This window comes from Mya arenaria, chromosome 16, assembly GCF_026914265.1.
Source record: "Mya arenaria isolate MELC-2E11 chromosome 16, ASM2691426v1".
Taxonomy (NCBI): domain Eukaryota; kingdom Metazoa; phylum Mollusca; class Bivalvia; order Myida; family Myidae; genus Mya; species Mya arenaria.
The window spans coordinates 48635912-48698431 of record NC_069137.1 but is presented as its reverse complement, the minus strand read 5'-3'; the positions used below and the strand labels follow the sequence as shown (position 1 = coordinate 48698431).

The following is a 62520-nucleotide window of genomic DNA, read 5'->3' as shown; positions in this document are numbered from 1 at the left end:
GGGTGGGGGGGGGGGGGCGCCAAATACCATAAATCGCCATCGACATCGATGATTTGTATGAACAAACATGTGCTTAATTTCCCACCTTCGGCGTCAAGGTCGCAAAAACCTAAAATGGGGCACGGAGAATGGTGGCGCCGTGCAACCGCATGGTTCATCCACGCCAGTATACAAAACAATGCATGTGTCAATTATGCATCAATCTTGAAGGTCACTGATGTTGCTTTATTGCGGCATAGAATGTATGGGTTTACTGTATTTATTTTACATATATAATTTGCATCAAAAGGTGTAAGGCATTAGATGTACACTTAAACTGTTGTCCTCAAAGCTCCCTTATGTATCACCCGTAATGTAATACATCCATCATAAAAACAAAAGAAATGCATTATGTTATTTAAAAAAACAAATTACAGTCGAACCCCGTTATCTCGAACTCACAGGGACCTTGGAAAATACCTCGAGCCTCCGAAAATTCGACCCAAGCGGGAATGCTTACCTTCAGAACAAATAAATTGGACCTTTAAACACAGTTTGAGCAAACAGGGATTTCGAGCCAAGCGAGTTCGAGCACGGGGTTCGACTGTAATTTGTTTTTGTTTTTTTTTATTAAAATTGCTTAATTATCATTGTAAAAGTTTGTATTATTGCCTACCTAATATATGACATATCATTATAGTAGCATAATTATGGTGTGATTAAAATATATATATTATATGAAAAAATGATACAATAGTTAAACAATATTAATAAAACATAGCAACAATCTCGAAGTTAATATCTAAAATACATTAACACATCTTTGCATCTTTATGATGTCTGGCTTACCTTATGTTTAACTTTTAATGGCTGGTGGCTATATATAATTGAAAGGGCGTTGCTGGCTGATTACATATATAACATTATATAATCGAGCAACCCAAAGACCAATCTACTGGAAGTTTATGTTATTGTAGGATCTCTATCGGGATGTGTTAGTGTGTGTGTATGTGGGGGGGGGGGGGGGGGGGGTCATATCCCTAAGCAGACTGTCGAATATACTGCTTGTGTTCGTATTAAGGCCAGACCCAGAACGTTCATATGAATGTATTTGTATAACGTATACTAGAACATATCCCCTCTTAAAGTGACACTCTCAGCAAACATAGATTTTAAGTGATAAACCTTTAACAACTTACTAAATAATGCATTTTGGGGATTTATTATTTACTGAGAACATAAATGTAACCGCGTATTTAAAAGCTAAACACGCAAAAACATTAAATGGTTGGTGAGTGTTAAAAGATTTACTGCAATTTACTACCATCTAAGATAGAAATACCGCGTTTTCTGCACCTTTTTTCAAACTAAACTCGGTATCCTTCATAAGAACCATTGTTTTTGACATTTATTCATCCTTTTTGGTATATTAAAACATTTGTATTAAGTGTGGTAAGTCTTATTTGGGAGTAAGAGTGCATCTTTAAAACTTCCTTTCGAATAATGGCTTACAGGGTTTCCAAAATGCTCACATTCTTGTATCAGATATCTTAAAATAAACCAAAGTAAAACGTTTATATATTGGACGTGGCAAATACTTTGCTGTGTCTAAGTGCAATAATATATATTGCCTCATTAAGTCAGATGTCTGTAATCAATAATCGAACTTCAAACCGCGCGATATCAAAACGTGCCCTAAGTGCATTGCAATGTCGTCTCCTTGACCTTTAAATAATAGTTACTGCCCCTACAACTCGAGATTTGGTTGTGCTTAATTGCAATGAAAGAAAGTCAGTTACGTTACTTTGCTGTACAATATCGTCAAGGATAACGTTCAATAATCCTCGTGCGACATTTATGCAAAGAAGATATTGGCGGATTAAATTCGACCTTGGGGTTAATTTATAGACGAAAATAAAATAAATACTCTTAAGCATTGTACAACAGGAATAAATAAAGTTTACATGGTACAGAACTAACTGTTGTTAGCAACCATGTAACCAACCATGACTGGCGTAATTGATACTATAGAGCACAACGGTTTTAATTAATCGGTCTGTGGGCGAATAATCTTCTGTTTTAAACGTTTCTTCACATTCTTGAATGTAGTCTAAACGTGAAATCTTTCGAAAATACTATTAATATCCAACGTATGAAAACAACATTCAGAACACGTCGGCCATTTTCCATCGAAAACATCCCCGGATGTATGCCGGTACATCAGTAGAAGTAGTTCTTACAAAAATGAATAATAGTATTGAATAATTGTAGTGTTTTAACATGTATTTGGTATTACAGGCAAACCCCGTTGGCTCGAATTCATCGATGGCTCGAACCGGATGATAAGGACCGATTTCTATAAACTAAATGTAAGCATTACCGCTTGGCTCGAATTTTGTGAGGCTGGATGTATTTCCCCGGTCCCTTGGAGTTCGAGCCAACGGGGTTCGCCTGTACTTAGTTTAAATTGACTGCATGTGAGTTGTATTGTTGCATAAATAATTACCAAGATTAAAGTTATTAAGGTTTACGGCTAATTTAAAATTACTACTAGATCTACTTGTAGCGCAGTCAAATGTAAGGAAATCTGATATTGTAAACCGTCCATAATCATCTGAGGTTGCTTTCGATGGAAAATGGCCGAGGTGTTTGGAATGAAAGAAACAACAATATCGGTTTTCTTGGGACGGTTAATTGGAATCACGAAAAATATAGCGCTATTGTCAATCTTCTACACAATAATCTCCCTTGGCGAAAGAGATCTCTGCCATACACAATTATCTTCCTTGTCAAGCAGAGATCTCTGACATTACGCATTGATTTCCCTCAACCATCACGCAATTATCTCCCTTGGAAATCAGAAATATCTAACATTGCATAATGGTCTTTAAGCAAGCAGAGATCACTGACATTACTCAATGCCATCCCTTGGCAAGCAGAGATCACTGACATTACTCAATGTCATTCATTGGCAAGCAGAGATCTCTGACATTACACAATGATCTCCCTTGGCAAGCAGAGATATAAGGCACCACGATATGATCACCTCTGGCATGCAGAAATGTCAGACACTACCTAATGATCTCTCTTGGCAAGAAGAGATGTCTCCCTTGGTATGTAGAGGTGTCTGACATTACATAATGATCTCCCTTGGCAAGCAGAGATCTCTGATATCACGCAAAGATCTCCCTTGGCGAGCAGAGATCTCTGACATTGCTCTATGATCTACCTTGGCAAGCAGAGATGTCTGATATCACGTAATGATCTCCCTTGGCAAGCTGAAATCTCTGACATTGCGCACTGATCTCCATTGGCAAGCAGAAATCTCTGACATTGCGCACTGATCTTCCTTGGCAAGCTCAAATCTCTGACATTGCGCACTGATCTCCCTTGGCAAGCTGAAATCTCTGACATTGCGCACTGATCTCCCTTGGCAAGCTGAAATCTCTGACATTGCGCACTGATCTCCCTTGGCGAGCAGAAATCTCTGACATTGCGCAATGATCTTCCTTGGCAAGCTGAAATCTCTGACATTGCGCACTGATCTCCCTTGGCGAGCAGAAATCTCTGACATTGGGCACTGATCTTCCTTGGCAAGCTCAAATCTCTGACATTGGGCACTGATCTTCCTTGATAAGCTGAAATCTCTGACATTGCGCACTGATCTCCCTTGGCAAGCAAAAATCTCTGACATTGCGCCATAATCTCCCTTGGCGAGCAGAGATCTCTGACATTGGGCACTGATCTCCATGGCAAGCAGAGATCTCCGACATTGCGCAATGATATCCCTTGGCAAGCAGAGATCAAGACTAAACACGTATTAACACAAAACGGATAATCAACAAGTGACACACTAGACAAACCACGTATAAACACCAAACAGACAAACAACAGGTGACACACTAGACTAAACACGCATAAACACCAAACGGACAATCAACAAGTGACACACTATATTAGACAGACGTTAACACCAAACGGACAATCAACAAATGACACACTAGATTAGACACACGTTAACACCAAACAGGCAATAAACAGGTGACACACTAGACTAAACACGCATAAACACCAAACAAAAAATCAACATGTGACACACTAGATTAGACACGTATAAACCCCAAACGGACAACCAACAAGTGGCACACTAGACTAAACGCGAATATACACCAAACGGACAATCAACAAGTGACACACTAGACTAAACACGTATAAACACCAAAAGGACAATCAACAAGTGACACACTAGACTAAACACGTATTTTAACCAAACGGACAATCAACAAGTGACACACTAGACTAAACACGTAAAACACCAAAAGGACAATCAACAACTGACACACTAGACTAGACACGTATTTTAACCAAAACGGACAATCAACAAGTGACACACTAGACTAAACACGTATAAACACCAAAAGGACAATCAACAACTGACACACTAGACTAGACACGTATTTTAACCAAAAGGACAATCAACAAATGACACACTAGACTAAACACGTATAAACACCAAAAGGACAATCAACAAGTGACACACTAGACTAAACACGTATAAACACCAAACGGACAATCAACAAGTGACACACTAGACTAAACACGCATAAACACCAAACGGACAATCAACAAGTGACACACTAGACTAAACACGTATAAACACCAAACGGACAACCAACAAGTGCCACACTAGACTAAACACGTATAAACACCAAACGGACAATCAACAAGTGACACACTAGACTAAACACGTATAAACACCAAAAGGACAATCAACAACTGACACACTAGACTAGACACGTATTTTAACCAAACGGACAATCAACAAGTGACACACTAGACTAAACACGTATAAACACCAAAAGGACAATCAACAAGTGACACACTAGACTAAACACGTATTTTAACCAAACGGACAATCAACAAGTGACACACTAGACTAAACACGTATTTTTACCAAACGGACAATCAACAAGTGACACACTAGACTAAACACGTATAAACACCAAACGCACAATCAACAAGTGACACATTAGACTAAACACGTATAAAAACCAAACGGACAATCGACAAGTGACACACTAGACTAAACACGTATAAACACCAAACGCACAATCAACAAGTGACACACTAGACTAAACACGTATAAAAACCAAACGGACAATCAACAAGTGACACACTAGACTAGACACGTATTTTAACCAAACGGACAATCAACAAGTGACACACTAGACTAAACACGTATAAACACCAAACGGACAATCAACAAGTGACACACTAGACTAAACACGTATAAAAACCAAACGGACAATCGACAAGTGACACACTAGACTAAACACGTATCAACAGCAAACGGACAATCAACAAGTGACACACTAGACTAAACACGTATAAACACCAAACGGACAATCAACAAGTGACACACTAGACAAAACACGCATAAACACCGAACGAGCCATCAACAAGTGACACACTAGACTAGACACGTATAAAAAGCAAACGGACAATCAACAAGTGACACACTAGACTTAACACGTATAAACACCAAACGGACAATCAACAAGTGACACACTAGACTAAACACATATAAACACCAAACGGACAATCAACAAGTGACACACTAGACTTAACACGTATAAACACCAAACGGACAATCAACAAGTGACACATTAGATAAGTCAGGCATAATCACCAAACGGACAATCAACAAGTGACACACTAGACTAAACACGTTAACACCTTACGAGCCATCAACAAGTGACACACTAGACAAAACACGTTAACACCTAACGAGCAATCAACAAGCTATACCATCGACTTGACACGCTTAATCTTCGAATGGGAAATCAAAAAGCTACGATTACGCATTGATATCAAAATATCGAACATGTCTTATGGATCACAATCTCTCAGCGGCGCCTTTGATCAGCTATCGACATATCCATTGCTGATACCCGCAGGGAGAGACTATTTACAATATTTACACTATAAATGTACTTTAAATTCCTTGACTTTCAATCTAACAAAACGATTTCAGCCATAATGATCTAACACTGTAAGTGCGCAGGACGAAAACCCGATTTGGGTTTAGAAATTTTAGAGATTTTATGACGCCACCCCACGTTGGGGTGTTCGGATATGTTCATTATTAAAAGTGCAACAATTAATTTTGGACTTTTCTAACGACGGCCCTTACACAAGGGCTGTATAAATGAAGAAGCAACCGTTCTGTGGTATACAGAAATACTAAAAAAATTGTTGACGAAACTTCAACTTGGAGTTTTATTTAATTTATATTAATCTGACAGTGTAGTAATCATTCATATAACGAATCTTCGTTTTGAAGTGAAGACAATGAAGGTAATTTGCATAATATAAACTTATTAAAAGATGATTTAGATAAAAAAAACACACAATAATTTATTGACAATCATCAGATTTAAACGAGGATATTTTTACCAGCAAAAATATTTAGTTTCAAGAAAGAACAGCAAATATAACGTCACTACTTGTCTTTAGTTAAGTTGAACGACAATTTAGTGGGTTTTTTTACGAATTGCAAGCTTCAACAGCGATCTTTAGAACTGAACAAACTTTGTTGAAAGACTTTGTCGCAGTTTGAATGAAATGAAGTAAAAAAAATCTGCATGGAATAATAAAAAAAACGTTTCGATGGCAATTTGCTAAGCAATTACACACCAGAATAAGACGTTGTCGTAACGTTGCTACGAAGACATTCAAGATATACACCGGAACCTTTCCGACCAGAGGGAGCTATGTGATTGTGGGTGAAACATTATAGAATAAAGTCTTTGCCGCCCACAACGAAACTTAAGCTATGTTATTCCATCACACTTAGCGATACGTGACATTTAACAAAATCTCTCTCAGGATTGCGTGAATAGTAAAGCAGACCACGACTAATTCCCATTCGGAATTGAAAACTTTCTTCCTATTCGGATCTCAAAGAGATCTTGACATTTATCAACCGGTATTTGCAATTTGCAAACCTTAGCTTTGAAGACGACCTAGTACATGCGCAGTGATTAAGTAGGAAAAAAACGTCCGGAAAATAAATGGAGTAATTGCAAAAAAAACTTTTGACATTTACGCGCTTGTCTTAAGTGCATTGCGAATCGATGCCATAGCGGAGCCAGTAACCGAAGTAACAAGAATCCACACATCTGCTGAAGACCCCCTCCTCCCACTATCGAGGTAAGAAGCTTCCTGCAAATGACACTGCTGTCTACTTGGCGTCTAGCGATTTATTACAAGTAGATTTTATGATGCCTAAAACAGTCTTTTAATACAGATGTTATTTCAATGAAGAAGTACGCCTCATCTAAAAAAAAATATGTTATAACAACCATCACGTTATACACCCTCGCGTCTGCTCAAACTTCTGTCAAAGAAATGTTGACGCATGGCCCCAATAAAACACTAAAGTCAAATCTCAATCTTAATCACAACTCATTTTTCCTCCTTACACTGCTATCATGATATTATTAAAAAAATACTTGTACTTATGTTTTACTATTTTTAAAAGGACATTCTCACATGCATTATGTTGATTAACATGATTGCTCAATATTCTAAAAAAATATATTTCTACAGCACAAAATGTACTTGAGTAAAATAACAAATTGGACTCAAGTACATTTTTGCTCTCAAACTGTTTTTCTAAACAATATTTACAATGTTTTTTTATCAACATAATACGATTTTAAAAAGGGTAAAGCATTTACAATTTTGAATCATATGATGCTGTAATTTAATAAAAAGAGTTGAGACTAAGATTGAGATTAGACTTGAGTATTTTCGTGATATTGGGGCCTGGTGACCCTATATCATGTTTGTAACATTTGAAAGGTATTTGCTTACTGATTGCTAAAAACCGTCGAACACCGTTGGCTCGAGCTCGCAGGGACCGACGAAAATACATCGAGCCTCAAAAAAGCGGGAATTATTTCATTCAGTACAAAAACAATATGTTCATTATATCCAGTTCGAGCCAAGCGAGTTCGAGCAAACGCGGTTATGATGTATGCAAAAAGACCAGAAGTACATCATACATACAGTTTGCTATAGGTTTAATAGGTCTATTTTTTAATGTTTTGGGAGTTGGGGGGGGGGGGGGGGGTTGCGGGAGAAAGACTCGTACAGTAACATTTTTCATTATGCAATGGATCGGTGTTTAATGATTTCAATTAAATGTGTATCGTCGGCAACCAGGGTACTTAAAGGTCTAGTTTAAGAAATGTTTGGCATGATAATCCCCTGCTGTGCATCTCCTGCTAATCGCACTAGTGTCACAATAGGGGCCAATTTATGTATTTTTTTATTGGCTCAGGGCCATTTAGGGTCCAATTCTATAATAAAACTTCAAAAACTGCACAGCAGGATACTCAGATCGGAGATCTGATAAGACAATTAGGCAGTTAGATTAATTCCGTTATACAAGCATGTCGTAGTAGATTATCGGTGGTATCCGACGATGTGAAATATGCTATCCAATGTGTGTATACCAGGTGATGCATTGCGTCATAAATGCTTCGTCGGAAGGCAATATTTTGCTTTGAATGAAGACTTTAAACAAAACTAATTTAACTATTTATTCACAATTTTAAATGAGACATAGCGCAGTCTACGTCGCTTACAGAGCCCTGCCGTCGGTCTTTTACTAGGGCTTGGTTGAGAGTTAAATTTCTTAAAACACTTCGACAAACCTTTTCAAAACCGTCGAGTGGTGGAGCACTGTCAAAACTTTATTTTGGAAATGGTTTGTTGAAGTGTTCGAGGAAACTAAGAACCTAGACACATTCCGGTAATTAAACGAAGGCGGGGCTCTTGAAGTAACATAGACTGCCCTTTGTTTCATTTGAAATGGTGAAAAAAAAGAAAAGTAATCACCGTTTTAAGTGATCATTAAAATCAGAACACCAAGGCCATTATTATTATTATTATTATTATTATTATTATTATTATTATTATTATTTTTATTATTATCATTATTATTATTATTATTATTATTATTATTATTATTATTATTATTATTATTATTATTATTATTACTATTATTATTATTTTCATCATCATCATCATCATCATCATCATCATCATCATCATCATCATCATCACCACCACCACCACCACCACCGTCATCATCACCTACACCACCACCGCCGCCACCATATTAATATTATTATTATCATTATTATCATTATTATTATTATTATTATTATTATTATTATTATTATTATTATTATTATTATTATTATTATTATCATTATTATTAACATCATCATCATCATCATCATCATCATCATCATCATCATCATCATCATCATCATCATCATCATCATCATCATCATCATCATCATCATCATCATCATCATCATCATCACCACCACCACCACCACCACTACCACCACCACCAACACCACCACCACCACCACCACCGTCATCATCACCACCACCATCACCACCGCCACCATATTATTATTATTATCATCATTTTTATGATATTATTATTATTATGATTATTATTATTATTATTATTATTATTATTATTATTATTATTATTATTATTATTATTATTATCATCATTATTATTATCATTATCATCATTATTATTATCATTATTATTATGATCATATTCATCATTTAGTTACCCATCTTCTTTTACTTATGCATCGCCATGTGAGGCGACGTTTAAAAAAGTAGGTTAAAGAAGTCAAATAAAAGATACACTAGGTATCCATGTATAGGATCATATCGAATTAGAATGAGATCCATAATATTGACATTCAATATGAAATGAAAACAGGCTATTGAAAAATAAGAGCCGACGCCGGTAATCTAGGCCGGTGTACAGTGGTCGATTGGTAAATATTTACGGCTAAAGGTAGTTTGTATAAACTTAAATACTTAGTGTAAGTACATATAAACTACCTTTAACTTTTTAGTGGTCTACATACTATTGTGTAGACTAACAATAAAGTAGGCCAGCCACTGTTTATATCTACCAGTTCACCTGATTTTAATTAATAACGGCTGACTGCTGATTTACAGAACTGTGCAACTTTGTAAGTATATCGCCTTCTCATTTCTTAACAAAACAAATATGTTGACCATTATGTCTGATCAATTTTCAAAAATTATACTCCGTCGTACGAGATAGCAGTATATATGAAACAAAAATGATAAACAAAGGTAGTTGTCACAACGCTCAAAACCTTCTTTTTTATCATTATTATTATTTTTATTATTATTATTATTATTATTATTATTATAATTATTATTATTATTATTATTATTATTATTATTATTATTATTATTATTTTTATTTTTATTTTTATTATTTTCATTATTATTATTATTATTAAAAAAACAGTATTTTGGGCTTTAATGCTTTATCATGTTTAACTAATTTTACTTTAATGATCAAAACACAAAAGGCTTATAACTCAGGTGCATATATATTTTAAATCATTGTTTATGTTTTGTTTTTAATCAGTTTAGTCAAATGAGTAAAACATGAAGATGCATTAAGGCAAATCATCAACCTATATTTTGCGCCGTTAAAAGTCCATGGAAAAGAAAATAGCCTTCGCCTTCAATATGACATTTTGAGAGGAAATGCTGGGTCAACTACCAAGAAGATATATATTTAAAAGATCCGAGAAAAGCTACGGGAAATCACCACGCTGAAGCTTCCGTGCTTCTTTACAAATTCGGATAATGGAAGCCTCCGCCGGAAAATTATGTCGCTTCTTCTTCCATAGATCTATGCTTGTGCTTAAATGTTAATGTCATTAGAGAAATAATTAAAGGTTTTATGACCTTTGATATCTTATGACATTTGGTTTTCGTTGTTCAGTTCTTAATAAAATGGGATAAAATGTGATAGTATTGCTAAAAAATGGTTCAAAGTAGAGATATTGTTAAAAATAGGAGTAAAATGTCATGTCCGATATAAGATTACAAGACTACCAGATGTTTTGAAAGGATTACATCAAAGATGTTTACAAGAGAGAGAAGTAAAAATGGCCACTTGCCTTGTCCGAATGCGAGTGTTAATAAAAGTTAACAAAACCAAATTACCATTTTTAGTGGCGGATCCGTGGTCTAGTGGTAACACAGTTGACTGTCAATCCAGAGGTCGCAGATTCCCCGCCGCACCACTAAAAATACTAACAGTTTGGTTTTGGTAACACCTACGATAAAAGTGAGGTCAAATGCATAAAAGAGGCTGGTCTTTTTTGGTTTGGTCAAAGTTAGCTGAAAGTATACTGAAAGGTCATATATACAAAAATTAGTTTAAAGCTGCACATTTAACGATTTTACAAGGTTTTATTATTTTTTTGTCTAGGAACGAGCCAATTTTTGCGAAAATGCGTGGAAACCAGTGCTCACAAAAATCATATCACAGGTTTACATATTTAAGCTAAAAAAATGATGTTTTTTTCTTAAACTGTTAGTAACACTTATAGCCATAAAACATTGATTTTCGAACGGAAGAATGAAAATCTGCGATCTGATCTTTTGTCAGCAGCCTTGTTTCACTGGTTTGCAGATATTTACGCAAAAGAAATAACTCATTCCAGGACAAAAATTGAAAAAAGTTTTTGTCAAAACGGTCAATCTGTGAGAGTGCAGCTTTAAACCAATAAAATCATTTAAATGTGTCAACAAACCAAAATATAACGTGGAAAACTTAACCAGATTTTATATCATTAGTTGCTGGATTTCTTTTTACTTTCGACTTTCAACAAATACACAGCTCGTGAAACCGATATAAAACCAAAAATAGTTTATCACAAACAAAAACGCCCTAAAATAATATATGTACACCACTGTGAGTCAGAAAAGGCAGGTGATCTAAGTTATGCATAAGCAGACAGTTGAACCTCTCCCGCATTACCTTTAAAGTACATAAAAGAAATTGGTGATTTAAAAGCACTTGAACTTTAAGGTTCAAATCTATGCACTTTTACAGTAATAGATATGCCTTGATATCCCTGTAATATAATTATTTTAGTAACGAGAAACTTGCATGCGACTTAAGTTAACCTAATTTCAAAAGTTGTTACAATATGTTTGAACTCGCAAGCAATGTTTCATTTTTTGTCTTTTTGTGCTTAAGTAAACGTGCACAAACGTTTTTAAGTTTTTTTATTTTATTTCAAATATATCTTCTCTCAAACCAGGAAGTTGTTTACAAAAAAATCAAGCATGGAAAGAGTTTAAAGATTGGCCTAGATACGAACAAGTAAAAATAGGACATAATCCAAGGCTATGTTGGAGCGACAGTTAAGTGCTTCCAAGGGCGGCTCATGGCTTTTACGTTTGAGCGGGGGGGGGGGGGGGGGGCGCACAAAGGGACAAGGCTATTTGAGAGTGACAGTTAAGTGCTTCAAAGAGCGGTTCAAGGCTTTTACGTGGAGGGGGCGCACTAAGGAGCTAGGCTATGTGAGAGCGACAGTTAAGTGCTGCCAAGGGCGGCTCAAGGCAATATCGTTGGGGTTGGGGGAGCACTAAGGGGCTCTCCTTGAGAACGCATCCCAGAAACGACCAAAATCTGTTATGACATGTAATTTGAAGTGAGGGTGCATTGCTAAATCTGGTTATTTATATATTTTTTTGCAAATTTGTGTTATTTATGCATTATTTAGATATGAACATCATAAAATGTTCACTCAGACAAATTCATGTTAAGGGAGTGGGGACAATACCCCCTCCCCCTGAAACCGCCAGTGCTTACTACACATATTATCTAGTTAAGTGTTTAAACGAATTTGGTCGTTTGTATTTCATGTCTTTTAAATGTAGGTCATGAAGTGTAAAAGGACTGATATCATTATTTTGAATAGAAGTTTTGAATATTAATTTCTGTTAAGGGACTTCCTCGAATATGTTATGTTGGCATCGACGTTTTTAACGTGGTTATACTTATTTATTTTACTCATTTTTTAACAAACATCAAAAGCAATTGGAAAATACTCATTTGACCATGACTTTGATAATTTAAGAGTAACATTATTCAATGTTCGGCAAAAAATATTATCTGTTATTTTCAATAATTCTTACCAATAAAGCTTTAGCTTGAAACAAGCATCTAGTTCGCATTTGACACTAAATTATTTGTTTTGATGTTTCAACACGCAAACAAAGATAGACAGTCCCTTAAAATGCATATAATAAGACTAGGTTTTCAGAAGTAACATCAGAAATAAACTTATGAAAAAGAGAGTGATCTAATGGTTTATGTTTCTGCCTCGTACGGGCGATTTTATGGTCTTGATCCGAGTGGTCATGTTGTATAGGTGTCCGACTCCCACCCAACAGATAGTGAGTAATATCCCCATAAGGGTTGGAAATGTCAATATGTATAGTTATCAGCACACCACCCAGCAGATTGTGGGTTCGGTCCCACCAGGGGTACTTTTTCATAGCCTCCTAAAGGGAATATCAGTACTGTTTTCTGCCCACGAAAGACACTCGAGAGCGTTTTGCAGCACCTGATGTACTCATCATCGAGCTAAAATAAAGTTGCATCGACTAAACCCATAATTTAACAAAAAAGATAATTGACTCTGCTTTATAGCGCAATCGATTGTTATTTTTGTCTAAATTATTTTTAAAGATATGTTAATGTCGCTTGATAAATGACTCCTTCTTAATTAGTTGCATTGCCTATGTAAATAACGTCTATAAAAAGCAAGTCACTTACAACGTTCAATTAACTGATGAGTTCGCGTGTACTGCTGCATGTTATAAATCTTATGAACAAGTTTTATCATAAAATAATTATGGTTTTAAAAGTTTAGTCGATAAAATTCGGTGAAATATTTTCGTACATATTTTCTTTAAATCCATAATAACTTCTTGAATAAATCGGCATATTGGAATATTTGATAATACATTTTTCTTTCCGATATATAGGCTTTGTATTTCTTTCTTCTGCTATAGGCCAATCAGAGTCTAGTATTTCGTGCACTCTATTTTGGTTGGCAGTGTACTTGGATGAGTTGTGTCATTGGACCATGACGTCATACTTAAAGGTCAATCAGAAACATGTATTCCGTGCACTCTATTTTGGTTGGTAGGGTACTTGACTTCATACTTAAAAGGCCAATCAGAGTCTAGTATTTCGTGCACTCTATTTAATTTGCTTATGTACTTGACTGGCTTGATTCATTTGAACGTGACGTCATGCTTAAAGGCCAATCAGAGTCTAGTATTTCGTGCACTCTATTTTATTTGTACTTGACTAAGTTGATTCATTGAACCGTGACGTCATAGTTAAAGGCCAGTCAGAGTCAAGTTTTTTGTGCACTCTATTTTCGTAGGTTGTGTTCTCGGCTGAGTTGATTCATTGGACCGTGACGTCATGCTTAAATGCCTATCAGAGTCATGTATTTCATGCACTCTATTTTGGTTGGTCGTGTACTTTACTGAGTTGCTTCATTTGTCCGTGACGTTTTACATTAACACTCCACTACTTGATTTGAAACGATAAATTATAAGCCGGTAAAAGTTAATGAGTTACAAATAAAACTTGCTCAACTGACACCAAATAATTTATTATGCGACAGTGCGCATCAAACCATTTATTTACGTAAGTACATACTAACAGCATTGACCCATTACAACGAGGTTATATAACATGTCTTTAACGGATGCGAAATACGAGAAAATCACTCATTTGTATTTAGATATAAACTTCAGTCATACCGACTGTATAATTTTATTCTCCAGAGCGCAGATAAGGCCTAAAAAAATATGTCCGTTTCGGGTAACCCGACCCTACCTATAAAAATGCGCAGACCCTAACTATTTTTTTCCGTTTCTGAGCAAAAAAAAACATTCGTTAGCGAATAGAGAGTTACGAAGGGCGGATAAATGCAGATTTTAATCAAAATTATTGTGTATATGATAAAACAAAGTCAGGCAATGACAGTAATGTAGGAAAGACTACCATGTGCAAGAAAACACTCTGAACTTACGACAGATTTTGAAAAAAAAAATAAAAAATAAAAAATAAAAAAATCCCTACCTACCCTACCTAGAAATTTTGGGAAGGTTACCCTAAACAAACATATTTTTTTTGGCCTAAACGATATTCACACTGTTGGGAGGATATGTACTTTACGCCTGTTAAATATTACCTACTGTAAAGTTTACTATTTTGGAGAGTGGCTAAATTTGCGTTCAATTTGTTATTGATCAAACTTTCAATATTGCGACCTCAATGAATATCAAAGTCAACGATCTTGAAAACTAACATTGTTATAAGCTAAATAAAGTTATGACGTTTAAAATAGACAAGTACCTAACGTTTGCAAAAATCTAGAACCGCAAAAAAGAAATAAAAATTGTAAACATTAAAAGTTTACATTTTTAATATGAAATATTGTACTGCACAGAATCAGGTCGCGAACAGTTGTCAAATAACAAGTGATATTTTAAGATAGTTTGAAGGTCTCGATTTCAGTATCATTAGCCGCATTAGAAATAACTTTATATCATTTTTTATTCAAATATGATCAATTAAAATTAATGAGAATCTAATTTGCAAATATATGATATCTAAGGCGGATTCACTTCAGAACAATCGGCGGTAAACAACATTCCGGCGCGTATGTGATTTTTTTAAACATATGTGAATTTGTGACTGGCTAAAGTTTGCATTCTTTTAATCAAGCAAAGAAAAACAATGTTTGCTGAGTTCCACAGTACGGAATTTATAAATGTATGATGGTGCGTGTTAACGTGGAATAACTTGAACAGACAAGACAAAATTATAATGGACGGAAAATAATCAACAAAACGAAGAAGTAAGTTGTTTAAAAGTTAATAGAGAGGTTGCAAAACACTCCTTGTCAGGGGCGTACCTAAAGCGTTTTGAGCTGTACGCTTGTACACTTGAGCGAATAGTCGACATGGAAAAGTATTTCATTAGTTTGTACGAAGTGAGAGCGTGAAACCCTTCGACTTCCATTGTTTTTCCTGTTTTCGAGATTTTAGCATTTTCCATTAGGGGGCACCAGAAATGAGGTGTACGCTCGGGCGTACTTTCTGTGCAATACGTCATTCAGGTGTTAGCACAGGTACATGTACGTTTGGGCTATCTTCTATGCACTGCATTATTCAGGTGTGTTCACAGGTACATGTACGTTTGGGCGTCTTTATGTGCACTACGTCATTCAGGTGTGTGTACGGGTTCGTGTACGTTTGGGATACTTTATGTGCACTACGTCATTCATGTATGTGTACGGGTTCGTGTACGTTTGGGCGTCTTTATGTGCACTACGTCATTCAGGTGTGTGTACGGGTTCGTGTACGTTTGGGATACTTTTTGTGCACTATGTCATTCAGGTGTGTGTACGGGTTCGCTTCTTTTTACCATCTGAATATTAAACTTGCCTTGAAAATGCAATGGGCTGATTTTTTATCAATCCTAACAAAATGATCTGGGATGTTTTGTCCACCATGTCAAAAAGATCCGGGATGTTTTGTCCATCCTGTCAAACTGATCTGGGATTTTTTGTCCATCCTGTCAAAGTCATCTGGGATGTTTGTCCATCCTGTCAACATGATCTGGGATGTTTGTCCATCCTGTCAACATGATCTGGGATGTTTGTCCATCCTGTCAACATGATCTGGGATATTTTGTCCATCCTGTCAACATGATCTGGGATGTTTTGTCCACCATGTCAACATGATCTGGGATGTTTTGTCCACCATGTCAACATGATCTTGAATGTTTTGTCCACCATGTCAACATGATCTTGAATGTTTTGTCCACCATGTCAACATGATCTGGGATGTTTTGTTCACCATGTCAACATGATCTGGGATGTTTTGTTCACCATGTCAACATGATCTGGGATATTTTGTCCACCCTGTCAACATGATCTGGGATATTTTGTCCATCCTGTCAACATGATCTGGGATATTTTGTCCATCCTGTCAACATGATCTGGGATGTTTTGTCCACCATGTCAAAATGATCTGGGATGTTTTGTCCACCATGTCAAAATGATCTGGGATGTTTTGTTCACCCTGTCAACATGATCTGGGATGTTTTGTCCACCATGTCAAAATGAATTGGGATGTTTTATCCACCATGTCAACATGATCTGGGATGTTTTGTTCACCATGTCAACATGATCTGGGATGTTTTATCCACCATGTCAACATGATCTGGGATGTTTTGTCCACCATGTCAAAATGATCTGGGATGTTTTGTTCACCCTGTCAACATGATCTGGGATGTTTTGTTCACCCTGTCAACATGATCTGGGATGTTTTGTTCACCCTGTCAACATGATCTGGGATGTTTTGTCCACCCTGTCAACATGATCTGGGATGTTTTGTCCACCATGTCAACATGATCTGGGATGTTTTGTCCACCATGTCAACATGATCTGGGATGTTTTGTTCACCCTGTCAACATGATCTGGGATGTTTTGTTCACCCTGTCAACATGATCTGGGATGTTTTGTTCACCCTGTCAACATGATCTGGGATGTTTTGTTCACCCTGTCAAAATGATCTGGGATGTTTTATCCACCATGTCAACATGATCTGGGATGTTTTGTTCACCCTGTCAACATGATCTGGGATGTTTTTTTCACCCTGTCAAAATGATCTAGAATGGTTGTCTTCTCTGTCAAAATGATCTAGAATGTTTGTTTTCCCTGTCAGAATGGTGTATAATGTTTTGTCCACTCTGTCAGAATGGTGTATAATGTTTTGTCCACTCTGTCAGAATGGTTTATAATGTTTCGTCCATCCTGTCAAAATGATCTGAGTTGTTTTATCCACCTAGTAACACTTGATTTGGGAGATTGTGTCCATGGGATGTTTTTCCGTGGGATATTTTGACCTTGGGATGTTGTGTCCTACATTCTATGGGGTCACCAAGTATGACAATTTATCATTGTTACCACAAGTTTATTTGTACATCGAATACCTTAACGAAATGAATTTCCGACGTTTTATAACACGCGTCATTTATTTTTTCCATTCGTCATTACATAATACAGAAAACGGAATAAATAACCCATGAGCACACAAATCAGCGCATAATATATCGGAACCCTTCACAATACATCACTAATGATCCATCTCTTATATATAGTTCCAAAAGAAAAAAAGAAAAAAACAGCCATACCGTATGTGTCTATCTCTTACGTGAAATACTGAAGTTCGGATAATAGACCACATAGCAATTATAGATGTACTTGAAAATTCTTGCCCATTGTTATTTTCCAGTATAGCAATAACTCATTCGATAACAACACACACGCTCCTTAGCTGTGATCTCCCTTGACGAGAAGATCGCTAAATTTCAGCAATTCTCATTTATTTTGTTTGATTACCTAAATATTCAAAAGTTTTGTCAGTGAACTGTAACAGTATTTTGAAAGCGGTCACGTGATTTGATCACCATCACGTGATATACTTGACGTCAGTGCTTAATGTTTAGCAAAGGGCTTGGGTTAATAATACACATAGCTGTTACATTTGTGTAGGCTCGGATGATTTGCAGTGACTACTTTAGTAATTGTAGACATGTATTACAGTCTTGGATATTAGAGCGGACTTAATTGACCCCTGATTAGGGATATCGCGAGTTCTGACTAGTCATGACATTTACGGCCTTATTTAATTCCAGGAATTATCGCAAAAGAAGCTCCATCCCGAGGGCTGTTAAATAAAATGTGAAAAATGTCATTTATTTATTGTACAACTATGAACTGTTCCTCACATCAAAATTGACCCCCACTGACACCAACACCCATATTAACACACACACCCACACGCACGCACACACACACACACACACACACCACTCCCATGTTGACATCCAGCCACGCCCACACCCACACCCACATTGACACCCCGAACCATATTTACACCCCAGTCATAATGACACCCTTCACCCTTATTGACACCCAACACCCACATTGACACCAACACCCACATTGACACCAACACCCACATTGACACCAACACCCATATTGACACCCACAACCAAATTGACACCCACAACCAAATTGACACCCACAACCAAATTGACACCCACAACCAAATTGACACAAACACCCAAATTGACACCAACACCCACATTGACACCCACAACCAAATTGACACCAACACCTATTTTGACACCCACACCCACATTGACACCAAAACCCATATTGACACCCACACCCACATTGACACCAAAACCCATATTGACACCAACACCCACATTGACACCAAAACCCATATTGTCACCCACACCCACATTGACACCAAAACCCATATTGACACCCACACCCACATTGACACCAAAACCCATATTGACACCAAAACCCATATTGACACCCCCAGTCAAATTGACACCAAAACCCATATTGACACCCACAGTCATATTGACACCAAAACCCACATTGACACCCCCAGTCATATTGACACCCACACCCACATTGACACCAAAACCCATATTGACACCCCCAGTCAAATTGACACCAAAACCCATATTGACACCCCCAGTCATATTGACACCAAAACCCATATTGACACCCCCAGTCATATTGACACCAAAACCCATATTGACACCCACACCCACATTGACACCCCCAGTCATATTGACACCCACACCCACATTGACACCCACACCCACATTGACACCCACACCCACATTGACACCCACACCCACACTGAGAGCAACACTCACATTGACACCCACAACCAAATTGACACCCACACCCACATTGACACCCACACCCACATTGACACCCACACTGAGAGCAACACTCACATTGACACCCACAACCAAATTGACACCCACACCCACATTGACACCAAAACCCATATTGACACCCCCAGTCATATTGGCGCACACAACTACATTGGTACCCTCATCTAGTATGCCTTCCACACCGAAATTAATACCCACACCAACATTGACACCCGCAAACCACATTTACACCCACACTAGCATTGACACCCATGTGCATTGACACTGTTAAGTTATGCTGGACCCAAACTCGTGCAATTCACCAGCCAAGACAATATTTCCATGATCTTAATGTTACCATTATATAGTGTCTCGCTTCTTGACAACGCTCTCTTGATTGATGGAACACACATGATTATGAAGACACAGGCGCAAGGGCAATGACATCTTAGACTGTTATGTGACAAAATTAATTACCTATTACGTCCTGTGTGTGGGAAGACGGAAAGAAAGACAGACTGTACTTTAATTGATGTTCGAATTAGCAAATAAGATGATGGTGACCCGACCGGCATATTAATCAAAAGTTCCCAATCTGAGTTGATGAAAATGCTGTTGTTGTTGCACTTGCTTCGATATAAAGGGGAAACAAACTTACATTGTGGTTATAGTTACTTGCTGACAAAAAAGAGACTAAAAAGCTAGGTAGAGAGAATGATTTGTTTTTGCCTTTTTTCATGTATCTGTATCAATTGATTGCTAGATTTTCTACCCCATCCGCCCCGTTCTTTTCCCACCACCACTTAAAGTTTATTGACTCAAATGAAAAATGAACAAGGGTCTGTTATTGCGTTTCTGTCCAGTATTGTCCGGGAACGGCGATTATTTATACCTACGGCGTCGATGTAAAACATTCACATGAAAAAAGGGGAATTGTTGCGTTCATGTTCGTGGTTCGTCTAGAAACTCAAGTTTATGGTCCATAATGCAATAATAAAGAGCGTGAACACATATTCAACGGCGAAACAGTCATCCAAGAAAAAATAACAGAAACAGAAAAATGTCACCCCACGACCCCATTTAAGAAATGGATGAAAATTTAGCAACTAATTTATGTTGGCCTTAGCCGGTCTAATTATAATTCGTATCTACATTCTCTAAATTCGTTAAGAAACGTACTAAAACACAGTCGAGGAGTAGTGTGCTTAGTTGAATTGAGGCGACGAGATTTGTATTTGTACAATACATAAAATGCTCCCAAATAATGCACCAGTCAATTGTAACCACGCCCACCCCCAGGTCCGGGGGTATACCGGGGATAGCCGGGGAAATTGGCCGTGTTTTTACCTTTCAGGTGACCCCGCAGTGCCGGGTGAATGCGGTGGTTTTGTCTTCGCGCAAAATATAGCGGGGAATGCGCCTTACCTAGGGTCCCTAGGGTGCGGAGGAATTTTGGCGGGGATTTTACCATCAGTTCGTCCCCGCAGGGCGGGGATTTTAGCCGGGGTTGGCTTGACCGAAAGTCAAAGTCCCCGCTATTCCCCGGACCTGGGGTGGGGCGTGGTTTCAATTGACTGGTGCATAAACTAGATGAAATTTCCAATTATCTGGTTTTCTTAACCATCAGCTGGGTTACAACAATTTAGAAACTCAACAGCATATTTTGATATTGCACATTAGTATGTTTGCTTTCGATCACCTACCAGTAAGGATTTGACACATCAGTATAAAATTATACTACTTCAATTTCGACGAGTGATGAAAACAAATATCACAACATTATTGCGGTCAGAAAAACAACAACAATTAACAAAAAGTCACATGTAAGATAATTATAATATTTGATTTGACTGCAATAATAAAATTAAAGTCACTAAGCCAGACGCGCGGGTCATTCTCCGGTGTCCCCCACATTGCAAGACTACACTCTCAGGGCAACACCGTGCCAACAAGAGTACCATAGCATAATTTGTTGCAACTTCTTCACAAGCGTTGTAAAATGAATAATGTGTAAATGTGAGAACGAACGTCAACTCCGAAATATAACGACAACTCAATCTAAAGTAAAAGCTTACACGAATGCCCTCCCTTGATAATTATTAAATTTCCAATGACACTAATGGGATATTCGTATATTCGTATTTTAGAACTCACTGAAAAGGCACCGTATTTAATTAAAACGTAGTTACTTTTGCAGCGTTTAATTAATGGTATACAGACGAAATTGTGTTAAATTAGATAAAGCAATTACCATAATTAAAAGATTAAATGCAAAAAAACATAATAGGATATTATAAGTTATGCGTATTAGCTTAAAATAAGCTAGCACGATGCTTTAATTCACTGTTCGCGTGTGTGTTTTGCTTATTGTGTTACAAAACATAACTAAAAGTACGTTCGAACAAAAAGGTAAAGCGCACAAGACGATATACGAGAAAAGATAGACAGGAGATGGGTATTTTAGCAATATCGTACGAACGCACTCTTATAAAAGTGGTTGCTGACGTCATGAATAAGAAGCGCTACGATTGGTTGATTGATTCCTAACCTTGCTAGCATGATAGCCTATTGGAAATCTTTGTACTTTTAGACAATTGACTGGAATATATATATAGAGCGAGAGGGAACTGTTTTCATTCACTGATTTTCTCAGCATCGGGAATTTTGCCGCGATTCATACTATTTCAGGTAAATGTGAGAATGTGTATATTGTCATTTGTATAGATTTGAACCGTAATATAACATATAGTTTCTAAGACATTGTGATGCATAGTTTACTTGTATGTTGAACAATATATATCAGAGTTGTAAAGCTATTCAGCAAGTATTATTGCAATTTTGTTTTGTTTTCTTGCAGAGGTTTAGTAGTAAGCTTTCCTGATTGATTCGTAATGAAATAAACTGAAGCTGTTTATATTCTTTTTAAACAGATTTAGGCAAATTAAATTGATAGTTACTTGAATGTAATAGGTTGAAAAATAACTGTGTGGTCGGAAATAAAACGTGCACTATGGTGTTATTATATAGTTTAATGAGCTCCATATAACAAAGGATCTGTGTCTATTTTCAAAATATTATTTTATTCACAAAATACCATGTAATTTGTGGTACCAGAAGTCTGGAATTTTATATTAATGGCATAAGGTCTTGTTTGGATTTTATTAGTGCGATAAAAAATACATTGCAGTTTGAACAGCAAAAGTAAACCGCTAAGTATGGAAAAAACGGGCACTTAGTGTCGGTATATGCGTTGTTAATAATTGAGTTAATTGATGAATTTAAACTACTAGTATATTTTTCTTTCTTTTGGCGAAAGGGACCAGTGCTGTTAGAATTTTAAAAATATCAACACAATGCCGAAATATTGTTAATTTAGCATAGAATTTGTCAAAGGAAGAAATAAACCATATCGTTCTTTAAGATGTTAGGTTTAAAGTTTAGCAGAATACGACTGCATTCAAACATAAAACTATCTGTTCATGTTGATATGTTAACATTTAAAAAAAAGGTAAATGCTTGTTTAAGAAGTGTTAGATTTGATTCGAGGTTTTGTGAAAAATGTTTACTATTTTGGATTGTGGATTGGGCCGTATTTTGCAAAAAAGGTACTATATATAGGTATGTAATATTTCAATTAAACCTGATTGATAAATGAAATTTACGATCAAAGACCGGGACACATATGGCAGATATTTTTATTACATTTAATCTTATATGTTATTTGAGCCAGAACATTCAGTGAACCTAGCACATGTGTTGCAAGTTTATGTAACTGCTTTATGAATGAAATGCTTGCGGAAACACATTTAACATTGATTCAGTAGACAATCATAACCGCACTCATTTAGATCTGACATATAAATGTTATAGGTATTATTCATTAAGTGCGAAAAAGGTAATCTATGACTAATTCGTGCAGAACGTGATTTATTCAAGGCCGCTTTTTTGTTTTGATGTTTTATACGCTGAAATGAACAACAGCCGCACTTTGGATGTACTTAAGAATATATACTTTTGTAGCATTTCAATAAAATATGAGGAGAATGTTTGATATTTTACACACACCGCGTCTAATAAGAGTTTAGAGGAATCTGCAGATATTAAATGGCAGTTAAGGATACTGGGACGAAGGTCGGAATACGTTACATTTGATCGGTGATAGATGTTAAAGTGTATTCGGTACGTAGAGTCTGAGAGCAGATCTTTACAACGCCATCTGGGTCCGTATGAAAGAAGCATCTTAAGAAAAAAATATCTAAATTAGCTTAAGTATAAAAATTGGAACTGTTTTTTTTTTCTTAAAAAAAATTAAAAATGGTGTTGTTTTTGTTATTTTTATCTTAAGTCTCATTTTTATGAATGCAGAATATACACTAAACATAACACATTCTCTCGACAAAAAAAAACGTTCAGTAGATTAAAAGGAACAATTTTAACTTTAGTTTCTTCTTTAAAATGACCCATGTCAATGCTGTCCGCTGTGTACTCTTAGTTTAGCAATGAAATAAAAGAGGAAGAAAATAAAAAACGAATCAGAATAACACCGGATCGGTGAAATATAGAACTGTTAGCAATTTGTAAAACTGTATTTGAACAAACGTTAAGTTATACATTTTGATGTGTTTGTAAGCTTAGTTATACTCGCACTCGGGCGATGGCCATTCCATTAGTGCAACTTTTATTGTTTTTGGAGTATAGTGCACAGGCAGAATGTAACTCTAGTTAAAGCTACCCTGGTTATTTAAAAGAAGACAACCGTGTTAAAATGAGATTTTGTAATTTGCATTATTCAAATGTGACATCGTCCGCGAAAATGAGTTCTATCAAAAATAAAATAAAATAAAATAAAACGATTGCATAATAAAATAAAACGCAACTTAGTAAATACGTTATGCCATAACCGTGCCGCAACTCAGTACTGACGTTAAGCCGTAACTTAACCGCAAGTACTGACGCTATGTAACCCAGCCGCAAGTACTGACGCTATGTAACCCAGCCGCAAGTACTGACGCTATGTAACCCAGCCGCAAGTACTGACGCTATGTAACCCAGCCGCAAGTACTGACGCTATGTAACCCAGCCGCAAGTACTGACGCTATGTAACCAAGCCGCAAGTACTGACGCTATGTAACCCAGCCGCAAGTACTGACGCTATGTAACCAAGCCGCAAGTACTGACGCTATGTAACCCAGCCGCAAGTACTGACGCTATGTAACCAAGCCGCAAGTACTGACGCTATGTAACCCAGCCGCAAGTACTGACGCTATGTAACCAGCCGCAAGTACTGACGCTATGTAACCAAGCCGCAAGTACTGACGCTATGTAACCCAGCCGCAAGTACTGACCTTATGCCGTAACCCAGCCGCAAGTACTGACGCTATGTAACCCAGCCGCAAGTACTGACCTTATGCCGTAACCCAGCCGCAAGTACTGACGCTATGTAACCCAGCCGCAAGTACTGACGCTATGTAACCCAGCCGCAAGTACTGACGCTATGTAACCCAGCCGCAAGTACTGACGCTATGTAACCCAGCCGCAAGTACTGACCTTATGCCGTAACCCAGCCGCAAGTTAGCACTGACCTTATGTCGTAACCAAGCCGCAAGTTAGTACTGACCTTATGCACTAACCGTGTTGTTTTATTATTTCAGATCACGGTGCTATTGTGCCGCAAAACTCTGTCAGAATCACTATCAGTATTTTAAGCATCAAAGATGTCACTGACGTTGGAGATCAACCCCTACTTATTGTTGACAAGCATCACTATCATCCTTGTCTTCATTTATCGGTAAGTTTTTCTGATATTCGTTAGTGTCCAAGTATCGTCCACGGAATATGATTGGGTTTTGCTGGCCCTTCATGATCAATAAATTTTGGAAATAGAATTCCACTTAAGGACTTGCTAAAGCGCACTTTGGTTGTCAACCGATGGCATTTTTCCTTGTTGTCAATAGAAAATGTCAATCAAAGCGAAGCTGCTATTTCCTACTAAGCATCAGATGAATCGCCGTTCAATTTCTGCTATTCTACTCTGTTGAAACATGCCAAAACATACTTCGTGGAGACCGCTGATAAACTATTTTATTAACAGTTACTATTTCGTTAGAAAAACCTCCGCCTTTTGACGTTACAACAACCATTATTATTTTTAATTGTATACATCAGCTTCAAGATATACTTAATACAAGTTTTACGTGATTGATGATAATCAAGAAATAACAGTGTGAGACGCGCTCCGATTGTGGTCAGGGAATGTGCAGTGTTAGTTGTTTTGAAATCATTGTTGTTATTGATATTCTATTTGTAAAACATTTCAAGGGGTAATAACGAAATTTATTTAACCTCACTTCTATAGAACATATAGTTAAAACGCCATGGCAATATTTTCGCCTCGGTCGACAGTATTTACCTCAGGTTGACAATATGCACTGTCACCCTCAAGGCAGTCCATATTTATACAATATTACTACTGCGTCTTTCGTTAATGTCATTAAAAGTGCACTGTTCGATTTACACAGTTCAGTTACAGAATAATAGCATGATCATTGATCTAAATATTTGGCCATGGTGGAAATACTTATGTTGCCAAAAAGTACCTTTATGGAACTACTTTTTTAAACTATGCACAAGAGTTCAAGCGAAGTTTCCGCAAAAAACAAGTTCATATGTTCGGGTATGGATGTACCTATCTCTGTCATGGATAATGCTGATTAACATGCATGCAAACTGGAAAATAAAACGGCCTTCCGTGGTGATCTAGTAAACGTCTTGAGGAATTGTACTTTTCGTAGAGTAATGATATCAAATTAAAATAAAATATAAATAGAACGAGTTTAAAGTTACCTCTTCCCTTAGTTTTGAAATAAGCGATGCATTAACTGACAAACCAAATTACAACTAACGGATGTAACCAGACCTTAATGTGAACAGTAAGGGTGAAAATTCGCTTACATAATACGTGTATCGGCAATTATATCGCATATTTTGATATTATTTCACAAGAATGGCAAAGAGCGCCCTCAAGTATCCGTATAAAAGTGCAGAATTAGCATAGTTACATTGAATCGGAGCACCACGACCATTTCCTTCAGTGCTATATTTCTTTACATTCAAAAACTACGCTGCAAGTAGATCGCGTAGTAATTTCAAATAAGCAGTTAAGCCCAAGGACTTTACCCTTAGGAATCTTAATGATTAATGCGATAAAACGCTTTACTGGGTAATAAATTTGCACTTAATAATAATATAAATGACACTTCAGCACTACTCGTATATTATTATCATTATAATTGTACGAACTAATGTTACTAATGCGCGGTCCATCGAATGGCGGAGATGGCCGAGGTGTTCCGATTGGGTTTACAGTTCAGCAGTATAAAGTGCAAAATAAACCCATACCTTAAAAGCATGGCTATCACTATAAACAGAGTGTAATCTACATAGTAGGCCAATGTAATAGAGATGTTTAAAACTAGATCCAAATTTTTCGTTGTACGACATATTGGACTTGAACAAGGGCACTTGCACTCTACATATTTTTACAAAAGCCTGATTTAACTCTTTATTGGTGTTTCGGCCTAACTGCTCTAATCCAGGTTTTTACAGATCTACTCCCTGAAGAATAATTACAGCGATACATCTTAAGTTTGCCTATATAAATGGGAATTGAATGATGATAGTTCTCCGTTGTGATGTGGCATTATGTGGGGTTATTTCGCATTGTTCGAGGATATGCTGCGTTATGTGGGGTTATGTTGCGTTATGTGTTGTTCATATTGCGTTATGCAGAATAATGTAGCGTTATGTTGGGCTATGAGGGTTATGTGGGGTTCTGTTGCGTCAAGTGGCGTTATGTGGGGTTATGTGGTGTAAGGTGGTGTTGTGTCGGGTTATGTAGCGTTATATGGAGTTATGTGGTGTTGCGTGGGGATATTGGGTTTATGTGGCGGTAATGTTGCGCCATGTGTGGGTTATGTGGGGTAATGTAGCGTTATGTGGGGTTATGTGGGGTTATGTGGCGTTATGTGGGGTAATGTAGCGTTATGTGGGGTTATGTGGGGTTATGTGGTGTTATTTTGGGTTATTGTGGTTATGTATCTGTCGCGCTTTAATCCATGTGTCAAAAAGTGGACTCATGTTTTACCATATGATTTCAGTGAAATAAAATCGATATATCACTGTTTGAAAACACTGAAATGACATTTACATTGGGTACAATATAAATGACGTCATTTCCGGATTGTTCACAGGTATATGCAAGAGACGTTCACGATATTGGAGCGACTGGGCATTCCAGGACCAAAGCCCATCTGGGTGTTTGGGAACACGCATGAGTTCAAGGACAAGGTATGTATATAAGCCAGGGCCCATGATTCACTATCCTCTTGAGTTCAGACTTAAAGGGACTAGGATTGTCAAAAACTTACATAATATTGTAATCGGTGTGTACAACGCATTGAATCATACTGATGTAATACATCTCTTACGACACATTGTTTGAAGTTAATATTGATATAGTCGATTTTGGGACCATCTGGTGTCTAGTCCCTTTAAGAGTCAAAGCTGCAACTTTCTTTATCTTCATTAAGCATTGATTAAACTGAAAGATTCACTATCATTTGTCCTTCACTTACGAGTATTTTGTTTGTGTGAGTCTGTGCTCAGATTTGAGTCTGTTTGTAAACATGATTATGTTTTACTTACGTCTTAAGTCTGATTTTGAGACCTACGAATTACAAGTGCCGTTTTGTTTTATAAATATAGTTAAAATGACCATATAAGCTACAAATATTAGTTTTAACAATTATTTACACATTTGCCTTAAAACATATTAATTAATGATAATTTGCTTTTCTGGGGCTGGGTTTCAAACTGCTTATGTTCCAAAAGTAGGGATTATTTTAAACCAAAAACAATAGATTGACTAGGCTCCTCTTTGAATGGTCTCTGTTTTATTTGAATAGGACCCAGGGTGTTATTCCTGACTGTAAGAAATGCTACGTAAAAATAATGGATCGTGTTAGACAAAAAACAATACCTTCAACAATGCTTCACTTATATGTCGTCCTATATTCGCAATAAATGTGTCTGTCATTATTTTTCCAGAATGTTTTGGACGTTTTCAGTTCGTGGCGAGAAAAGTACGGAAATGTGTACGGGTAAGAGAATTCGCTGTTTTCTTGAAGAAGTTCAGTCGTAACACCTCGGCCATTAACGAAGTTAGCCGGAGATTGCCGAGTTGTTACGATTTTAAGAAGTTGTGATATGACGTAAATGTTCCGTGCCAGATAATATTTATGATACTTTGAGAGAGTTTAGACAGGTAAATCCCAAAAAACAAACAGATATACGTCACAAAAACGAGCTTCAGACGCGTAAAAAACAGTGGAAATGATAAATGATTACGCAAAAAACAACGGTGTACACTAATTATGTCAAAACTAAGAGTACAAAATTAGCCATGTTTTACTGGCACAAATAAGAGATAAAATCGGGCATACCCAGCGTCACAGAGTAATTCGTATATTTACATAGAAGCATATTTCTGTTGATTGTCAAAATATCGCGAGGGCTTATTTTCGCGATTATTCAAGAATCTATTGGCTTGCGAGTATTTAAGCCTAAAAAAAAAATATATATATATACAATTAAATTATCGAGTGCCTTTTCATTATTTTACGAAGTTTTACGCATTTTAAACATTGCAAAAAGGGGCCAAACCTAAAAATCTAGAAAACACGTCCTCGCAATAATTAAAGCGACCTACAGTATAAACATAGCTATATTTTATCTCTGCAGGTTTTACGAAGGATTTCGAGCAGGTGTGGTCATCAATGATCCGGAATTCGCAAGAGACATACTCAACAAGCACTTCGAGAAGTTTTATATAAGAACGGTAATTGTTGTTATGAGGTATAATTAAAGTGTTTGATAATGAACAGATAATGCCAGAATGTAGGAAAAAAAGTATTTTGTGACAGCAAGATTGATAACATTTATTCTTTTTGCAATTCTTGTTTCATTTATCTTCATATCTTGTATATAGTTTTTCTGATTTATTTCGCGTAAAAAGCAAAATATATGCAACATGTTGATTTGTTACATTTCCAATTGTGTTGTCGTACGATATTTACATAATATATAATAGCTCTGAAATCTCATAACACACCTTTAACTCTTTCAATATTAATTTGTTTAGAAAATTTTGAATTTTGCACACGTCTAAAGAGTTAAAAATCAAATTTAATACCCGAGTTATCGCCCTTTTATTATAGACGATACAAATTCATTGTCAGAGTGATCGACCCTTTACTTTGAACAACCAAAGAATATGTCCAGGGCTGTCAAATCTTATTAATACAAGCTATAACAATATTTCAGAATTACAGTTCAATATTTGCAAAAAAAAAACTTTTTTAAATTGCAGAGTTACCGGCCTTTTATATACTATCCAGATGATTTGAGGCTTATCAGCATTGACGGTGAACACTGGAAGCACCAGCGTGCCGTCCTTAATAAAATGTTGAATTCCACAGCGACATTAAAGCAGGTAGCATTTTATTTTCTTACCCTTCTTTTAAAGCTGCACTCTCACAGATTGAACGTTTTGACAACTATTTTATTTTTTGTCTTGTAACGAGCCAATTTTTGCAAAAATCCATGGAAAACAGTTATATAAGACTGCTGACAAAAGATTAGATCGCAGATTTATATATTTATGTTCAAAACTTGATGTTAAATGCATTTTTCTTAAACCGTTAGTAACGGTTTAAGCCATAAAACATTAATATTCAAACGGAAATATGAAAATATACAATCTGATTTTTTGTCAGCATTCTTATATCATTGGTTTGCAGATATTTACGCAAAATTTTGCTCTTTCCAAGATAAAAAATTTAAAAAAAGTTGTAAAAATGGTGTATCTGTAAGAGTGCAGCTTTAATGGCTGACCGAATGGTTCCTCCCTGCAGTTTCCATTGTATTTTTGGTTATTTTTTCTCTACTGATTAAGCTTTCTTGTCGGACATTATTGTGAAACCAAGTAAATAAATCAACATGTTACACAATTTTGATGCATACTTAAAGAAGGGTTTGTTAACAATTTTACAGTAACATTAATGCAGGTACAGTCGAACCCCGTTGACTCGAATTCCGGGGGACCGGTGAAAATACTTAGATCCTCGAGAAAGTCGAGGCAAGTAGGAATGCTTACCTTCAGTAGAAAGACATCGGTCCTTTACATCAAGTTCGAGCCGACGAGGAAATCGAGCTAAAGGAGATTGAGCCAACGGGGTTAACATACTCAGACCTATATCGCAGTCAGAGTAAATGAAAAGAAAACTGTAATGTGATCTGTTTTAACTGTTTGATGAAATGTATAAGCAGACGGCGATTGTAAGCATTATCAAATTAAAAGTGTTGCCTGTTGCATAAAACATCTGTGCCATATTTTCAGGTTGTGGGTAAAGTTGTGAAGTCTTCGGTGAGAATGCTGAAAGGTCTTGAGACTGAACGCAAGCTATGTATCGATGGACTGAATATGTCACAGTAAGTTATTGCGTTTGATGTCACTGTTTTAGTTTGTGTTTAATTGAATACATTCTAGCCTCGTTGGCTCGAACTCAAAGGAAACGGCGAAAAAAACTCGAGCCTTATGAAATTCGATACAAGCGGGTACACTTACATGCAGTAGAAGATAATCAGTCCATAAAATCAAGTTTGAGCAAACGAGGTATTCGAGCCAAGCGAGTTCGAGCCAACGGGGTTTGACTGTATATACTTCGTTGATACAAAAAATATAGTACGGAAAATAGACTACCTTTATAACTAATATATTAGCACAAATGTGTTTCCTTTTTTTGTGCTTGATAGATTAAAGTAATCTTAGGTACCTTATGTGAACAATGCTTGACGTAACATAAAAAGCTGTTTTACCGAATAATCTCTCTACGAATCTTGTCCTATCTAGGTTTATTGATAACTTCGTGTCGGAGTCGGTAGCCCGCATTGTTCTTGACATGGACGCAGACGAGATAGACCGCCACGCCGCCATCGTCCATCGCTTCGAACGTGAGTCCATGTGGTCGGCCGCCGCAGATAACGAAATCTCCGGACTTGCCAGTGAGTAATGTTCTTGTTTGTAACGTCTTGTTATAATTAGGTCACCACGACTGTGACCTTTGACACACTTTCCTCAAAATCAATCGGGGTCATCTCTGTCACACTTTATTATGTTGGGACGCGTGTGGGCTTGAGCGCTCTATCACTGATGTAACCCTCAGCGAGTTCTTACTTAGTTTGTTTGGCCTTTTATTAAACATTGATCCTGTAAACGTTCGGAACACCTAGGTAATTTTCCATCGAAAACAACCATCTCCAATCAGCACTTAATTTACAGAACGCCTTCGTCTGGTAGTTGTGAAAAGTTATTAACAGATTTTTTGTTATTAACAATGTATAGCGACTTGTATTCTTGTGTTCGAACAACTGTGTTAATAACTGCATGAAAATCCCAGTGATACAAACCAACACCAATTGCAAGCCACAAACGATATCATTGCTTTTAAAGCTGCACTCTCGCAGATTGACCGTTTTGACAACTTTTTTTGTCTTGGAATCAACCAATTTTTGCGTGTATGTCTGAACACCGGCAATAAAAGACTAATTATTTTCGTTAAAAAATGTTTTATGCCGAAAAATCCATTTTTCTTAAAGCGTTAATAACGCGTTTAGCAATAAAACTTTAATTTTCAAACGTTAGTTTGGAAAGTGCGATCTGATATTTTGTCAGCCGTTTCCAGACATTAAGGCAAAATTGGTAGGCTCATTCCAAGACAAGAAATATTTTTGAAAGGTTGTCAAAACGGTCAATCTGTGAGAATGCATCTTTTAATAAACGTTAGCATTGGTCTTACAACATGGATACATACCTTCAATGTACTTAAATAAAGGTTCTGTTCTGTTCAATTGTTCCTCACACCATCTTTACAATACAAAGGAACTTTCATTTTCTCTCTCATCAGTTCTTGTAAGGTAATTTCTGAAGCACTATTAACACATGCCGCCCACTAGTCGACCAATTAGGTCACACATCGCTAGTATGTAATCTTGTCCAATAAACGGGCGTGATTTTTCATTACCTCAAACGCCCACGTTTAGGACTCCACCGCAGTCATCGTCTCCTTCCATACCTGTCTTTGCGGTAGAACAGAGCATTTTCTTTCATATTTTAACAATGATTTTATTTTAAAAACTGTTGAAGAGATATACTATTGCTTCAATCAATGTGTTAAAATTTCACATGAGATACATTTTGTTCAGGGCCTGACTTAAAAACGCGTGAATTTTAATATGTGTTTATGCATTTCACCAATCAAATGTATTACTATTTTCCTCTCTGTTTCAGGACTGTTCCCATCCCTTACGCCCTTGTTAAAACTGGGGGACAAGAAATTCAAGTCCTCGCACGACGATCTCGTTGCTTTGCTACGAGTGTATCTTCCCAAAGCCATCAGTGCGCAGGTACTTAATTGGTGTACTAGTTTAAGTTTCATAACTTTTTTGTTTGTTTCTAATGGTAAGTTTACCAAAACTTAACCGACCATTTATGACGCAATATGGTTATGATATAACAATATATTAACATGCAGTAACTTTTAAGCTGCGCTTTCACAAATTTACCGATTTCACATTATTTATCTCTTTTTTTGTCTTGGAATGAGCCATTTTGTACGTACATATCTGAAAACCAGTGATATAAGCCTGCTAACAAAAGATCATACTTTCATATTTTCTTTTTTTTAGAATAATAACAAAATGAAGGAAGAAGACCATCCTTCACTTTTATCATATCTGACGTCATCTCGCGTCTTGTCACGTGATATCGACGGAAGTCTCATGAGACGAGATCTTGAAACAGACGAGACTATCGCACACGTTTTGTCTTTCATCGGCGAGATCTTCACAACTATGACAGCTTCCATTCAGTTCATGGTGTACGAACTCGCGAGAAACCCGGAATGCCAAGAAGAACTCTATAAGGAAGTGACGTCATTATTCCCGAACGAGGAAGATGTAACAATGGACAAACTCCAGTATATGGAATATTTCGACATGTTCTTCAGTGAAACATACCGGAAGCACCCAATCGCCCCTGGGTAAGAATACATCAATTTAAATTAAGTTTAACATCTTACCTTTTAGTACATGCATATTCACCATTTTGCATAATAGGTATGTTCAGAAGTACTCTATACTTTGGTTTAACGTGAATTGCCATGGTTAAAATAGATCAAAGCAATCTTAATACTTTATTTAAGACTTGAAGCTGTATTCTTAATTTTCATGACTTCTGTTTGATTTCAGTGTTTCGAGAATTTGTACCGAAAATTGTCGACTGCGTGGCGTTAACTTCCGACAAGGAATGACAGTTCGTGTGATGACGTCACCGCTGTACTCTGATCCAAAAATATTCCAACATCCAAACAAATTTAATCCTCATAGGTAACAAATATACTTGTTCAATATAGTTATTTATAATAGTGCTTATATGTCCATTGTTGTAAACACTTATATTGGCATTGACTCGTTATTCGTTATGATCTGATGTTTTTCTCGACCAAAAAAAGCATACAGTTCAAACCCGTTGGCTCGAACTTGGCTCGAGCCAACATGAACATCGAGCAAAGCGAGTTCAAGCGAACGGGTTTCGACTGTATAATCCAGGGTCCCGTTTCAATCAAGATTTAAAATTAAGTCGTCAAGCTAAACATCTTAAATTTCCAGCTCGTTTCAATAAAAGAGTTTGAAGATCATTTATCGTACAGATCCTGCCCGTTTCTAAACGGGCGTACAGGGTCACCAAAATCAAATGAAATATCTTGGGTTTAAACCGGAGTTACATATGATAATACAATGTATTATAAGGTTAAATTCTTACTCAAGGTTTTCAAAAGAAGACCGGATGTCCCGACATCAGTATTCCTTTCTTCCGTTCGGCCAGGGCCCAAGGGGCTGTCCGGGCCAAAAGCTCGCCACGATGACCATGAAGATAGCCATGATCTACCTCGTACGCCGATACACCTTCTCCACCTCAAATAAAACTCAGGTACGCATGCGCAGCTTGCGTACACTCTGCAAATAAGTAACTGCGTACGCGCAATAGTAAAAACACATTCACAAAGCTATGAACGCAGGCAAAAAATTACATACGCATGCGCAGAACTAAAGCATTTATGGATCAAGCCTTTTGATTGTCAAAAGCCAAGATTATTTCAGATATCAATTCATTTGAGACCTAGGGTTGGTATTCAAAACGCAACTTAAGTTAACCTTTAGATCATATATCATTGAGTTCATTCTCTCTATTGGTCAGTTATTAATAACGCGTAATTTGATTAGCTGCATCGTTCTTAGATTCAATTAAACCAATAACTCCAGACCAGTTCAGAAACAAACTATGAAGAATGACAATAACAAAAATGACTGGTTTAAAAATGGTTTATTTACAAGCAGGTTTTAACTTCAACCAGCCTTGAGATCAATTAACCTTTACAGTTACTTTTACTGAATGTAAGGAAGAGCTAGCAATTGTACGGTCTTATCTGGGTGTTTTACTGAATGTAAGGAAGAGCTAGCACATTTTACGGTCTTATCTGGGTGTTTTACTGAAGTTTAGAAAGAGCTAGCTACTGTACGGTCTTATCTGGGTGTTTTACTGAATGTAAGGAAGAGCTAGCACATTTTACGGTCTTATCTGGGTGTTTTACTGAATGTAAGGAAAAGCTAGCACATTTTACGGTCTTATCTGGGTGTTTTACTGAATGTAAGAAAGAGCTAGCACATTTTACGGTCTTATCTGGGTGTTTTAGTGAATATAAGAAAGAGCTAGCACATTTTACGGTCTTATCTGGGTGTTTTTTCAGATTCCACTGAAGGAAGCACTTCGGCCATCATTATGCCCCGCTGACGGTGTTCACGTTAACGTCACCCCGCGATAGTCGCCCCTAGATACACCCGACATGTGGAATGGACGCTTGTGCCATTGTACGCAATAAACATTTGAACGCAGTGCGACGCGGAATGGTGACGTCATAGATGTGATGTCATTATCGAATGGACGTTATTGATTAAGCGTAATGTTTTGATGATCAACGAAAACGACATTCGACGAAAAGTAGTGAGGCAAGGTGGAACACTTCCATTAATACCAATAAGTGAACCGTGACACTCGTGCTTACATTAACGCTATCATTGTATAAGGAGTGCTTATCCATAAGGAATACTTTCTGCAATTTTAAAAAAGTACGTCAATAAGATGTTTTTAAGACAAAGAAAACAACAGAATATATGAGCGGAAAATAAACTGTATCTGAAGTATTAAAACAATATTACAAATTGTGTATTTTAAAGATACTCCTGTTTGCGTTTGTAAGTTGATACTATTTACAGTCAAAACCCGCTATGTCGAAGTCTTTGGGAACTCGGGAATACTTCTAGATAACTATTATTCGATATAACCGAAATGCTAAAAGTGTCTTACTTAACCCAACACATTTGAAAGAAGTTCGACATAACCAGAACATCGAGTAAACACAATTCGACATAGCGAGTTTCGACTGTAGGAGCGGAAAAAGAAAATATACATGATAATAAGTCTAAAATAATCTTTTGTAAACATTAAACGCTTCTGTGTTTTTTTTATCAATTTTTTTTCAGCATTTCAATGTACTCTATGAACGATAATAATGAACATAAAACTCAATTAACAAAAGGTGGACATCAGTCATGACATACGCTATGATACAGGTATACTCCAGAAATATTAATCAACCTATTATAATAACAAAATTCTTGTTTTGTTAAAGATATTTTTTCCATGATATTGTTACGCATGTTATGAACAATTAACAGTAAACACGTTGATAATGTATACTATTATTATATGTATTCTTTTTCATATTTCTTAAAATGTGAACCGACAATAAAATCAAACATAATATATTTCTTTATCTTATTTTACAATAATTCCAAGTCTTGTCTTAGGCCTAAAAAAAAATATGTCTGTTTCGGGTAACCCGACCCTACCTATAAAAATGCGCCGACCCTAACTATTTTTTTCCGTTTCTGAGCAAAAAAAATATTCGTTAACGAATAGAGAGTTACGAAGGGCGGATAAATGCAGATTTTAATCAGAATTATTGTTTATTTGATAAAACAAAGTCAGGCAATGACAGTAATGTAGGAAAGACTGCCATGTGCAAGAAAACACTCTAAACTTACTTACGACAGATATTGAAAAAAAAAAATCCCGACCTACCCTACCTAGAAATTTTGGGAAGGTTACCCTTAACAAACAATTTTTTTTTTAGCCTTAGCGATAATTTGTTGCCGTTTTTTAACTAGGGATTTTGTGGCCACGTAGCTATTTGTTTTTCTATCTGTACAAAAACACATGTTTTTCGTTGGTTTTGATCTCTTAAGGCAAATGAGTCGACAAAATAATGCATTGTAATTAAACATATATTTTGGCATCAACCTATACTGTGCACTAACCTATAGTGTGCCCCTTTAACCTATAGTGTGCCCCTTTAACCTATAGTGTGCCCCTTTAACCTATAGTGTGCCCCTTTAACCTATAGTGTGTCCCTTTAACCTATAGTGTGCCCCTTTAACCTATAGTGTGCCCCTTTAACCTATAGTGTGCCCCTTTTTACCTATAGTGTGCCCCTTTTAACCTATAGTGTACCCCTTTAACCTATAGTGTGCCCCTTTAACCTATGGTGTGCCCCTTTTTACCTATATTGTGCCCCTTTAACCTATAATGTACCCCCTTTTTACCTATATTGTGTCCCTTTAACCTATAGTGTACCCCTTTAACCTATAGTGTGCCCCTTTAACCTATGGTGTGCCCCTTTTTACCTATATTGTGCCCCTTTAACCTATAGTGTACCCCTTTTTACCTATATTGTGCCCCTTTAACCTATAGTGTGTCACTTTTTACCTATATTGTGCCCCTTTAACCTATAGTGTACCCCTTACTACCTATATTGTGCCCCTTTAACCTATAGTGTACCCCTTTAACCTATAGTGTGCCCCTTTTTACCTATATTGTGCCCCGTCAACCTATAGTGTACCCCTTTAACCTATAGTGTGCCCCGTCAACATATATCGTGCCCCGTCAACATATATCGTGGCCCGTCAACATACACTGTGCCCTGTCAACATGTAATGTGCCCCGTGATATATATTGTGCCCCGTAAACATGTAATGTGCCCCGTGACATATATTATGCCCAGTCAACATGTAATGTGCCCCGTCAACTTATAGTGTGCTCCGTCAGCATGTACTGTGCCATGTCAACATATATTGTGCCCTGTGACATATATTGTGCCCCGTGACATATATTGTGCCCCGTCAACATGTAATGTGCCCCGTCAACATATAGTGTGCCCCTTTAAGCTTCAGAGGACAGGCCGCTGTGTTCCGATTGACTCTGAGCTGGACTTTACTCACATCTACGCCACATTTATAACTATGTCCAGATCGCATACAATTGCAAAAACTCGGACGATTAACAGACATAAGACATGGTCATCAATCACAGAACTGCATGAAACAAACAAACAATCGAACCCCGTTGGCTCCAACTCGCTTGACTCGATTTCCTCGTTATCTCCAACTTGATGTTAGCATTCCCGCTTGCCTCGAATTTCCAAAGGCTCGAGGTATTTTCGACGTTCCCCCGGAGTTCGAGCTAACGGAGTTCGACTGTATTTCATTTTAAGTCAAAATGCGCGAATAATTAAAAAAGGAATACATGTAACACGAGTTGTATATGAACGAAGAGAGTAGCCAGCCAGCTAGCCAGCAAGCCAGCCAATAAACACTATTTTTCTATATTCGTCATAAAATACGATATAAAATTTACTTCTAGGCAACAACTCTTATTTTTATTTTTGCTCTTTTTTCAACCATAGAGTGAGTTAAATGTTAACATTTTGAAACAATCAAATACAATATGTACAGCACTAGAAACAAATGGCAAACACTATATACAAAGCATCAGGTAATCACTTCATTATCAGGTTATAACTGAGAAACGTGTCTATGAAATACATTGAACTTCTTGTGGAACTTAACTTACAATCGGTTTTACGACTGATTGTGTGGTCAAAATACTTGTACCGATTGCTGTGGTTATGGAAATCAGTAATACACAAATTCGCTCAACCCGTTTTGAATGGCGTGTTGGTCATGTGTTGTCTTTAACCATTAACTCTGCTTCTAGTTTAATAATGGCAAAAACAACACGACATATCCAAAAAGTAGAACCAGTCCAAAAGCTGATGGTAAAAAGTATATTTTTTTCTTTCCATCACCCTAATTGGAATAGCTGTGTACTCACCATATAAGCAGGATATGGTTTCTACATCATGCTGCGATCTACCTTATTTAAGAATATATGTCTCTTAGTTAGTTATATCTTTAATATATTTGGCATTTACTGACGTAGTCTTTCTTGGTAGAAATCGGAGGAACTGGCGGGGTGTCCGTTTCTATAATTATCTGTTTGACACAAAGGTTAGTTATAATTGGCAATGGCAGGAAAGTGTAGAGACATAATAAAACAAGGATAAGGGCACGATTCTGTTAGCACCTACCCCCCGCTCAACGATAGGTGCATGTAACTATTAGCAACTTCCCTTAGCTCAACAATAGGTGCATGTAACTATAAGCAACTACCCTTAGCTCAACGATAGGTGCATGTAACTATAAGCAACTTCCCTTAGCTCAACAATAGGTGCATGTAACTATAAGCAACTACCTTAGCTCAACGATAGGTGCCTGCAACTATAAGCAACTACCCTTAGCTCAACAATAGGTGCCTGCAACTATAAGCAACTACCTTAGCTCAACGATAGGTGCCTGTAACTATAAGTAACTACCCTAAGCTCAACGATAGGTGCATGTAACTATAAGCAACTACCCTTAGCTCAACGATAGGTGCCTGTAACTATAAGCAACTACCCTCCGCTCAACGATAGGCGAATGATACTATAAGCAACTACCCTTAGCTCAACGATAGGTGCCTGCAACTATAAGCAACAACCCTTAGCTCAACGATAGGTGCCTGCAACTATAAGCAACTACCCTCCGCTCAACGATAGGTGCATGTAACTATAAGCAACTACCCTCCGCTCAACGATAGGCGAATGATACTATAAGCAACTACCCAGAGCTCAACGATAGGTGCCTGCAACTATAAGCAATTACCCTTAGCTCAACGATAGGTGCCTGCAACTATAAGCAACTACCCTCCGCTCAACGATAGGTGCATTTAACTATAAGCAACTTCCCTTAGCTCAACAATAGGTGCATGTAACTATAAGCAACTACCCTTAGATCAACGATAGGTGCCTGCAACTATAAACAACTACCCTCCGCTCAACGATAGGTGCATGAAACTATAAGCAACTACCCTCCGCTCAACGATAGGTGCATGTAACTATAAGCAACTACCCTCCGCTCAACGATAGGTGAATGTAACTATAAGCAACTTCCCTTAGCTCAACGATGGGTGCCTGTAACTATAAACAACTACCCTTAGCTCAACGATAGGTGCCTGTAACTATAAACAACTACCCTTAGCTCAACGATAGGTGCCTGCAACTATAAGCAACTACCCTCCGCTCAACGATAGGTGCATGTAACTATAAGCAACTTCCCTTAGCTCAACGATGGGCGCCTGTAACTATAAACAACTACCCTTAGATCAACGATAGGTGCCTGCAACTTTAAGCAACTACCCCCCACCCACTCAACGATAGGTGCATGTAACTATAAGCAACTTCCCTTAGCTCAACAATAGATGCATGTAACTATAAGTAACTACCCTTAGCTCAACGATAGGTGCATGAAACTATAAGCAACTACCCTTAGCTCAACGATAGGTGCCTGCAACTATAAGCAACTACCCTTAGATCAACGATAGGCGAATGATACTATAAGCAACTACCCTTAGCTCAACGATAGGTGCCTGCAACTATAAGCAACTACCCTTAGCTCAACGATAGGTGCCTGCAACTATAAGCAACTACCCTTAGCTCAACAATAGGTGCCTGCAACTATAAGCAACTACCCTTAGATCAACGATAGGTGCCTGCAACTATAAGCAACTACCCTCCGCTAAACGATAGGCGCATGATACTACATGTATAAGCAACTACCCTCCGCTCAACGATAGGTGTATGATACTATAAGCAACTACCCTCCGCCCAACGTTAGGTGCATGATTATAAGATCAACTACCCCCAACCCTCCCCTAGTCAAGGAATAGTTTATCATACTATCAGCAACTATTCTTCGCTCAATGATAAGTGAATGATACGTAACTACTCTACGCTCAACGAAAGGTGAACTGTTCTATAAGCACCCACCCTACGCTCAAGGATAATTGTATGATTCGATAAGCAACTAGCCTCTGCTCAACGATAGGTGTATGATACTATAAGCAACTACCCTCCGCTCAACGATAGGTGTATGGTACTATAAGCAAATAGCCTCTGCTTAACGATAGGTGTATGATACTATAAGCACCTACCCTCCGTTCAACGATAGGTGTATGATACTATAAGCGACTACCCTCCGCTCAACGATAGGTGTATGATACTATAAGCAAGTACCCTCCGCTCAACGATAGGTGTATGATACTATAAGCAACTACCCTCCGCTCAATGATAGGTGTATGATACTATAAGCGAGCACCCGCTCAACGATAGGTGTATGATACTATAAGCAACTACCCTCCGCTCAACGATAGGTGTATGATACTATAAGCAAGTACCCTCCGCTCAACGATAGGTGTATGATACTATTAGCCACTACCCTCCTCTCAATGATAGGTGTATGATACTATAAGCAACTACCCTCCGCTCAACGATAGGCGAATGATACTATAAGCAACTACCCAGAGCTCAACGATAGATGCCTGCAACTATAAGCAACTAGCCTTAGCTCAACGATAGGTGCCTGTAACTATAAGCAACTACCCTCCGCTCAACGATAGGTGCATGCAACTATAAACAACTACCCTCCGCTCAACGATATGCGAATGATACTATAAGCAACTACCCAGAGCTCAACGATAGATGCCTGCAACTATAAGCAACTACCCTTAGCTCAACGATAGGTGCCTGCAACTATAAGCAACTACCCTCCGCTCAACAATAGGTGCCTGCAACTATAAGCAACTACCCTTAGCTCAACAATAGGTGCATGTAACTATAAGCAACTACCCTTAGCTCAACGATAGGTGCCTGCAATTATAAACAACTACCCTCCGCTCAACGATAGGTGCATGTAACTATAAGCAACTACCCTCCGCTCAACGATAGGTGCATGTAACTATAAGCAACTACCCTCCGCTCAACGATAGGTGCATGTAACTATAAGCAACTTCCCTTAGCTCAACGATGGGTGCCTGTAACTATAAACAACTACCCTTAGCTTAACGATGGGTGCATGTAACTATAAACAACTACCCTTAGATCAACGATAGGTGCCTGCAACTTTAAGCAACTACCCCCCACCCACTCAACGATAGGTGCATGTAACTATAAGCAACTTCCCTTAGCTCAACAATAGATGCATGTAACTATAAGTAACTACCCTTAGCTCAACGATAGGTGCATGTAACTATAAGCAGCTTCCCTTAGCTCAACAATAGGTGCCTGCAACTATAAGCAACTACCCTTAGATCAACGATAGGCGAATGATACTATAAGCAACTTCCCTTATCTCAACGATGGGTGCCTGTAACTATAAACAACTACCCTTAGATCAACGATAGGTGCCTGCAACTATAAGCAACTACCCTCCGCTCAACGATAGGTTCATGTAACTATAAGCAACTTCCCTTAGCTCAACGATGGGCGCCTGTAACTATAAACAACTACCCTTAGATCAACGATAGGTGCCTGCAACTTTAAGCAACTACCCCCCACCCACTCAACGATAGGTGCATGTAACTATAAGCAACTTCCCTTAGCTCAACAATAGATGCATGTAACTATAAGTAACTACCCTTAGCTCAACGATAGGTGCCTGCAACTATAAGCAACTACCCTTAGCTCAACAATAGGTGCCTGCAACTATAAGCAACTACCCTTAGCTCAACGATAGGTGACTGCAACTATAAGCAACTACCCTTAGCTCAACAATAGGTGCCTGCAACTATAAGCAACTACCCTTAGCTCAACGATAGGTGCCTGCAACTATAAGCAACTACCCTTAGCTCAACAATAGGTGACTGCAACTATAAGCAACTACCCTTAGCTCAACAATAGGTGCCTGCAACTATAAGCAACTACCCTCCGCTCAACGATAGGCGCATGATACTACATGTATAAGCAACTACCCTCCGCTCAACGATAGGTGTATGATACTATAAGCAACTACCCTCCGCCCAACGTTAGGTGCATGATTATAAGATCAACTACCCCCAACCCTCCCCTAGTCAAGGAATAGTTTATCATACTATCAGCAGCTATTCTTCGCTCAATGATAAGTGGATGATACGCAACTACTCTACGCTCAACGAAAGGTGAACTGTTCTATAAGCACCCACCCTACGCTCAAGGATAATTGTATGATTCGATAAGCAACTAGCCTCTGCTCAACGATAGGTGTATGATACTATAAGCAACTACCCTCCGCTCAACGATAGGTGTATGGTACTATAAGCAACTAGCCTCTGCTTAACGATAGGTGTATGATACTATAAGCACCTACCCTCCGTTCAACGATAGGTGTATGATACTATAAGCAACTACCCTCCGTTCAACGATAGGTGTATGATACTATAAGCAACTACCCTCCGCTCAACGATAGGTGTATGATACTATAAGCAAGTACCCTCCGCTCAACGATAGGTGTATGCTACTATAAGCAACTACCCTCCGCTCAACGATAGGTGTATGATACTATAAGCAACTACCCTCCGCTCAACGATAGGTGTATGATACTATAAGCAAGTACCCTCCGCTCAACGATAGGTGTATGATACTATAAGCCACTACCCTCCTCTCAATGATAGGTGTATGATACTATAAGCAACTACCCTCCGCTCAACGATAGGTGTATGATTCTATAAGCAACTACCCTCCGCTCAATTATATGTGTATGATACTATAAGCACCTACCCTCCTCTCAACGATAGGTGTATGGTACTATAAGCAACTACCCTCCGCTCAACGATAGGTGTATGGTACTATAAGCAACTACCCTCCGCTCAACGATAGGTGTATGGTACTATAAGCAACTACCCTCCGCTCAACGATAGGTGTATGGTACTATAAGCAACTACCCTCCGCTCAACGATAGGTGTATGATACTATAAGCAAGTACCCTCCGCTCAACGATAGGTGTATGGTACTATAAGCAACTACCCTCCGCTCAACGATAGGTGTATGATACTATAAGCAACTACCCTCCGCTCATTGATTTGTTCATGGAACCATAAGCAACAACTCTCAGCTCTCAGCTCAACGAAAGGTGCATATTACTTTATTTAATTTAACTGCATGTAAGCTTGGCTCGATTTTCCCCTTGAACTTGAACCTCGAGCGAACCGGGTTCTACTGTATTAGTAATCAGTAGGCACTGCCGTTTTAAATCACACCACAATACAGACATTGCAATTCTATAATCAAGTTAGCCCATGACTGAATGAAATGAAAAGCTTATACCTACATCGAAAACCTTCAATCACCTTCTTTGGTTCTTGTAAAGGGACTCGCTCATGTTTTTGGACCAAAATTTACTAAATTTATAGCTTTATTGTTGCGTGTTTGCTTGTTTGACTTTATCACGTTATGCTACAAATGTACTTAAAGAAGTTAAAATGTCTTCCACTTTTTAAAAAGTCCCTTGTGAATTAGGCGTCTGTTTTCTATATTTTTCTTGCTTTATATTCGTGGGTTCCCACTAAAATCAAAATACTTGTTTTACTATAACTGTAAATTTCTGTTTTCTGTATATTCAATATAAATATAGAGTAATATATTGATGAAATAAGTGTTTTCAGTTGCATTACCGGGAAAACTTATTTTTGGACCCAAAACCCTTCAATCACTTTCATTGGTTATATAAAAAAAGCTTGTAAGTTGAACAAAGAATTTGCCCACATGGTAATGTTCTAGAAGACGAGTTTCATTTTGTAATTGAATGCAGCCTTAATATGAATATAAGATTTAAGTATATTCCTCGATGTTATCGTATTAATCCAAATATGTATAAAACCATAGAATTGCTGAATACAGAACATATTGGTTTGTTATAGAATCTTTATGTGTTCGTGAATGAAGCATTTTCTCTGAGAAAAAAAATCAATACCTTTACATACATGATTATAAGATGTGTAAGTACCTACTGGTAAATAGTTGTAAAATGACCCGTTTGTAATATTTTTTTCTGAAAAAGATTTTAAATATTTGCTACTATTTATGTTACTGTAAAGAATCTCAACTTCATTCGAATCCCGTTGACTCGAACTCGCTTGGCTCGAAATCCCCGTTGGCTCGAACTGTGTGTTAAGGAACGCTTTCTTTATACTGAATGTAAGCGTTCCGGCTTGGCTCGATTTTTTCGAAGCTCGAGGTATTTTCGACGGTCCCTGGGAATTCGAGCCAACGGGGTTCGACTGTAGTTATAAAACTTATAAAAACCACCAAGCAAATGTTTAATAATGAAAAATGATCATAGGCAAACATTGTCTACTACATTGACGAATATATTTGTGATGTTATATGTGGGGAAAAAACTGTGTTCTGTTTAAAGTAGGGATGGAAGCGAATATCCGAGTATCCGGATATCCGGATATCACGCAAGTATTCGGATACCAAAATGGGTATTCGAATATTCGTTAAGAATTAAAACTTTAATAAAATAGCTTAGCAGAGACATAGCAATTGTTATAAAACTTTTCAGATGAAATATTTCAGGTGATCAACAGTGTCTGTCGCGAAGCGGGTATGTGTCACAAATCGTCTGCTAATTGGGTGTTTGCAAAAGGCGTGATATTGTGTCCTTGTGCAGCACCCTGTGAAGTTCTATGACCTTGTTTACAATGACAAGTGTTGTTTTATGATCTCAGATGTGCTTAATAGACACTAGTTGATATTAAACGGATTGATCATTAATCCGTAGGAATTGATCGTCCAATCACAAGTTAAGGGTCGTGCAAAGCTATTAATGACCAATCGTATTTTTGATGAATATGCATGAAGAAATTATTGCTATCTAAACAATAAATACAAATTTGTTTATCTTTTCACTTTTCAATCAAATGTCCATCATTTTGCATCTTGTAATTGTGTTTTGAATTATGAATCGTTATTCCTGTATCACGACTACGGAAATATGCCTCCAACATTGACTTCGAGTGTTTGGAAGTATTTCACAAAATCCGAGGATGGTTGTCGTCTTTTTCTCTTCTTATCTTTTCCGCAATTGTATCCTTCATTCCAAAACACCGCAGAAATTGTAGGTATTGCTTTAAATCAAACAATGTTATGAAATAAAATTACAATCGACTATCAAATAATCAAAGCGTCATTTAACATGAAACCTGCTGATAAATAACAAACTCGAAAGCACGTGGCAGTAACCAAGCAACCACCTCCGCCGAAGTGACTATCAAATTCGCGAGGTGTTTATGTGGTATTCATCATGAGTTTTATGACGTAAAATGAGTTGTTTAGCTTTGATTATAACATTATAAATTATTAAGACCGAGAAAGAATGAATGAAAAAGTGAAATTGCCATATGACGAATTATAAATTAAGTGGACAATTATGTCAAATAACAGAAGGTGGGTGACATATGATAGGAAATTTACTTATTATGAAAACAATTTGATACGAGTATCCGGATAGTATTCGAATACTTGATACGAATATCCGGATACCGATTTCGTATCCGGTTTCCATCCCTAGTTTAAAGTACACTGTATTCCAATTTGCAAAAGAGGCGGTAGCGTATCTAATTATTCTAATTGTTTAAATTTAAAAATCATTTTGAAATAACTAGGAAACTCTTGTAATGTTAACCAGTTGGCAAGCCGACGGAACGTACTCTTAAAACAAGGCACACGTATGTGACTTACATAGTCTTGCCTCGTAAAGAAAGCCAAGGTCTACTTCAATGTTGTTGTTTTTTCAAACTACTAAATGCACATACCTCTAGTATCTCAGCTAGCAATTGGTTCGGAATGTGCCTTGTCAAACCTTATAAATCAAAGTAATGGTTGGAGCAAAACTAGTTGATTTTATCATTGTACACAGTGCTCTAATCGATCTTATTTTTTGCAATAGTCAACATGAATACAAATAGACGGATTTTGCAAATACGTTTTCAAAAGTTTAACCTATTTAAAAATATTTGTTTAAATTTCAAGGTCGCCAGATCATTATAAAATGTTATGTACAGCCCATCCCCGTTCGCTCGAACTCGTTGGCTCGAACTAGATGTAAAGGGTCGATTTATTTATACTGAATGTAAGCATTTCTGCTTGGCTCGAATTTTTCAAGGCTCGAGGTATTCTCGCCGGTCCCTTGGAGTTCGAGCCAACGATGTTTGACTGTAATGTATATTTGTTCATGTTGGAAAATAGCTCAATGAGTTAATGTTTCTAATGATCATATACCCGTCTTTAAATAAAGATTCTTGCATCTTATATCTTGTATACTGTATCTTCAGGTAACTTGTACACATTTACCAAAGTAAATAGGCCTGGAGTGATGGAGACACATCTTTAATAACATATTTAAAATACAGTCGAACCTTATTGGATTTTCTCCCAGGAACCGGCGAAAATACATTGAGCCTTGAAAATTCGAGCCAAGCGGGAATGCTTACCTTCTGTATAAAGAAGTTAATATCCCATTCGAGCCAATGAGAAATTCGAGCCAGGCAATTTCAAGCAAACGAGGTTCGACTGAATATGGCAATAATTGCATTGTTGAGCGTGTCTGAAATGTTGTGTTTCGCTATGGGTTGGTCTTAGATTTCTTATAAGTGTTATAAAGAAACCATTCGGTAGTTCTGAGGTTGCGTCTTTAGCAGTGGTTCAAACCAAGACGATCGGGTTGACCGGTAAACATAGTAGTAAACTCAATCGCTTTAAAAAGGCGACCCGTGTAATCCGGCTAGGATAATGGTGAACGCACTCGCTTTAAACAAAGGCGACCCGTGTAGTCCGGCTAGGATAGTGGTCAACGCACTCGCTTTAAACAAAGGCGACCCGTGTAGTCCGGCTAGGATAGTGGTCAACGCACTCGCTTTAAACAAAGGCGACCCGTGTAGTCCCGCTAGGATAGTGGTCAACGCACTCGCTTTAAACAAAGGCGACCCGTGTAGTCCGGCTAGGATAGTGGTCAACGCACTCGCTTTAAACAAAGGCGACACGGGTTGTCCGGCGAGGATAGTGGTCAACGCACTCGCTTTAAACAAAGGCGACACGGGTTGTCCGGCGAGGATAGTGGTCAACGCACTCGCTTTAAACAAAGGCGACACGGGTTGTCCGGCGAGGATAGTGGTCAACGCACTCGCTTTAAACAAAGGCGACCCGGGTTGTCCCGCTAGGATAGTGGTCAACGCACTCGCTTTAAACAAAGGCGACCCGTGTAGTCCACTTTTAGTGGAATTATTCGTCATCCTGTGTTTAAGAGATGGACTGAAATCTTTTAAACGGCATGATTTGTCTATTTGGTCACTCTTTGGCACTGATATTAGCGTTAAAATAGAGTGGTATAGGTACGTTATAACTGCAAAATACCCGTATGTGATTCAGCATGCAGTTTTTATATTGACGATTTGGAATTCTATTTCAGACTGATATTTTGTTTAATTCGGAGTAATACACATACTTTATAGTTGTTATTCTTTGAATTCATGAAATGCCGGCAATCGGAAAGGAGAACAATCATGAATATCGCAGATATTAACTATTTTCTGCTGAACTAAAACGTTGCTTTCTTAACGTCTGATTCAACATGGATTCCATGAAAAATTAACTGCATCTTACTTCAAAGTGAATGAATGTTTCTTAGGAGAAACGCAAAATTCATTTTTTTTATCGTTTAAATCAGTTGACTGTATTTTAAGGAAATGTATGGTTGTCATATACGTGAAACGCTTGAATCTGCATTTTGTCAAATCTGAAGTGTTGCCTGTTTACATTAAAATGTATAGAAAGATAAATTAGTAGTGTATAACCGAAAGCCACCAAACTGCTTTGTTTAAATGAATTAGTAGTGTATAACCTTGAAGGAGTACTAAACTTCATTTACCTGATTTTTGACGTCCCTATATCCCACATTTATAAAAATCATCCTAACAATATAGCAGACTCATTTACCAATGGCTTTCAGTTAGAATAACATTTGTTTTGAATAATTCCTAATTTATGTATTAATTTCTCAAAATTACTGCAATCGTGATGACGTTATGACAGTTGTCTAAAGAACAACTATTTCTAGCATAAGTCGATCAGTATTATTAACACAAATTACTGGCATTTTAACTATGTTTTACTAATTGCCTTAAAGACGTACATGTACCCCTATTATACCCAAGGTGCAATACGCCAACATTGGTGTATTTCCCCCCAAGGGTAAATGTGTGGCATGTAAACGCAGCACCAGTCCACCGCATTTTTCTTCGCAAAAGTACGAGGTTATTATACATATTGAAACAAGACAGATAAAAACATAACATCCATGCCCGCCTAGAAAAAAACACGTCTAAGTTTATTACAGTCCCATTACCATAACACCGCACTTGCATAGTTCGAATACAATGAAAATACTGATCGAAAGAGTACACTGCTGAATAATTCATTTTAAATGTACAGGCATCCGACCAATAAGCCATTAAGACAGCTATCTGATGGATCCATAACCTTATTGTTAAATCTTGATGCCAAGTGACATCATTCAATTTTGGAATCATTTGAAAAGAAATTCCTAAATCTTTTCGTAAATCAAACTACCAACCGTGCATTCGATTATAAGTATATGCCATGGCCTGTAGTGTAAGATATGAAAGTTCATTCCAATCCTCGCGTGGGGTGATTGAGGGAACTAAGGGTTGGTATGAATCTATTTTTAACAGGCAGCCATGGTATATGTTTTTATCCCAACTCAGAAAAAAGTCTCTTTTACGTACGGGTATTTTTTGCACGTGGGCAAGATAAGGAATTTCCAGCATTGCCAAATATTTTAATCTACTTATCTGGTGTTGGAGAAATAACATTATGACAGTTTGAAGATTTTCTCTTTATTTCTGAAATCGGTGTGAAATGACAATTTTTGTTAAAATACCCACACATCCCTGTCAAATGTCATCCAACAAATATGGGATCACCAGGCGTCTAAAATTTACATATTTGTTGGTCGGATACCTTAATGCGCACACGAATAAATCACTAAGTGATTTAAATCGGAGGAAGGGTGTCTTAAAAACAACACGTGTTCTAGGCGTTTAAAGTACAATTCCTGGACCCTTCAATTATAATTAAATTATAAACAGTGTGGATGCCAAAACTAATTATACGAATGAATATGAATGGTTATTAAAATTAAACAAGGCTGACTGATACTCCAAAAATCACATTCCTTGTTTGATTGTGAACATGCTGAGTAGCGCAGGTGTTGTCATTAAAAGTCCCTATGGCTAAGACATTACTCATTTGTTCGACGTTAATCTCATGCTAAAACGGCTTTTTAAACAGTTTGCAAACCCAGGGGCGGTGTCAGGAATTGGCATTATAGGAGTGTACTTTGCCACGCTCTTGAAAACTCCCTTCCAAAATTATACGTTCACAACATGGTTTTATGACTTAACTGGGGCTTAAATACTGGTCGACCACACTCCGATTCTACTATTAAATTAAAGTTGTTATTGAGCCCAGCCCTTGAGCACGAAATCTGATGTACTTTTGTTTTTTGTAGCTGTGACAAGAATTTGGAAAAATAAACAGGTGAATGGTCTCTGTGGAATTTTTGTAGTTACCTATGAATATATATATAGAGAGAGAGCGACTGCATTCCGCTTTAAAACTGTATCCAAAGCCGCAGATTATAGGCACTAAAAATACTTCCGTTAGTAGTTTGGTATGAAACACAAACAGAATAAATATAATAATAGGTTTGTGTTGTGGGTGATTTTTTTTTCCTGACAAAGTTTTAGGAATTTGGTATACCCGATAAAAAGAAACTCCTCCCCCTTCATGACACTCTATTAATCATTTGTGTTTGTATTTTCGTGTTGGCCAATGACAATGGAGGATTTTTCAAATGTTTTTTTCATCAATTTAACGTAGATCCATTATGTGTAATGCATTTAAAACACCAAATAAGTTGAGTTCAAGTTTGACGACCAGCCGGAACTAGAGTGAGCTACGGCAGAGGTACCCCCTCCCTCCTCTAGTTTTTGTTTATCTTTAGATTTGACTTGAACCACCGAAAATACAAACAAAAACGTGATATGTGAGATGTGAAAATATAGAATAATAATAAGTTATCTTTCTTAAAACACATACAAAAATAATTTAAAGCAGCGAGAAAATTAATGTCATCTTTACACACACACGCACGCACAAACACACGCACGCACAAACACACGCACGCACGCACGCACGCACGAACGGCACGCACGCACGCAGCACGCACGCACGCACGCACGCACGCACACACGCACGCACACACACACACACGCACACACACACACACACGATATTGTCACTGTAACATTTGTTCCAACAGACACGTATAACAAGTTAACAAGCAATTTGGCAATTCACATGACAAACAAAAAATATGAGGCAATATTAGTAAATAGGGTACAATGACGTAATATCACGTGACAACAATATACCTAAATATAAGTGTGTATATTATGCATTTCTCGTATTGGGTGTGAACTGTGTCATTCACACAGATCTTTATATTTTCACAGTAAATATCGAATACAATAGTATAGTATATATAAACTATAGTTAACGCCTTGACGGCGCGCAATATAGCTTGATGCAAAACACATATTATCAATTTTCCTTATTTTAATGAATTATAGTTTTTTAACTCATTTGACTCTGATGATCAAAGGAGAATAAAACATATGGTTTGTGTACACTTAGGACGATATTAGCCTTTATAAATGTTGTGTTTTCAATTAATAGCTATGTGGCCTCACTTTCCCCAGTTATCAAACGCCAAATACCTTCATCTGTACACAACTTACATGTTTGTTGGTTTTGATTATTGCGGTAGACGGAGTTAAAAATAATATAGCATTAAATTAAAAACAAACAATATTGTTCCACATAAAGGCGCTAGACACCGGATGGTTCAAAAATCGGCAAATACAGTATTTCCTCAAAACAAAATAGAAATGCCAATGCAAGCTAGAAGGAGGCCGATAATACATCACTTTCCATGGTTTAAATAATGAACGCAACAATTATGTTGCTGTCTCATCTGTGTTTCCCCGTTTAAAATGGCGGATTATGGTTTCCGAGTTTAAATAATATCTGTTTATGAGTACAGATAAATATCTGACGCTATTCTTACTGGGATTTACGTGGTAGACAACTCTAGTAAATTTCGATTTTGAAAAATTGCGCAAAAACTGCTAAAGATGCATGCGTCGTAAGCGATGTGGAACATCAGTAAGTAAGATTCAATGCGATGTACAGACAATGTCAAATTTATGTATGTTTTTGACATTTTTTTCTTCTTTTTCTTGCAAATGTATTATCTGGTGTCTAGCCCCTTTAAAGGAACCGCCACAGTACAAAAGTGCGTTTAAAGTACCGAAACACAGAAATTTTATGTATTTTTAATGTTCAATCTTTGCAAGCATAATACATTTACTATTTCATACATAATTGTGTTTGTGTTTTGGGGAGCTGTTTAAATTGTTTGAAACAGTGAAATATTACTTTTATTTCACTGATGAATGTCCAATCATCACAGGAAAGCATGTAGTTATTATCAATTATTACAAAACTAAAAACATAAGCCTGACGTGAGCCAACATCAACGTGAAAACAATAAAGAATGAAGTAAAAAAGGATCATTTTGCACGATACATGAGAAATAAAAACACACACTAAAAGTGACACTCTTTTTACGATCAATACATACACAAGTCTAACAAACATACGTTCTGAATGATAAACCTTTTAACTACCTATTATATAATGCATGTATGGAATATATTAATTACTGATAACAATAATGTAACCGTGTATTTAATAGCTGAACACGCACCAAAATTAAATGATTGATAAGTGCTAAAATATTTACTGTGATCTACTATAGTCTCACAAGGTAGAAACACCGTGATTTCTGCCACTTTCTTTCAAATTAAACACAGTAATCTTCATAAGAACCACTGGTCTCGATATGTATTCATCCTTTTTGGTAAATTAAAACAATTGTATCAATTGTGCTACATCTTATTTTGAAGTAAGAGTGCATTTTTAAATCTTAGTTCAACTATGACGTTCTTATGATTTACATATTTATATTATGACGAACGAATGACGTTTCGAATATTAACACTTCAGAATAGCTAACGTTTCGAATATTTACATTTAAAACTACCTGACGTTTGAAAAATAAAACAGTTTGGACAATATGACATTTCAAATGTTAATAGTATCGAATGATTCTTACACTTCGATTATTAGCAGTTAAGAAGGAACGGCTTTTCGATACTGTATTGTAGTGCACGATATGTTAAAATGCCATTCAATATTATATACGCCAACTTCACCTTTATTTAAGGAACAAATTGTGTGATTGATGCCATTATCGGGGTATAAACGCAGTAGGGCTGGTTAAACTATGTGGTATGCAGTAGTTCATTATTTCTTTCCAGAATAGTTAAAAATACCTAACTTAATTAAAGAAACCTTTACAGTTATTCTTTTCCACCCATCCTGCAAATCGAACGACCCGACCGTAAACGGGAACAGTTTATCATAAGACGTCTTAATTAATACCGCGGGGAAAATTATTTACTTTAAAACACTTTTTAACGTTAAATTGAAACGCTAATGACAAAAAATCATTAAAACAATTCATAAATTAAAACTTTTCAACATGTTGATATAAGTTTTTCGTAGCATGCAGACACAAACAAAAACAACAACAACAATTTATTTTTCTCCGCAGCTCATAAACGCACGCGTTATCCTAGACCTATGCGGTTTACTTTGAAAAACGGGGAGCGTATCAAAACGACATCAGTAAAATTTGTTTTGATACGCCCCCTCGTATTTTGATCAAAGTGCGTTGTTTGTGGTTAATGTTTTCATTGTACGCCGAAAAGGTATAATATGCATATTGATAAAGGAGGAATGTTTGCTGATGAGTGCGAGTCAATGATTTTTTCGCATTACGAAACGATTTAACGACCTTGTTAAGATGCACACGCTTTATGTCTTATAAACATCGTCCAAAAACGACAAAGTAAGATTGCACCTGCTTCCCATTATAATCCCATTATTATCTTCAATACGTATGGGGTAACCACATTCTTACGGCTAGCCGACTTAAGTACACAAGGGCCATCAACGAGTTAATGGGTATTCAACCTCACAACCCACAGACAGACCACAAGCATATATCAAAGTATCTGTATCCATTTATGCATTTATGTTATTTTTTTATATAATTTTTATAACAAACAAAGAAAATTAAAAGAGTGTCAAGTCTTAATCAAAATACAAACTTGATGTAAAGGACCGATTTTTTTCACTCTATGTAAAACATTCCCGCTTGGCTCGATCTTTGCGAGACTCGAAGTAGTTTGGCTAGTCACTGGGACATCGAGCCAACGGGTTGCGACTGTAATACGTTTCTCCTTGGCATCTATCTCGACAGGGTACCTTTAAAGCTGCACTCTCACACATTGACAGTATTGACAACTTTCTTTTTCGTTCTTTTTATGTTTTAGAATGAGCCAGTTGTCGGCAAAAGTCTGGAAACCAGTGATATAATATTTTTGACAAAAGATCAGATCTCATCAGTTTGTTTCACATTTCAAAAATAGATGTTTTACGGCTAAAAGCGTTACTAACGCCTTAAAAAGAATCAATCTTGGCAGTTTTCAAAACAATTAAGATCTGTTCTATAGTTAGATATCTTATATATAATTATGACTAAATTGAAGGCATTAAGGCCAAAATCAGATGGTTCTGAGACGCAAAAAACATTAAAAAACGGTCAATCTGGGAGTGCAGCTTTAATTCTCAGATATGTTGGTAGGAAAGGGGTGTCGAAACTTAAATGTTCATAAAGACAGTACTAAAATGATTGTTGCCCGGAAATTACAGAAACGTTGGTAAATGTTTTAGAATTTTGCGCTTTGGGTGGTAAACGTTAATTTAACGATCAACTATAGCATGACTAACATATATTTATGCGATGTTTACAATGATGAGCGATTACTGACTAATAAGTTAGTCAGCTCGTGCGCAAATGGTAATAATAAAGGATTATATTGAATGTAACATAAGATATGCACAACGCTGATGGTTTTCACGCAGCTGACTCTTTTGCATGTCCAGCAGGCCGAACACAAATCAAATTTGCAGCAGCATGCCGCTGTATGGCAGCCAGTTTGACAAGTACACCGTACAGCATGCTACTGTATGGCAGCCAGTTTGACAAGTACACCGTACAGCATGCTACTGTATGGCAGCCAGTTTGACAAGTACACCGTACAGCATGCTACTGTATGGCAGCCAGTTTGACAACTACACCGTACAGCATGCTACTGTATGGCAGCCAGTTTGACAAGTACACCGTACAGCATGCTACTGTATGGCAGCCAGTTTGACAAGTACACCGTACAGCATGCTACTGTATGGCAGCCAGTTTGACAAGTACACCGTACAGCATGCTACTGTATGCAGCCAGTTTGACAACTACACTGTACAGCATGCTACTGTATGGCAGCCAGTTTGACAAGTACACCGTACAGCATGCTACTGTATAGCAGCCAGTTTGACAAGTACACCGTACAGCATGCTACTGTATGGCAGCCAGTTTGACAAGTACACCGTACAGCATGCTACTGTATGGCAGCCAGTTTGACAAGTACACCGTACAGCATGCTACTGTATGCAGCCAGTTTGACAAGTACACCGTACAGCATGCTACTGTATGGCAGCCAGTTTGACAAATACACCGTACAGCATGCTACTGTATGGCAGCCAGTTTGACAAGTGCACCGAACAGCATGCTACTGTATGCAGCCAGTTTGACAAGTACACCGTACAGCATGCTACTGTATGCAGCCAGTTTGACAAGTACACCGTACAGCATGCTACTGTATGGCAGCCAGTTTGACAAGTACACCGAACAGCATGCTACTGTATGGCAGCCAGTTTGACAAGTGCACCGAACAGCATGCTACTGTATGCAGCCAGTTTGACAAGTACACCGAACAGCATGCTACTGTATGCAGCCAGTTTGACAAATACACCGTACAGCATGCTACTGTATGGCAGCCAGTTTGACAAATACACCGTACAGCATGCTACTGTATGGCAGCCAGTTTGACAAGTACACCGTACAGCATGCTACTGTATGCAGCCAGTTTGACAAATACACCGTACAGCATGCTACTGTATGGCAGCCAGTTTGACAAATACACTGTACAGCATACTACTGTATGGCAGCCAGTTTGACAAGTACACCGTACAGCATGCTACTGTATGGCAGCCAGTTTGACAAGTACACCGTACAGCATGCTACTGTATGCAGCCAGTTTGACAAGTACATCGTACGACTTCCATATTATGAGCATGAGCTGGTGCTCTTTCAGTTACTGTAGATTGTTACTCCCCAATTCCTAACATCATTCTAGCGGGTTCAATGTGTACATGTTAAACAACAGAAACAAATCCAGTAGTCGAAAGTTTAAACATAAACCCCGTCCAATGGCACATGGTCAACGCCAACGACATAGAACACAAAAACAAACGATCACAGACCAAAAACATGAACAAACAACATAAAACAACACACTAAATATACTATATATAAAACTTGTTTATCTTATTTTATCATTTCAGAATAGATATTATGTCTTTACATAAGTAATGTTATGGTGCTGTATAATATATATTCAAAAGAGTTATTATGGAGCTGTTATTGCTAGATCTAATTTTGTTTGAGACGAATTCCAGAAATTACTACTTTTCTTTACATTTTCAAATGTTCACCCCAAAAGTCCTTTTTCAGAAAAGATGTGTATATACATAAGGTATCTTATGGTGCTGTATAATTTATATTAAATAGTTATTCTGATATTTTATTGCTAATTTTAATAAAAAGAAATTCCAGAAATTCTACTTTTGTTTACATTTTGTTATCAGTCTATACATAAGGTATGTTATGGTGCTGTGTAACATCCATTAACTACAGTTATTCTGGTATTTTGTTGCTAAAACTAATTTTGGTGCAGACTTATTCCAGAAACTCCTACTTTGATTACATTGGATGGGGGAAATGAATCATTTTGGAACAGAAATAAAGCTGAACATAAAATTAATGAATTGTTACGTTACGTTTTTCAAACAGTTAGGTCACACATAAATAAGTGTTTATTTTTTATTTTATCATTTCAGAAAAGATGATATGTCTATGCATACATTATGTTATGGTGCAGGAGCTGTATAATATATATTAAATAGAGTTATTCTGGAACTGTTATTACCGGATCTAATTTTGATAATGATCGAATTCCAGAAATTACTACTTTTCTAGATACATTTTTAACATTTTACCCTAAAAGTCCTATTTCAGAAAAGATGATGTGTCAATTCATTAGGTATGTTATGGTGCTGTATAATCTATATTTAATAGAGTTATTTTGGTATTTTTTTTGCTAAGTCCAATTTTTGTATATAAAAATTTCAGAAATTCTACTTTTGTTTACATTTTTAACATTTAACCCCAAAAATCTTATTTTAGAATATATGATGAGTCCATACATAAGGTATGTTATGGTGCTGTATAACATCTATTAACTACAGTTATTCTGGTATGTCATTGCTAACACTTATTTTTATACAGAGTTATTCCAGAAACTCCTACTTTGATTACAGGGCATGGGGGGATAAATCATTTTAGAACAGAAATAAAGCTAAACATAAACATGTAATAATGAATTGTTACGTTACGTCGAAGAGTTATGTCACACATTAAAGCTAATTGATGAAGCCAAAAATACATGCGTGGTTTCTTGACTAGTTTGTGTGGCAAGGGCGATTTTCAAATCTAAGGCATTTATGGGCTATTTCATTTAAAATCATATGGACAATTTCGTAATTAGGAGTGATTTCTAGCAGTGGTTTCACACACAGTCGCAACACTTCTGCCATCTCCGCCAAACGACGAGCCTCTGATAATATATCGACGTTCGTAAATGATCAATAGTAATAAGAATATATAATTAACTGTAGTGTTTAAACCTGCACTTGTATAAATACGTTCAAATTGATTCCTAATAAAGTGCATTTTTACATCAATCATTAAGATACCTAAGTGTACAGACCTTAGTTTTAACAGCTTAATTGAAATTACTACGCGATCTACTTGCAGCGTAGTTAAATGTAAAGAATTCCGACATTGTAGAAGGTCCATTTACATCCAATAATGTTTCGAAGGAAAATGTCCGAGGTGCTCCGATTGTTAGCACTGTGGAAACGCTTCATAGGACGAATCTTTGTTTGTAATGTAAAATACGATTTAATGCTTACATATTCTATCGCTTTACAGCAAACTCTTTTGAATGATACCAAAATAAAATGGAATCACCAGGCATTGGTAGTTGACTTGCATACAGAGTATAACATAGAACATATGGGACAATTGTTCTGAATATTGTTAAAATTAACAAAGTTTTAGCGTCATCGTTGTTAACTTTCAATTGTTTATTGCTCTGTGAGTTTAATGGATACACTTGTGATGTCAGTTTTTCCAAGAGGTTTTATGACAATCGATTATGCTGTACTTGGTTTATTTAAATATATGATAACATCATCAATTAATTAACGTTTATTTAAAGTCAATAAAGATTTCGTTAATCACGTTGTTAACTTTAAAAAAGTTCTCAGCAGTCGACCCAATGTTACTGATATTTGTCTGAAGAGCTTTAGCTGTGCATTGTAAATAATACCAGAAATGTCTTATTTTGTATTCTATGGTAGTTCTGTTCACCATGTTCTGTGCCACGTGAAGTGTGAAGTCCCATTTAGATATCCAATAAAGTAAAAAGCGGCCCGATTGGAAGTAAAAAAAATTAGTGTTCGTTTTCCCTTGAATGTTAAAGAAACTTTATATATTTCATCTGTTTTAACAAAACATCGCGCAGTTAATGGGGGAGGGGTTGGGGGGATGTACACATGTACAATACACTCAGCTTTTCAGATGTGTTTTTTTTTTAAACTCTGTGAGAAAATGCTATTATTGTATAAACAAAGTGTTTCTGCCCTCAACATGCATTTATATGACGGGCACACATGTTACCAGGAAACGTGGGTGATTATTACTGTGTAAACGTGCGACATTCCGTTGCGCTGACCTTTCCAATTAAAGTCCCAGTCCCACTTAGGATTAAATAATACGAGAAAATTGTGAACAAGCAATGGTAAAGTGTTAAATGAAGTTTGGTTAAACTCAGAGGTAACTTTAATAAAATCTCAAATAATGTTTGGTTAAGCTCCGAAGTTCACACGAAGCTTTATTAAACAGAAATGGATTGGAAATACAAATACAAAGCAAAGCCCTTACTGGACCATTGACTCACTATATGCTAGTGCGGTAGATATGTGAGTGGAGCATAGCGCTATTCACAAACAGTACCTGAGCAGTTGCCGGACTCGTTCTGAGGCTTTAGACTGTAGAAATAACTAGAAATATACTGAACATAAGCTCCTGTTGTGATGCAAGTCGAATGAAAAAAACAACAACAATGTTTTCAACTGAAATCTCACTGATTTAATGTGCCAATACTAACAGTCTTATTAAGTTTCTTTCTTCAGTTGAATATAAATTTAACTTTTCAAAATGAAACTGTAAGTAAGATTAATTTGTTTAAACAAATAACGGTTTCACAAATAACGTCCTAGTTACAAATGGACAAAACAATATTCTTAGTATGTAAAGCAACATAGACTTTCTGGCATGAAGAAAGTCATGTGATATGCAAATTTCGTTACGACGTCGTTCGCGCTAAGTTTATACAAAGCTCGCTTTGTTGCACTTTTATTGCGATAAATGCATTTTTATCATCCTGTGGTTAAGAAACCTGACTGTTATGCATATAAAGGTCAACCCGATGTTTATTGTTTTACGTGCAATAATAGTGTGTAACATATGTCTCAATTCTCTTTCCACAAACGCGCCTGGTAGGGAAACAATCGCCGGAGATAATATTATTAACAAGGACGCAATATAAGATTTCTTAAGGCCTACAATTTAGTATGTTTCTTTCGGTTTATTGCCCACAAAATTGTGTAGGTAGGTTGGAAAATATATTTTTTATCAGCCAATATTTGTTCTTTTATCAAAACCTATAGGTTTACTGTTTTAAAAATCGGTGCACTCGGTATAAGCATCGCTAGTATTGTTAAGACCCGAAAAGAAAATCATTTTTATCTCTTGATATACTAAATAGGACAAATGAAAATATATACTTCACACGACAATTAAAGGTCGAACCCAATAAGGTAGCTTTGGAAACCGGAAAACACATATCTTTCTGCCCAATATCAGTTACCTACAAGCCGAAGACCACTTTCATTAACTATATGTTTGCTTGAGGCGGTCAATTTTCAATTTGCTCGGTTTCACTGATAATTGACGACCTCGAGCAGACATCTAGTCTCTGAAAGCTAGGGATCTCGTAGTACTTCAGGATACACTAATAATTGACGACCTCGAGCAGACATCTAGTCTCTGAAAGCGTGGGATCTCGTCCTCCTACAGGACATACTGATAATTGACGACCTCGATCAAACATCTAGTCTCTGAAAGCGTGGGATCTCGTCAGCCTACAGGACAAACTGATAATTGACGACCTCGAGTAGACATCTAGTCCGAGAAAGCGAGGGTTCTCGTAATATGACAAGACACACTGATAATTGACGACCTCGAGCTAACATCTAGTCCCTGAAACCGAGGGTTCTCGTATTCCGTCTGGACATACCAAAAGTGTGTCCTGAAGGACTACGAGATCCCACGTTTTCCGAGACCAGGTGTTTGCTCGAGGTCGTCAATTATCAGTGTATCATGTAGGCTCACGAAACCCCACGCTTTCAGAGACTAGATGTTTACTCGAGGTCGTCAATTATCAGTGTATCCTGTAGGCTAACGAAACCCCTCGCTTTCAGAGACTGGATGTTTACTCGAGGTCGTCAATTATCAGTATGTCCTGTAGGATTACGAGACCCCTGGCTTTCAGAGACTAGATGTTTACTCGAGGTAATTATTAATCAGTATGTCATGTAGGATTACGAGATCCATCGCTTTCAGAGACTAGATGTTTACTCGAGGTCATCAATTATCAGTGTATCCTGCAGGATAACGAGATCCATCGCTTTCAGGGACTATATGTCTGCTCGAGGTCGTCAATTATCAGTGTGTCCTGCAGGATAACGAGATCCCTACCTTTCAGGGACTATATGTCTGCTCGAGGTCGTCAATTATCAGTGTGTCCTGTAGGATAACGAGATCCATCGCTTTCAGAGACTTGATGTCTGCTCGAGGTCGTCAACTTTCAGTATGTCCTGTAGGATAACGAGATCCCTCGCTTTCAGAGACAAGACGTCTGCTCGATGACGTCAATTATCAGTGTATCCTGTAGGCTAACGACACCCCTCGCTTTCAGAGACTAGATGTTTACTCGAGGTCGTCAATTATCAGTTTGTCCTGTAGGATAACGAGATCCCTCCCTTTCAGAGACTAGATGTCTGCTCGAGGTCGTCAATTATCAGTGTGTCCTGCAGGATAACGAGATCCCTCCCTTTCAGAGACTATATGTCTGCTCGAGGTCATCAATTATCAGTGTATCCTGTAGGATATCGAGATCCCTCGCTTTCAGAGACTTGATGTCTGCTCGAGGTCGTCAACTATCAGTATGTCCTGTAGAATAACGAGATCCCTCGCTTTCAGAGACAAGATGTCTGCTCGATGACGTCAATTATCAGTGTATCATTTAGGCTAACGAAACCCCTCGCTTTCAGAGACTAGATGTTTACTCGAGGTCGTCAATTATCAGTGTGTCCAGAAGGATTACGAGTTCCTTCGCTTTCAGAGACTAGATGTCTGCTCGAGGTCGTCAATAATCAGTGTGTCCTGCAGGATAACGTGATCCCTCCCTTTCAGAGAATATATGTCTGCTCGAAGACGTCAATTATCAGTGTATCCTGTAGGATATCGAGATCCCTCGCTTTCAGAGAATTGATGTCTGCTCGAGGTCGTCAACTATCAGTATGTCCTGTAGGATTACGAGATCCCTCGCTTTCAGAGACTAAATGTTTACTCGAGGTCATCAAATATCAGTATTTCTTGTAGGATTACGAGACTCTTCAATTTCAGAGACTAGATATTTCCTCGAGGTCGTCAATTCTTAGTTTATCCATTGCAGTGACGAGATCCCTCGCTTTCAGAGACTAGATGTCTGCTCGAGGTCGTCAATTATCAGTGTGTCCTGAAGGATTACGAGA

The 62520-nt window shown here is 37.3% G+C and overlaps 2 protein-coding genes across 4 annotated transcripts; one reads left to right on the top strand and one right to left on the bottom strand.

Annotated features, from left to right (window-relative positions):
• Nucleotides 1-5948: 5948 nt before the first annotated feature.
• On the top strand, nucleotides 5949-36704 carry LOC128221103 (cytochrome P450 3A40-like). 3 transcript variants are annotated; one of them, XM_052929552.1, is made up of 13 exons: nucleotides 5949-7191; nucleotides 25363-25499; nucleotides 27961-28057; nucleotides 28817-28869; nucleotides 29510-29606; nucleotides 30138-30260; nucleotides 31167-31258; nucleotides 31680-31831; nucleotides 33117-33232; nucleotides 33515-33867; nucleotides 34076-34213; nucleotides 34655-34817; nucleotides 35635-36704. In XM_052929552.1, exons 2-13 carry the CDS (start codon nucleotides 25426-25428, stop codon nucleotides 35707-35709), a joined length of 1533 nt encoding a protein of 510 aa, XP_052785512.1. In that variant the 5' UTR covers nucleotides 5949-7191; nucleotides 25363-25425; the 3' UTR covers nucleotides 35710-36704. The 3 variants fall into 3 exon arrangements, with proteins under 3 accessions (XP_052785512.1, XP_052785513.1, XP_052785514.1); XM_052929553.1 differs by lacking the exon at nucleotides 5949-7191 and adding an exon at nucleotides 15428-15815; XM_052929554.1 differs by lacking the exon at nucleotides 5949-7191 and adding an exon at nucleotides 22304-22399.
• On the bottom strand, nucleotides 18932-19957 carry LOC128221756 (uncharacterized). Its single transcript, XM_052930358.1, has one exon. It carries the CDS (start codon nucleotides 19955-19957, stop codon nucleotides 18932-18934), a length of 1026 nt encoding a protein of 341 aa, XP_052786318.1.
• Nucleotides 36705-62520: the final 25816 nt, after the last annotated feature.

Excerpts from the sequence above, each read along its gene's own strand:
- LOC128221756 (XM_052930358.1), bottom strand. The coding sequence starts at position 19,957 with ATGTGGTTTGCGGGTGTCAATGTTGGTGTGGGTATTAATTTCGGTGTG.
- LOC128221103 (XM_052929552.1), top strand. The coding sequence starts at position 25,426 with ATGTCACTGACGTTGGAGATCAACCCCTACTTATTGTTGACAAGCATC. Across the intron at positions 28,058-28,816 it reads CGCATGAGTTCAAGGACAAG|AATGTTTTGGACGTTTTCAG; the intron begins GTATGTATATAA and ends TTATTTTTCCAG. Across the intron at positions 28,870-29,509 it reads AAGTACGGAAATGTGTACGG|GTTTTACGAAGGATTTCGAG; the intron begins GTAAGAGAATTC and ends TTATCTCTGCAG.